Source organism: Rhipicephalus microplus, chromosome 8, assembly GCF_043290135.1.
Source record: "Rhipicephalus microplus isolate Deutch F79 chromosome 8, USDA_Rmic, whole genome shotgun sequence".
Taxonomy (NCBI): domain Eukaryota; kingdom Metazoa; phylum Arthropoda; class Arachnida; order Ixodida; family Ixodidae; genus Rhipicephalus; species Rhipicephalus microplus.
In genome coordinates, this window is record NC_134707.1 from 29576136 (window position 1) to 29648224 (window position 72089).

At 45.5% G+C, this 72089-nt stretch overlaps 3 protein-coding genes across 3 annotated transcripts; 1 reads left to right on the forward strand and 2 right to left on the reverse strand.

The window, feature by feature from the left end:
- Positions 1-299: 299 nt before the first annotated feature.
- On the forward strand, positions 300-35107 carry LOC119165285 (lipase member J). Its single transcript, XM_037417466.2, has 9 exons — positions 300-522; positions 12270-12468; positions 14513-14627; positions 19396-19546; positions 21370-21462; positions 22536-22688; positions 26058-26129; positions 27415-27483; positions 34821-35107. Exons 1-9 carry the CDS (start codon positions 415-417, stop codon positions 35073-35075), a joined length of 1215 nt encoding a protein of 404 aa, XP_037273363.2. The 5' UTR covers positions 300-414; the 3' UTR covers positions 35076-35107.
- A 15121-nt stretch (positions 35108-50228) lies between these two features.
- Positions 50229-64489, reverse strand: LOC119165307 (uncharacterized). The gene is made up of 4 exons (XM_075870179.1): positions 64100-64489; positions 62816-63511; positions 61350-61478; positions 50229-50900 (listed from the first exon to the last, which is right to left on the reverse strand). Exons 1-4 carry the CDS (start codon positions 64487-64489, stop codon positions 50229-50231), a joined length of 1887 nt encoding a protein of 628 aa, XP_075726294.1.
- Positions 64490-67424: 2935 nt separating this feature from the next.
- Positions 67425-72028, reverse strand: LOC119169254 (uncharacterized). The gene has a single exon (XM_037420371.2). It carries the CDS (start codon positions 71968-71970, stop codon positions 70462-70464), a length of 1509 nt encoding a protein of 502 aa, XP_037276268.2. The 5' UTR covers positions 71971-72028; the 3' UTR covers positions 67425-70461.
- Between the last annotated feature and the right edge of the window lie 61 nt (positions 72029-72089).

Here is a 72089-nt window from a genome sequence, read left to right on the forward strand (position 1 = left end):
AGCCCAACTAATATCTCTAATACGCGTGAAACATACGTAGTGCAGCTTCCAAGAACATCAGTTGGTCGTCAGGTGCGCGAAGCCTGCAACTAATGCGTCATTTCCGGACGACAGCATGCGGGATGCCGATCTACCAACTTATATTTTTGCTTACACATCACACTTGTGCAGTGCGGGCTCTAGAGAACGATTTCCTTGCCCCGGCATCATCTGTTCACGTGTGTCATATTTTTTTCCCTTCGCTCTTTCCCAACACTTGTTGCGTTGGCAGCGCAACCGTATTTATTAGGAAACTTCTTCTTGCCAGCTTCATTTGATGCGGTCAGATAAAGTTCACACAGTCCCACAGATGAAGTCGGTTGTTTAGTGAGGCTAAGATTCGATGTGACAGTCTGTGTCATACTTCCCGTTGCTATGGCTGAATTTAGGCACGTTGCGTTTTGGCTCTTTGCGCTACTTCCTCTGTCAGTGATCATCGGTTCCATGGCCACCGAGGTTTCTGAACAGGCGCAGCTACCTCCGGTATGTTGATGTCTATGATGTGTAGCTCAAGTTGATTCTTTTAAACACTTATACATTCCGTGTACTACATGACTTTGCACTATCATGTTATGCCAGTTGTCTAATTATTGGCCGAATTTGTGTACTGTTCATATGCGTGGAACAGTTCTATGCGATTGTGGCGTATAACGTCTGATTTAAAGTCTCATAGTTTTGTTTTCATTATATGTGCATTGGCGTATTTTTATCGTCGCTGTAATAACATCTCTGATTGTCACGAAAGCCTTCTAGTGTTATGAAAATTCCTCAAAAATAGTTATTGGGACAGTGGATGCATCTATAAACTACGCGTTCTTGGAAGAATTAGTGATGCAGTGGTCCAGGTGCACGGCTAATCAGCCGAAAGACACTGGTTTTGTGACGTCCCTTGCAATGAGTTAGATGATTGAAAAAAAGCACTTTTTTGCCGCCCTACTGACAGCAGCTCTCACTACACCCTGGAATGTTAATCGGTAGCGATCAGTTTTCATAAATTTCAATCACTTTCCAGGTTTTTGGAAAGCTGCCTACAGTTTTCACCTCACATTTCGAGGTGATTCGTATATGTCGACCTCTGTAAAGAGGTCACGGATACGACGGCCGTCTTCCACCTCTTTGCGTTTTACGCCACTGCCATGATACTAATATTTTTTAGTTTTAAACCGCCTCAGGGCGTGAAATTTTAGACCCCTTTGCAGCCACGCAATATTATCATTGTTCATATTTCGTTCACAGTACTTCAATAATGCACCATTGATTTTCGCTCATGATTGTTCATGGCTCATCATGTTCATCATCATCATCATCATCATCATTGCGTATTTAGGGACCACGTTCTTTTCAAACCGGGAAGGCGACAGCTTGGAGGACCAGGCGAGCTCTCTTGGGAAGCACTTTGGACAGATCTCCAGCTCGTCGCACTATACCACATCGTTCCAGCGATCCAAAACAATAATCGAAAAACAGAAAGTAGAGCGCAAATCTACAATTCAAGAAGCATATAATGAACCTTTAGTTTTAGCTGAGCTACAGGCATCACTAACCTGCTGCAATACCTCGGCCCCAGGCTCCGACCGTGTAGTATATAAAATGTTAAACACTTGTCCACTGAAACTCAAAAAAGCCCTCCTCCACCTGTATATTGCCGTCTAGCTTTCCGGCGAGATCCTCTCTGTCTGGAAACGAGCCATTGTAATTCCGGTTCTAAAGCAAGGAAAAGACCCATCTTCTGTTGCAAGTTACAGGCTGATTTCATTCACAATTTATCTATGTAAACTTTTCGAAAGGATGATTAACCGTCGACTCTTACATTCTCTAGAAGCAAACAATGTACTAGATCAATATCAGTGCGGATTTCGCGAGGGTAGATCGACTATTGATCATTTATGACGAATCAAAGCACAGATACGTGATGCCTTTGTTCATAATCAATTCTTCCTTTTGCTGTTTCTTCATATGAAAAAAAAAGTTTACGATACCACCTAGTGCTTTGGCATACTACGAGAACTCTCACAGTTGGGTGTCTGAGGTAACATGCTGACCATAATCAAAAGTTATTAGTCCAACTGCACTTTTAGTGTCTGGCTGGGAAATGTCTTGTCACAAACATTTGTTCAGGAAACTTGAGTGCCGCAAGGTGGTGTTCTAAGTTGCACACTTTTTATTACAAAACGAATACTCTCCATTCCTGCATTCCACGCAATATGTTCTATTGCACATACGTCGATCATGTGCAGATAGGTTACAAATCATGCAACCTCGCAATGTGCTAGCGGCAACTTCAACTTGGTCTGAATAAGATTACCAAATGGGCAGATGAGAATAGGTTCATCCTTAACCCGCAAAAAAGCACGTGTGTTTTATTTGCAAGGAAAAAAGGTCTTCAACCCGATGCAATCATTAACCTCTACGGGCAGTGAGCAGCTGTGAAAAGTGAACGTAAAGTTCTAGGCTCAGTTCTAGACAATAAATTTACATTTGTCCCTCACCTGAAAATTCTCAAGAACAAGTGCCTGAAAGCTATGAATATTATCAAGATTTTGTCGCTGACATCACGGGGCAGTGGCCCCGCCGCGGCGGTCTAGTGGCTTAAGTAGTCGGCTGCTGACCCGCAGGTCGCGGGATCGAATCCCGGCGGCGGCGACTGTATTTTCAATGGAGGCGCACGTCAAAGAAACCCAGGTGGTAGAAATTTTCGGAGCTCTCCACTACGGTGTCTCTGGGACGTTAAACCCCACATATCAATCAATCAATCATGGGACAGTGTTATAAAACGCCTGATGAATCTTTATAAAATCCTTACACGCACGCGCTTAGCCTACGAAGCGATTGTCTGTCTGCCACTCCAAGCTCCCTGAAAATGCTTGACCCGGTCTATCACTTGGGCATCCATATTTATACGTGTGCTTTTTGCATAATTCCCGTAGAAAGCCTGTACGTTAAGTCGAACGAGCGATCGTTGCAACTGGAGAGGGCTTACATGTATTTTGTGCATTACCTCAAAGCAAACGCAGATAATAATCACCCCCCACACTCTGTAATCAATGTTTTTTCTAGTTTCACACTATATCATATCTGTCCTTCGTTTCGACAGCTGTACTCGCTTTGAGTGAGAGACCTTGCTGAGGAAACGGGAGTGCCATTTCTTGATCAGTGCCAACCCCACATCTGCCACCGTGGCAACGATATCTCATAGAATGTGATATATCCTTAATTCGAGGAAGTTACGAAACACGCACCTGTGGCACATATTTTCGCGTACTTCCTAGAGCTCCAACACAAATACAATTGCCCTGACTTCTTCGTAGATTCCTTCAAGCCTCACACTTCTGTGTCGTACGCGTCAAACAGATCAAACAATCAAAACCACAAAAGCCAGTAATTTATACAGATTCCCCAAGCATCGTAAAGGCTTTAGAAACTCTTAAAAACACAAGAACCCTGTCCTTGTCTCGCTTTATTCACTGCTATACACAGTCTACAAGTATAAACAGCATGTTGTAGTGTGCTGGGTACCAGGACACCACTAAATCCAAGGTAACGTGATGGTGGACCAGCTAGTCACATCTGTCCACGACAGTGATGTTTAAACATCCGTAGCTCTCCCTGCTCCTGACCTAAACCATAACTTCAAAGAAAGCTCGGAGCTTGTTGGCCGAGCACATGGGATAGCCACACAGAAAATACATTACACGTTGTCAAGCCGTTTGTTACCTTCGTACCGCACATCAGCTATTATAAAACAAAATGTGGAAAAACCATCAATGTTCTGAAGGTGTTGTCTCACAGGCGATACCTCATGAATTTGTACAGAAGCCTTATTTACACCCGCTTAGACTATGGGGCCGTTGCTAATCAGTCTGCGACTCAAAGTGCTTTGAAGATGCTGGACCTCGTGCCCCAATTGGGCATTCACCTTTCTACGGGTGCTTTTCGCACTAGCCCTGTGGAAAGCCTGTATGTGGAATCGAATGAGTGGTCACTCCACTTACAGAGATGTTACACATCTTTTGTGTACTACCTCAAGGTGAACGCAGACCAAGACCACCTCTCCCATTTCGTCATCAAGGATCGGTCTTATTCTGCCCTGTTCCACAGCCGTCCTTTGTTGAGGCAGCCCTACTCATTTCGTGTGAGAGGCCTCGCTGAGGAAACAGATGTGCCACTTCCGGAACACTGTTTGATGGCTCCTGCTGCATATCTGCCGCCGTGGCAGTGGCAGCGTATAGACAGTGACATATCTTTTGCGGAAGTCACAAAGCATGCACCTGTTGCACACATCCGCACATACTTCCATGAACTCCCACACAAATACAGTTGTCCGGAATTCTACACCAATGTCTCAAAAAACGAACACTTCTGTCTCGTACGCTGTGGTTGGCCTATCCTTTTCAGATGCCGGTACTCTTCATCCTAACACAAGCATCTTTACTGCAGAAGCTCATGCGATACTTGCGGCTGTCAAGCACGTTAAACAAATACAACTACAAAGCGCAGTGATATACACAGGTTTCCTAAGCGTGATAAAAGCCCTCAAAACCCCGAAAAAAAACATGAAAATTCCGTTCTTCTATCTCTTTATTCACTCCTATGCAAAGTTTACGCACGCTTACAGCATGTCGTAGTTAGTGTGCTAAGTGCCAGGACACCGTCAGATCGGGGGAAATGTCTTGGCGGATCAACTTGCTGCATCTGCCCAAAACAACGCTGCTACCAATACATCCATAGCTGTCCCTGCGCTTGACCTGAAGCCCTTCGACGTGAGCTCAGGGCGAGTCGGCAGCGGCTATGGGATACACAAACACAAACCAAATTACATGTAATAAAGCCCATATAATTGGAAATTATCCACCAGCATCCAGATTACTCTACACGCAAGCAACGCTCACCAGATTACAAATAGGACACACAAACAGCACACCTGCATATTTATTGACTGGTGGTTAGCAACCTATCTGTGAGAGATGTGGGGAACCGCTTACGGTTTTTTATATACTTGTTCAGTGCAATGAGCCAGACTCTCTAAGAAAAAAAAAACTTTTTACTACCTTACCGAAAGCAACTTCCATTACATGCAGCCATGTTCATCGGTAGAGATCCTCTTTTTAGGCTTGAATCGCTGTTCATATTTCGAGGTGATCTGTTGCACGTCTTCTGTACAGAGGTCGAGGCTGCGGTGTTGTCATTAAAGACAGCACCTGCCTCGCCGCCCTTGGGCTGAAGGGCATGCATTGTCGAGGCGTTCGTGCTAATCTAATTTCCTGCATTTTAGGTTTATCACCACGAACACTGTCTTTTACTCGCGCTACACACATTTCGCGTCACTTCCATCATTTTATTAGCTTGTATGTTTTAACCCGCTTCAGGGAGCGGAATTTTAGGCCTCTTTACAGCCACGAAACATTATCAGAGTTCATATCCTGTACGTATTGCATCAAATCGTGCACCATTTCAGTTTTAGCAACATTTTCCATGGCGCTCACTGGCCAAGCATGACCCTTGCGCCTATAAAACTCATATGTCAATCAATCAATCAATCAAGCTATTTCTTGGTCATTGGCCGCGGGTAAGAAAATAACATCACACAGAAGTTACACTTACAAGGCTACGAACAGGACATATCCACAACACACACTAATACCTTTTGTGCGGTGGCGATCCAACTTTGAGTGATAGATCTGGTGAATCACTCACCGTCAACCACATCCTCATTCAATGCAGTGAGTTAGACTCTATTAGAAGAAAGCATTTTCTCTTAGCTTACCATGAACACATTCCACTTCATCCTGGAATGGTTATTGGCCTGAAAATGCCTGATATATAAGTGGTGGTTAATTGGCAAAGAAGCACTTCTTAAATATCAGGCAATATGTGCGTTTTGGATGAAATTCAAAGCTTCAGCACCATATACAAGGGAAATCCGTAGCTTAACCTCTCAGCAGAGGTTGTTGCTGCAGTAGCCCCCTGAGAAGCACCTGCCTCTCACCCTTCGGTTTTCAAAGGGGTCGAGGAGGCATTTGTGTTATTTTACAATCACTCACTTGTAGATACCACGGTCACTTACAATTCATTCCGCACCCATACATCAAATAGCGCACCACTGTCATAATTTTATACTTTATACACACATTTTACGCTTCCATACAGCACGTGTTTTTATCGCAATCATTTGGTATTGCTTACATCGCATCAAAAACATGGCGCTCTTTGGCCACCCATGGCCCTTGCGCCACAAAAATCCACTAATCAACATCATCATCACCATCATCATAATCATCATCATCATCAAAGTGTTACAAGCTTTATTTCTCCACTTCATTTTATTATCGCATGAATTAAAGGCCTACGTGTGGGCAAGTAAACTTTACAACTGTAGAAACCCATTCAGTCAGGTTCTGAAAAAAGTGAAGCAGGGCACGTTCGAGTACAAGTGGCAGCCACTTCGGCCATTGAATATAAGTACGTATATACTAACTGTGAAGGATTATTACAGTGGATTTTGTGGAGCACCGCATGCCACCAACACGCTCGAGCTCAACCAGCGAAGCGAAATGCTTAGGGTGATGAAACGTGAATTTGCGACTGCAATCCACGCCTCTCTGCTAACTTCTCCAGCACTTCACCGCTACATTCCGAACGGCGTTGTTTTTCTGTTAATTTTCACAAGTTGGACGTAGCGAAAAGGAATCGCGCTGATCAAAACTGCAAGCATAGGAGACTGAGCATGGTTGTGATGCAAGCGCTACTTTATGGAAAGTTAAATGATTGTTTCCTTTAAGAAGAAACTCACGTTGCAGGCAGCGTGAGTAATGACGACGGGGTTCCATAAACATGTTAAAAATTTGTGCTCGTGCAGCCGCGATGGCGCACTGCTCCCTAGCGGCCTACGACTGCGGCAAATCCGCCAGGCAAGCTCGGAGTGACGATCAGTTCATACGCTAATTTTAGTTCGCGTAGTTTTCTGTAGCACGCACAAGAATAAGCAAGGCGTCGTTGGTGCATGGTCGATCAGCTGACACCACCTTTCCCACTGCGGCAAAAAAAGGAGGCAGTGAACATTTAGCAGTTCCTATCGCTTGGTAAAGTACTTTGGCCTGATATTCATTTATTTGACAATGAAGAGTTCCCTCGGTGAAAGCGGCAACGGGCGTACGTCCGTGCGTTCTATCTTTTTCTATGCGAGTTCACGGGTATACCCTCCTCACGCAGCCATGTTGGATTTCACAGGACGCCACGGTGTTTTGTGCATTGCGGATATAAAGCACCATACAGGCTTTGCTCCGGACATCCGGCTATGGAGGTGCTGCGCACGTTAAACAGTTCCAGGAGCAGTAAGTGCTCGCTGGTGTGTGGCGTGCGTGCGTATACGTGAGCGAGCTCGAGGCTGATGGTGAGGCAAAGGGCGCTGTTTCGGCAGCCCTCGTTGGGAGGCTGGTATGTGCGGGGGAACAATCAGGCCCACCTTTCAAAGGCAATTTCAAAGGCAGGTTGGCGACTTGCAGGACGCGCAGTAGCTTTTTTGGGGGGCACGCGGGCCCTTCGGGGTGCAGAATAGCTAGTAACGAAGACCACGACCAGGGAGACTCTTTGACAGCTGGTAGGGACAGATTAGATTCAAAAGTAGCACCAGTATCTAAGATAGGCAGAGTCCGAGGCAGAAATAGACGTAGCCGCGAGCGCCGAGTCAATGGAGGAGAGGCCGATGGTATACGGTTTTGTAGAACCACATCTCAGGGACACGGAACAACCTCCTAACAATGAGGACTACGCGTGGGAATATTGTAAAAGAACAGAAGGCAGCAGAAAGGGGGGTGGTATTGGGGCATTCATTCACAGAAGTACAGACTGGCAAAGGGTTAAGCAGGAGTGCAAGGAACACTCCTTGGTTTCATGTACTTGTGGACGGGAGCAAAGGCCTGAGAGGAAAACCAGGCAATGTGGAGTGTATATCAAATGACATTCAGGAGTTAGAAGGAGACTGCGAGATTATTGTACAAGGAGATATGAATGCGCACATAGAAGATATAGATAGGCATACTGACCCGACAGGCAAAATGATCATGGATATGTGTGAAAGGCTTGATTTGATCATTTGCAACAGTACCGAGAAGTGTGAAAGGCAAATAACATGGGAGGTAGGAAGGCTGCAGTCGACGATAGATTACTCACTGATGTCACATAGTATGTATGATAAGCTCAGGGAAACGCACATAGATGAAGGTGCCTCCAGAATTCTGGGTAGTGATCACAAACTTATAAAGCTGAATTTTGAAAGAGCAGTGAAAGTGGGAAGTAGACAAGATGAGCAACTACCAGAAAATTTTCATTCAGAAATGCAAGTTGAAATAGCCACTAAACGAATTGAGAAAGTAATCACTGAGGATAATAAAACAGTTTGAACATACACAGATCTAATTAGACTGTTTGAGTTAGACCTTGCTAAGGCACGTGACAATTCACCCCGGAAAAGAAGACACAAACCCAAAAGTTGGTGGGATGAGGAAGTTAGGAGAGCCATAGCAAAACGTCAGGAAGCCTCTAGGGAACACCGACATGCTAAGCAGCGAGGTAAAACAACAGATGACGTTGAAAGAAAATGGGAAACCTTTCTAAGCTGTAGAAGGGATGCATCCCTTCTGATCCATTAAAAGATTAGAAGAAAGGGAGCTCAGCGGCTCGCAGAAGTACATGAAAAAGATAGGGAGTTTAGATGGTTTCATAATTTCGCAGCTGCCTTTCTAAGAAATGAGACGAGCCTAGAGCAGAGGTTTATAACTACAGCTCAAGGTGCTAGGCTAGAAGCCGACAAAGCTATTGAATATGTAAAAACAAGGGTGACAGAAAAATTTCAACAAAGCAGTGTTTCAAGGCTCTTGTATAATAACAGTGCGAGGATGGTGTCACAGCAGGTGCTAGATCCAGAGCGATGTGGTAGACGCAGCTCATACCGCAACATGCGCACCTGCGCTGGTGGAGTGTGGAGGCACAGAAACGCTTGGCCTAGAGAAACAACGTGACACATGTTGCTAAGGAAACCGGTACTGGCAACATTGTGTTTTAGCGGGCGGCGGTAAGTGGTTGGTCAAAGGCTGACACCACCGTAGTACATGGAGACGCTCTCCCATGAAGGCTCTCTAGCTCCCCTGCAGACGGCGCCATGCCGTAGTCATGCTTGAGAAAATGCACATTGAAAGTCGTTCACGTAGTTACTGGAATAAAGGCATGCTAATATGTAGTCTCAATCGGGTTTGACACTGTGAGTGTTGTCCTCTGTAGCATGCCATGATCGAGACAGGGCTAAGCAGCATCAGGCGACTTCGTGTGGCGCAGCTTGTTCGCAGATTTCGCCTACAGGACACAAGTATTAGGTTGACTGACTACGTGATCTATCGCGCTGTTCATTCTTTGTTTTAGCAATTGTTTCTCTCACTGCAGCCTGAATCGGTGAGCGTCAGCTTAGGCAGCCTTGTTTTCGTTAAAGGAAGACATTTTGTCATTGTCGACCCTGCATATATAGCTATGCTATGCAGTCCAACGCTTTCGTCACAGCATTACATTGCTGGGAAACTAAACCGCAATGTTCGTAATGCTACAGTTCTTTTCACCTACACGACGATCGGTGAATTTTCGTTGTGGGTACGACGCTTAGATTTTCTAAGTTCCCACGGTACGACAGTGTTGCAAATGCGACGTTATTATCTAAGCGCAGGCCGCATGTAGGTGAATATGAACGTGAAAATGATGGGCTATACTATATAGTCGCCTGCTATTTATAGGGCGTCAGGGATTGGTCACCCTATTACCAAATTACATTTTTTTCGCTTAGGTGAATCCTGTCGGTTTAAAGCGCGACATTGTTAAATAGCTTGTTTCGCCGCAATTATGCCTTGCGGAAAAGCTGCGTTGGTCCTGGGTGAAAATTCGAGGTAGATGCAACGAAGATGGTGTTTGCATTTCAGCCTTCCTCATGGTGAAGAGTAGGTGTCCGCCGAGAAGTCAGGGCTTTGGGCTAGCGATTGGGGAGGCGATTGTGTGCGTGTTCTTCCGTGCGCGCGGGCGTATATGTGTGTGTGTGTGTGCGCGTGCGCCATGTGTGTGTTTTTCCGTGCGTGAGTGTGTGCGAATGTCTGTATGTTTAGAAAAAGTTTTTAAAGATTTAGAGCATGAGGTACTCTACTATGGTAGAGCATAAAGCCGTCCACTTGATATTGAAGAAGAGCGTATGGGCGTTTTACCGAACTCGGCAATAGTGCAACCGTCTGCCTGTGTGGCCGAGTGCACACGTCGCACGTATGTGTGCGTTCTTTCGTGTGTGAGTGCGTGCGGATGTGTGTGTGTGTGTGTGTGTGTGTGTGTGCTATTCTATGCGTGTGCGTGCGAATGTGTGTGTATGTGCGCTCGTCAGTCTGTGTGCGCGTGCTTGAGTGTGGGCGATTGCTCGCACGTGTGTGTGCGAATGTGAGTGTATGTGAGCGCGCTCGTGTGCGCGCGTGGGTGTGTTCGTTTGCACGTGTTTTTGTGTCACAGCGTTTTTACACGCGTGAACAAAACCCCGCCTTCTACGTGTACCTCATACGCTAAGCATCGTCTGTGTCTGTATGCAAATTTACGCTGGTTGCACTCAGCCATCACTTTCCATAGCGTAATGAGACGTGTGCCGAACCAGACTGCTTCGCGTAAGAGCACATTTGCAGGAAGCTCCGCTCCCGTAGCTTTCCATTCATTGCCGAAAAAGGTTGTCTGGGAATATAAAAGGTAAGCTTGCACATTGAAGGCCTCAGTACACCAAGGTATGTCCGCCAACATCCGCGATGCAGCTCAGATATTCTTCGGATCGTTTCTTTTTCCTGGAAGCGGTCAACAAAAAAAAAAACAATTTAATGAATCAATTGGGTGAGTGCACTCTCCTGTGCACTTTGTACTTTTTGCTCATGTGCTGCACAGGAGGGCACCAAAATTTTCTTGAAAACTGACTCACGGATGTGTTCGCTTCGGTCACCATCATCATGACAGAAGCCGGGGCAGCTACACCGTGGTGGTCTACTGGCTCAGGTACTCGGCTGTTGACCCGCAGGCTGCGGGATTAAATCCCGGCTGCGGCGGCTGCATTTCCGATGGAGGCGGAAATGCTCTTGGCCCGTATGTTCAGATTTTCGTGCACGTTAAAGAACCCCAGGGGGTCTCAATTTGCGGAGCCATCCACTACGGCGCCTCTCATATTTACATGATGGTTTCGGAACGTTTAACTGTAATAATTATTATCATTCAAAAATTTAGCGCCAGCCATAATCAATTTTATTTGTTTTATTTGAGGCGGTTAGGGGTGAGAAGAGATAAGGTGCACAGCTAACCAGTCATCTGCCATTTCTATAGAGTGGCACCTTTAAGACTTCAAACCATCCCGCATGGACAGCAAAGGAAAGGAGGGATAGTCGGCGCGCGCCGCCATGCGGCAAACAGAGCGGCCACGCCCCCTTTTGCAATTACGCCTTCTCCGTCCGAATTAGACGGCCAGAGCAACACCGCCACGCACGCCCGATCCATTCAGCCGTGTCTTAACCGTTGAGTTTCCAAAATTAACTGAAGGGGATATGGCGCTACGATCGTTCAGCTACTATGCGAGTGATAGGTAGAATATAGATTTGCCAAGTTTACGTGGTTGTGGGCTCCGAACGCAGTTCGAACTTCCTGGCCGGTTCGAACTTGCTGGCCAGATTAGAATTCGTGAGCCAAAAAGATTGAGGTAGTGAAGCGTAACTGATAAACTGTTGCCTACTGCTGTTTCGTGAAAAACAGCAAGCCATGCGAAGACCAACCGGAACGTAAAGTATGAATATTAGGCAAATCCATGTACTACCCGTAGTTCTCATGCTTGCTGAAGCGCCGTGCGTTGCAGCTCCCATAGGCACTAGCGCCAGAGTTCCCTCCTGTGTGCTCGTACAAAACTCTATGGTCCCAATGATGGGTTGTGACAAAAACAGATGATTAGGTGGCGTAGAGCCAGTGAATGAGCCCGCAATCAAATTAGTGGTTTAATATGCGCCTCCGTAGCAAACGTACTGTCTGCGTGCTATAGGAGGTCTTGAAGGTACGAGAATAAAACTGGCATGGGAATAAAGTGAATCAACCGGAATAAAATCAGTCATAATTGGCTGCATACGCATATATGCATAACGTGCAATACTTATTAAAGTTGCTTAGTAATAATTTTAATAAAACAATTACAACAGGCTGACCTGATGCGGTACTTTGGCTACAACGTCGAAGTTCACAAGGTTACCACTGCTGACGGCTTCATTCTGGAGGTGGACAGAATTCTTCCCAGCTCGAACAGTAACGCCACGCCAAGCCGGACGCCGATGTTGCTTGTACACGGGCTTTTAACAAATGCCGCGTCCTGGACAGCGAACCTACCTTCCCAAAGCCCAGGTACCACATCCCGCACATTGATAAGAGTCATGCGCACTACGGTTATGCGTGCAGAGAGTTCAATCAGATATACTATGAATATCATATCTCTCTCAAAAAAGAAAAAAAACATTCTCTGTACATTAGATACCAAAAATTTTGCTTGGCGATGCGCTCACGCTGGAGAGACATTGTGAAGAACGGATTAAAATAACACACTCAGACGCATTGCTAGCAGAACGAGCACCAATTAAAACTGGCTTTTTTTTTATCGTAAGTATAGTCGATATAAATATACTAAAAAATGCCTGTAAAAGAGATTTGTACACTTCGCACCACCTATGTGACGTCTATCACAGAATTGATTTTAGCAGGAGATAGTTTCATTGATGGTGCACTTAAGAATCTTTCGGCTCCCAATTATGTCATGACAGCTGATTCGTACACTATTCTCTCCCTTCGGCTATTGTCCGCTTCATGAGCGTCGTTTTTTTTTTACGTGTGTACCTGGGTGAGTAACCATTTGACAATTATAGCGGCGTTCCTCATGCCTATAGTGTTCCCTGAAAAAAAAAAAACTGACGCAAACATCCACATTTTTTATATACTACGAAGACGCGAGTTTTCAATTAACATGTTACCCGTTGACAAATATCGCTGTGTTCTCCCGGCATATCGTTAAATCCAATGAAGCTGGCGAAGACAACGAAAATCTATATATACTACGAAGATGTGAGCATCCCCGTCACAGTTTAAGGCAGCTGTATCGTCAGAGGCATGTCAGCGTGCAGGACGGCTGCATGGCAGCACCCCGCAGCCGGTACAGAGCGCCTATTTTCCTGTCCTCTTCTTCTCCGTCTCCACGTATTCTTCACATAAAACTCTCTCCTTCCACAAAGGATCTGGCGCATACACTGGCGCATTATTCGTTGCCAGGTTCTGTTTGTGGTCGTTCCAGGAACCGTAGTGATAGATCACCAAACGCGACCTTCTCAAGAGGTGGCAGTTCGTTGAAAAAGCGATAAATTCGTTTTTAGATGCGGAGCATCTTATACTCGCGCCTTGTAGTGCGCCGTCCGCACCGCTTCTCGAACATTCGACAGCTGACGCGCGCGCATGCGCCGTCGCGCCGTCGCCCACTCTTCCACCATCTGTGCATCCCTTCCTCCTCTACACACCGCGCGCGCTTCACTCCTCCACCATCTGTGCACCCTTCCTCCTCTACACACCGCGTTCGACATCTACAATTCTCCTGATTCTCCAGTGGACGCGCATGTGGCGTCGCGCTTCGAGAACATTCAACAGCTGACAGTGCATGCGCCGTCGTGCTGTATATATACTCAAGGTCGGCGCTCGCTCGCTCAGTTGCCGCTCGTCGGTTGGTTTGTACGGCGCGTCGACGTCCAAGGTCGCGGTGAAATGAATTCCAACGAATCCACAAACACAATGATCGACGTCCCTTCGACCAGCGCCGCCCTTTCGCATACGTGTGTACGTGTTCACTCATTTAACACCCCCTCCTACAACCACGTTAACCAATTTAGCCATCGACCCAAGTAAGTCGCACTTTAACACCCCGTTAACCAATTATATGCTCCGCATCCTCCTCAGTGTTCCCCCGAGGGAAGCTGCGGGCAATTTTTTCCCCCTCCAGTTTCAGCCTGAAATCAAGATTGATATAAATCGGGGTCTACAACCTTCATTTGATAGAAAATCGTAGCAGCAAAAATTTTGTTTCATTTCCCTTTCACTTGAAGCGACAAACCCGTTCGAGCTTTGAACTCAGTGCCGAAAGGTATACTCGGCATCTCACGCATTTTGAGCACTTTCGAGGTAGAACCAGATTAACAGGTAAGATGACAGCCAGCCCGTTGATTACCTGTCTACTGCTTTTCTTCGGTGTTTTTTTTTTCTTCTCGCAAACGCTTCAAGCGCATGAAAGCGTCCATGGAACTTTCTGATAAAGAAATTTTTGCAGTCCCAGCCAGGATTGCGCCTGCATGAATTGAGGAAACCTTTGAGGAAACGTGAAACATGCTTTTCATTGCTTCCGCCGTATTTGCAGGATTCCTTTTAGCAGATGCTGGATTCGATGTGTGGCTCGTGAACTCCAGAGGTGTGCCTCAGTCCAACTACCATGTGAATCTCACTACGAATGACCCCGAATTCTGGGCGTGGAGGTGAATCTGGCTTTTCGCGTCTGTTGGCTTTCTTGTATTTTGTTTTGAGTTATCGTACCTGTGGAATTGTAATACCTGCACCTGGTCATCAGACAAAAAGTTAAATACAATACTTGGGTCTGGGTGTATAATGTTGGAGCTGACAAAAAAGTTTCATTTAAGACAAGATTACCCAGCGAACAATAGAAAGAAAATTGATACATGTAATGCTAAGAGTACCGAGACGCTAGAAGCTGTAAAATAATTGGTTTACTGAGGAATAGTAGTACCCGGCCGACTCGAACTTTGAGTCAGAAGTAACTATAAAAGAATACAGATACGGTGGAGTCCATTCGGTAGTCATGTTCAAGTAATGAATGTTAGTTTGGCACTCTGGCTCGGGAGGAAGGTATATAACAGCTGTATATTATCGCCAGTTACCTACGAAGCGGAAGAACGAAGATTTTGGCAGGTTGGTTGGTATTCACCTTGAAGCAGCAACACACGAGGACGACGAAGTAAGGGACAACAAGGGAGGAGCTGTCGCACTGCTTCTTCATGTTGAAAACAGCGCAACAATCCGAGAACCAAGAAGGAAGTTAGAGCAGAAACGTGGAGGATTACAAAGAGGGTTGAAGCTAACGTGAGGACGGCGCAGCAAGCAAGGGAAATGAAAGGGATATGTGTCTAACTTAAGGGCCAGGAAGAGAGCAGAGCTTTTCAGGGAGCGAACCGGTGTTAAGGAAATGAGTTGAAACCCCGAAGTTCATGTTTTAATCATTTGATTTAATTTTTAAACTAATAACCGAAATGAAACAACGCTGGTACTGGCGCTCTTTGGCCTTAGATGCCCTTGCGCCAATAAAACTTAACGTAATAATAATAGGGCACGCAGCGCGGGAGTAAGCTAACAGCTGGTCTTTAGGCATTACTCACTAGATTCTTAAAGAAGGAAAGTGAATGAAGGGTAGAGAGTAGTTATACGGACAGTCTAAGCGAAGAAACTTTCTTTTATACCATGCGTAAAGCACATGGTAGGCTTCACTGTCAGAACTTGTGGTATGTCTTTGTCTTGTAATGGACGTAGTCAGGCTGATTATTACGAGAATGATGATACAACATAGTAGCATATCTTGAGTATGCTTTCTAGATGATGAAGCAGCGCATGATTGTTTTCCCCGTGGGTGGGGGCATGTACAATTAAGAACAATCGCTATTATTAACTTACGTGGTTACTGAGACGAGAAGTTATTGTTTCAACCAAAGATCGTGTTCGGGATGAACAGTATTAAGCTCAAAGCCACTGTTTCAGCTTTGTTGTCGAGTCACAGTCATAACGTCATAACTAGAATTTGCCAGTGAAACACTAATGACAATGCAATTCAGTTGCTTGCAGACGCAATGCTTGCCATTTCAAAGGGAAACAATTTAAATGTACAAAACAGGTTTCTGCGGTATTACTAAGGCAGTGTTTCACGCCACAAGAAATTGCTGGATATCTCGTAATCGAGAGATGTAAGCATCAAATGGCTACCGGCAGTCCAGTTTTGGTTGCAGAGGATGCTGGTCACAATCATAAAGTTAGTATAGTGGACGTTTGCCTCCTTCAGTGCTACAGTAGCCAATTGTGGCTTGCATTCGATTCCACCACAAGATCTATCTGCAAAAGCTATTTACGGAAACAACACAGTTGCAACCATTTATGAGGTTGAATGCAGTCGTATTATCGAACATTGGCTGTTAGAATAGGCTATACAGGGACTGGTTGATTCGATGACGCTGCACTGTGTTAAAATCTTCGTAGCGCCACAAGAAAGAAAGAAAGAACAAAAGAAAGAGAGAAAGAAGGAAAGAAGGAAAGAAAGAAAAAAAGAAAGAAAGAAAGAAAATGAATGAATGGACTTTAAATAAAGTCCTAAGAGTACTGAACGCTGGGCGAGTTGGTAAATCATCACTACAAAACTGCGCGAAAAATCGACAAGAAACAGAGAAGGCACTGCGCTTGTGTGTGTGCACTGCGCTTGTGTGTGTGCCTTCTCTGTTTCTTGTCGATTTTTCGCGCAGTTTTGTAGAAATAAAGTCCATTCATTCATTTTCTTTTTAGTCTTTTTTTATTTTTTATTTTTAGTCTGGCAGTTTCCTTCGGGCGAGGTTGCGAGAAAGGTGTATTAACCCCTGTCGCACCCCACCCACCGTCGATGATGATGGCGGGACCTCAGGTGATGGCTGGAAGTCGTTAGACCCGGGTGATATCTTCGGCTCTCTGGACGGCCCAAAGATGGTCGGCCAGCTTGTTGCTGCTGAGTGCCGCCTCCCAGGTGTAGCGGAGCTGGCGCAGCCTATCCGCATAGAAAAGATTGTTTCAGTAAAACACTTCCCCCTCCGTCAATAAATATGGCATCGAAAGTCTCGTAAAAGCGTGGACTGTATGCACATGGTAGCTTAGTGAGTAAAATACGAGAAATGATCTTGTGCAGTTTCAAAGCTTTGTTGTTTTGGGGGTCCCCGTCGCCATCGGTACTGATTATTCGTAAACAACTATAAAAATGTCTGTAATTTCAAATACGTACCACTCTAATTATTCTCTAATATACGCACATGCCTATAGTTTTTGGGCAGGTGTCTGGGGTCTTGATTCTGGGGCGTCATTGAATATCACAGCTTGATCTATGGGTTTCGTTGAGCAGATCTAGCTGGTTCTCCCGATCCCTGCTAGCGAGCCAGCTATAGGTCTCCTATGCGCTTCATACCGTAATAGAGATGTCCTAGAACATGGGAGAATTGGAGTTCAAAATTCCCGCCTCACGTTCCCACGTAGTGTGGGCAGTAGTCGCGGTGGCCGTTTCCCGCTTTACGTACAGGTGTGCGGGCATTTATGTGGCGTTTTCCTTGCTGGAGAACAGGCACGACATCGGCGTCAAACAATTCATCACGTCCCCTACTATGCAGAGTCCGGGTGTAGATGACTTTATTTCTCGCCATTCTCCTGTTTCTGTTTTTGTAATGAGCCGGCCAGACATGGCTAGAGCACCGCTAAATTTCTAAGTATATGTGTGCAAGCGGATGTTAAAATTCAAAACAGCTGAGTAAGTACGTTGGCGGCAGGATGCTACTATACTTGTGAAATAAGCAATCGAAAAGCCGTTTGTTTCGCACCCTAACGCGCTCGTTTTCCATGCTGTATAATAAAAAAAATAGAATACTAGTAATGAGACCCACAGAAACGTGTTGTTTTGGTGCCATAAGATGTAGTGGCGTAGTTGGCACACGCATATCTAACACATTCATCTTAATGCATAACTTGTGGTGAAGGTCATTAACTGCATGCACCATTGAATGTGTGCGTCGTTGATTTAGTATCACGCTTTAAGGGTGGCAGCAATGCCTGGGGCAGATACAGCTCCGAAATCTAGTCTGCAAAACATTAAGAAAACTTGATATAGTGCCACAATTATGCTGGGCAGAAACCGACACAGAATCTGGAGTCCCATACGGCCCAAACTTTAGCTAGTGGCCTTGGTGCCGTTATAGTGTTAACTGGGATTCGAATGTGAATCCTGTCAGCCGCCACAGCACTTTTATGGGTACAAAAGAAAAAAAAAATCAATCGCCCATACGGCTTTGGGTCACGTAGAATGAAAAGCTTCCGATGACTCGAATTAATTCAAGGGAGACCACCCACCGTGGCAGGCCTCATATTCATGTCTATGTTTTAGGTACGTACAGTTTTTGAATGTAAGTTTGAAAACTTATTATATATACTGTAATGAAGATAAAGTTCATCAGCCCTTGGACAGCAGCATAGAGCGTGCCGCAGAGACTGGAGCCAGTGGATTGTGCTCGGAAGTGGAGGTGCTGGGTGTCGTTATAGTGATGTATCACTCTCACGAATATTACACTTTTGATCTCAGTCGAGCAATCTGAGCTGGACAAATCACCTCAGGGTATTTCATTTTGAGATATTAGGTCATTGTTCACCATTCTGCTTTTTGTTTTGTGGGTTTATATGGTGGGTACGTCTTTCCCATCGTTTACCTTGAGTTTTAATCATAGCTGCTACAATATAAACTAGAAGGATTACGGAAAAAGCATTTTATTGTGTTTTACAATGAGCATATACCTCTTCATCCTGCACGTCTTTTAGGTGAAGATGCGCTTGTTGATAACCCAAAAGTTCTTAGCTTCCTAAAAGAAGCAGGTTTTTTTAGACAAACTTTAAATTTACACCCTGCGTCGTCTAAATACACAGGAACACCTCGTAGTGCTTCCCACTTTTGAGAAGATGATCAAAGTCTTTTATACTTGGTTGGTATCCTCGAGGCCATTGCCTAGACACTCGGCGGGGCATCGCTACATTTTAAGAGAATCTTACCATGCGTTTGGTGCATAATGACCTAAGCTGCCTATGCGCCATAAAAACCATAAAAAGTGTACCATAAAAAGTGTACAATGCCACTTCAATTGCTGCTTCCAAAGCAATGCAATGTTGGAAGATTCGAGGCCATGCCATGGCGGTGGTGCATTTTGCCTTATCTGTACTTAGAAAACACGGAGAAATTATTTGTGTACATGCCCGCATGAATCTTGTACGTTACCACAAATGTAATATATAGGCCCATCGCTAAATAAAGCAAGGAACGATGGCATGTTGCGTGAGCGAAGATTCAACGTGACCAGTTGGGGCTCTATTCTATATATACAACCACAGCCTCCTCTGGTGCGCGCCCGCGTATGGCGAATGTGTGTTCCCTCTTCAGCTGGACATACTTAAGTTGGAATGCGAATTTAGCTTCGAACAGATTGGTACGTATGATATGGCGGCCGTCATTGACTACATACTGAACGAGACCGGATTCACCGAACTGGGCTTGCTGACCACGTCGCAGGGGACGACCGCGTCACTGGTGCTTCTCTCTATGCGACCAGAGTACAACGACAAGGTGAGTGAAGTTTAGCAAAGCCACGACGAGAGCGACAATCTATACCACCTTCGCGTCACTTCCAACACTGCTAAGCTTGTTTTTTCAAATTGACCGATAATTTCATTGAAATCTCTCACTGGATCACGACAGCTGCTGACATGGGTGGCTTCCCAGTGAGCTGAAATTATATGGAAGCTTCGCCCTGGTGATGTCGAGCCTGGGCGGCCATTGTTGTTTCTCGTTATTTCTCTCTTTCTTTCTTCTTGTCTCTATTCCTGTATACATCTTTTATGTACACCTGTTCCTGTCTTTTCAGCTGGTTCTATCTTTCTCCTACTTCTTTTTTGTTTCTCTTTCTCTCGATTTCTATGTCTGCCATTTGCTCCATATCTGTCTCTTTATTTCTCTCTATTTGGGCCTACTAATTATGCTGCCCATGAAAAAGTCAGACTCCGTAAAGCCAAGTGAACGACTTCACGGTCCAGCTTCAACGATATTCCGCTAAGCTACATGACGTGCTGGTCTCATACATATAAAATGAAATTTAAAACGTGAATCCCACTGCGATCACGAAATGTGGCTGGAATCGCCCTACTTAGTTAACGATCTCTTCATTTTCACCAGAATCTAATTGCATGTTCTGTTAAGTTGACAATCTCAGTAAGCCGCAATGCGGCATACTCTCTAAAACACTGCATTTTTTCGAAATAGAGCTTGTCATGGAGAACACACGCTTTACGGTGCTTTAGGGTGCATTTTAGAGTGCTTTCTTGATTTAGAAAAACCACAGAACAAGAGGTGAGGTTCTCGTTACTATTCTATGTTTCGGTGTTTTAGAAGTACAAAAGATAGCATGTTGTGGGTAGAAATGACAACACAAAGCGTCATAAGCAAGTAAGACCCTACACAAATTGCTGCGGATGTAAAAGGGGAAAAGGAAGAAATAAGCGCAGCTTTGTTACTGCCTCTCTCTCAATGGAGGGCACCACCACAGTTCTGTGCAAGAAATGGTGGTAGGAGGGATTGAAGAAAATAGGGAGGTATTAAAGGTATTGAGATAGAGAGAGCAGCAAGAAGAGAAAGAGGCGCAGACAGCCACATACGAAAGTTAGGAGAAGATAGGAAAGATGGACGCGTTCACAGAAGTGCGAGGACAGGGTACCACTCAACGCTTTTTTTTAATTTAGTTTTGGTATTGTACGTTTGCACAGCGACTGTGTCGAGCAAATGAACTAAGCGCGAAAACTGCAAACCTAGAAGTTGTTGTACTCATGCACAAAAAGGGTGCTGCATGCATTCGTGGGCCTTCGTTATTTGCCTGCTAAATTTAACCCTCTTAACCACTCATGGTTTTTTGGGAGCTAATTCGAACGAGAGGCTTACTTTTCCTCTCGGTGCATATAGGCTGTGAACACGGAGGCTCACAGAGAAATCGAGGCCGTTCACAACATTGAAAAATGGCCAGAAACGCGAAGGCAAACAAGCAGCAACATCTGATGTTTGAAGCTGGTCCAAAACTTCAATCATCTCAACAAAACTTGCGGCCGCCACCACTCAGCGGCGCCACGGTGCATAAAGTTGCGAATTGCTAACGAGTGTTCCCGTTCTAGCTTGTCGTACTTATGACGAAATGGTAGCTGGTATTGCATTTGACGTTAGGGGAATAGAGAACAAGGAAAAAAAATGTCGCTATGTAAAGTTTTCCTTGGGAGAGATAACTAACAGTACTAGCGACGAAATGCGCACCTAAAACGTTGGAAGCATTCACTCTTTCGAGTCAATTTTCTTTTCATTCGGGAACTTCGATAGTGCTTTGCTTAGGATGCAATTTTGTTTTCTAGGTGAACATTTTAGTCGCCTACGCTCCCGTGGCAAACATCACTCACTTCACCTCGCCGTTTAGGTTGCTCATTCCGTTTGCAGAGGAAGTCAAGGTACGAATTTTCAACTTAGGCCGACAGAACGTTGCCCTTATTGGCGGGGTTCCATCGCTAAAGAAGGTCAGGTAAGCAGACCAGCACACGATAGAAGCAAAGAGGGAACATGAGTGCCCTCTGCGTCACTGGTTATTCTATGGCCGTGTCTGCGTGTCCAACCTTCTTTCACGATGAACCCTCAATGACATCTCTCGCATCTACCTTTTAACAAGACACGTACGTAATACCGTGGTAGCCGCTTCTGCACGTACTGGCGCTCATAGGTGACTGAACTCGTATAGGTACGGGCGTCAATGTATTTCTAGCTGTCGTTCTTGTTGGACCATTAATTGTAAACGCTATCACTTCTTTTTTTTTTCGTTTTAACACACAAATCTCATATATTGTTAGCCTGCGATGGTTTACAAGAAAGATTTCACGAATAAAGTGTTCGTACTCATTAATGTTCTTTTTACATAAGCCATATTCAAGGCATTACAATAATTCCTAATTGTGCGGAGCAACCAAATCATGCACAAGGTCAACTGTAGATGACCGAAAACTCTTCGCGCTCCAATGATCAGCGTAATAAACATTAGCCGCACGTCGTAAGTCACCCGTGGCATTTGAGAAACCACGACCTCTACTGTCTACATTGCCAGCCGAAACCAAAACATTTTCGCTCTTGTACTTAAGAAGAGTGTGCTATGCTTCCACCTTGAACGTATAAAAGCGCGACAAAAGCAACGACGAGAAGAGGAAATACTGAGCAAATGCTGCTATGTATGCGAGTGCCTTGCTCCCGACTGAGCTGCAGAAAATAGGTGCCTTTCTCCTGTTCTAGCCACCACAAGCACCACCCTATCAGTTGCTTCTCCTTCTTTCTTCCTCTCTTCACTCATTCCTTCCCATTCTCTATCCACCCGTGTTGGTTAGTAAACCAAGTGCTACCACGTTTTTACCTGCCTTTTCCTTATGCCTTGAAAGTCAGATACAGAAGGGCAAACAGCCTAGATTCACCGCCTCTCGTGTGTTGTCTAGAATCCACAGTACTTAGAAAAAACAAAACCAAAAGCATTGCTTCCTTGCAGGCAGTCAACGACCTCGTCACGCACGGTGGTTTCTTGGTCACGAATGCCATACAACAAAATGCGCTTGCTACGGTTTGCGACAGCTTCCTACGTGAAATCTGCTACGCACCACTGGCCATCCTCTACGGAAAGGATCCGAAACAACACAACAGCGTAAGGGTTGGGAACCTTAATTTCACCCTCAATGAGAGGAATGAAAACGTTCGAGGCTCGGAAATTGATTTTGTTAACACAACCATCGAAGAACGTCAGAATGGCGCAATGCGGCCACTATAGACGCAAATGCAGATAGTGCTTTCACAACCGGTGCTGGTGGCTGCAATAATGGCTCCCATTTGAAGTACGAAACCGTAATTTAACAAAGAGTAGTAGACAGGGAAACGGGGAGTAGACAAGGACAAGCCCATCCTTGTCTTTGTTTTCGTAAGTCCCTGTTTAAGATATGCGAGCGTATTTCAATTATCGTGTACCATCAGCACGCTCAATCAATACGTTGACGTATGACGCGGTGTGACACAAGTAACACTCACAAGGCTACAGATAGTACATGCACACTCTCCACATCTATGCCCCATCATTCACATTTATTCCCCACATCTATTCCCCATCACTGTTAATGTTTTTTTAAAAGATGTCCATACTTTCCGCCATATATTTCATGGTGATTCGTAGCTCGACCTCTGTGGAGGTCGTGGCTGCGGCGGCTCTCAACACCAACATTGTTGTTTGCTTTACCTTTACACCTTTCACGTCACCACCATCATTTTATTACTCTTGAATTTTAACCCTCCTTAGGGCGTGGAATTTTGGGCCCCTTTAAAGCCATGTAACATCACCATTGTTCACATCTTGTTCATATCGCTTTAAAGACAGACCACTGCTCTTCCTTTAACATTGTTCATGGCGCTCTTTGGCCAACAGCTTGCGTTATAAAAACCCACACATCATCAGCATCATGGTCACTACAATGAAACTGGTGGTTGAGGTGATCGGCTGCCGATCTAGCTGCGATGGTATCATTTCGATGAATGTGCGATGAATGAATTTAGGTACACGTTAAGTAACTCAGATGGCACCCCATCAGTGATGATAGAGAAGAAGACAAAGAAGCCTTGGAGGGAATGCAAAGAGGCAAAGCTGCTGGTGAGGACCAGGTAACATCAGATCTGCTGAAACACGGAGGACAGATTTTTCTAAAAAACTAGCAACCCTGTTTGCGAAGTGTCTCCTGACGAAAAGAGTACCAGAATCTTGGAGGAATGCTAACGTCATCCTAATAGATAAGAAAGGAGATGGCCTGTAATTCTTCAAGCCATTGACAACCAGCTTGCTCTTTGCCGTATAGAAGCTCTTTACAAGGGTAATTGCTAACAGAGTTAAGAAAACAATAGAATTCAATCAAAAAAGGCACAAGCAGAATTTCAAACAGGCTACTAAACAATCGACCACATTCATACTATCAATTAGGTAATAGAGAAATGCTAAGAACACAGCCAACCACTATACATAGCCTTCATTGATTACGAGAAGACGTTTGATTCAGCCGAAATATCAGCATATCAGCAATCATGCAGACACTGTGGAGTCAGGGCGTCGATGAAGTATATATAAACATCCTGAAAGAAATTTACAGGGGATCAACTGCTACCATAGTACTCCTTAAAGAAAGCAACAGAATACCAACGAAGAAGGGTGTAAAGCAAGGGGATACAATCTCCCCAATGCAATTTACCGCGTGCTTACGGGAGGTTTCAGAGGCCTGAAATGGGAACAGTTAGGCATCAGAGTTAATAGAGAGTACCTTAGTAACCTGCGCTTCGCTGATGACATTGCATTCCTGAGCAACCCAGGGGATGAGTTTCAACTAAAGATAACAGCGTTAGACAAAGAGAGCAAAAAAAAAAAAAAAGGTAGGTCTGAATATTAATCTGCATACAATGAAAGTAATGTACAACAACCTTGAAAGAGAACAGCGCTTCGAGATAGTCCCTTGCAACTTCTTGTACGCTATTACCTATTTCTACTTAGAACAGGTAATAATCATTGAGCCGAACCACGAGATTGAAGTAACTAGAAGAATAAAAATTGGGTGGAGCACATTTGTCAAGCACCCTCAAAATATGACAGGTAGATTGCCACTATCCCTCAAGAAAAAGGTATATAACAGCTGTATCTTGCCGGTTCTTAGCTACGGAGCAGAAACCTGGAGACTTACAAAGAGGGCTCAGCTTAAATTGAGGACGACGCAGTGAGCAATGGAAAGAAAAAATGGTAGGTGTAGCCTTAACAAACTGGAGTTAAGGATGTCAGTTGAAATCAAGAAGAAGAAATGGACATTGGCCGGGCATGTAGCGTGTAGGCAGGGTAACCGCTGGTCACTAAGGGTAACTAACTGGATTCTCGGAGAAGGCAAGTGGGTTAGGGGGAGACATAAATTTAGGTGGGCGGATGAGATTAAGAAGAGAGCTGGTACAAAATGGCAGCAACAAGCACAAGGCCTAATTGACTAGTGGAACATGGGAAAGGCCTTTGTCCTGCAGTGGACGTAGTCAGGCTTGATGATGATGATGACAATGATGATGATGATGATTATGAATATGAAGGGATCCCAGGTCGAGAAAATTTCTGGAGTCCGTTGGTAATCAATAAAACTGTCAGGTGGCAAAACGCCTCGAAATTTTATACATGTACCGTCGAATATTCGAGTGTTATCGCTAGCGGCAACGCAAGTTTCAGAAAAAAACTGTAAAGGACATGCCGATTGTTAGAGCGAGATCCGAACGACGAAAAAAAGACAAGCAGAACACCCTTTGTCGTCGTCCTCATCTCGTGCTACAACGATAATCATGTCATACCGACTAGCCCAAACAGTGGCACTTATGAGAAAAGAGTGAGACACTATATGTACTAAGAAAAACATGTATTTAGTCATTCGTACTTGTTAGATCATGTTATCTTTCCAAGCAATCTGTAGCACAACCTCCTAGTGGAGGTTCCTACTGCGGTAGCTGCAATAAAAAGACCTGCCTGGCGGCCCTTGGACCCAAGGTTTGTTATTAAGGCAGATGTACTGTTATTCTTCTATGCTTTTATTACTACATTCACTTATCATTCATTCTCAATCCAGGCGTCACGTCCCTTTCACGATTTTAGTATCTGTGACATTAACCCACCCATGGTACGGAATTTGAGACCACTATACAGCCTCGTAACATTATCATAACCCACACTCCTACATACCATCGCCATACACCGACAATTATTACAATTTTGCAACGTGGCCCTTGCACCAATAAAACAAACATAATAATATTTGTTAGAGAATTTTGGATAGTCAAACTTAATCGGTAGTCTATACCCAGTGCGATTTTTTCTAATCGCGCCGTGCTTCTCGCACCCTGAATTCCATACTTAAATTGAAGCACCGTTCTTATCAGAGCTTCCTTACAGGCCACCTACCAGAGCAGGAAAGGCTCTGAGGCAGGTTAATAAATTAATATACAGTTCTTTTCACCCACGCAGACGAGGGTGCCTGTCTATGTGACAAACTTACCTGTGGGCTCCTCCAGCCAAAACGTGCTTCACTATGCCCAGGTAAGTGAGTCGGTCTTTTGTGCTTAATTACTAGTATGCCTGAGATGACAAGGTAGGTCAGTAGAAAGAAACTCGATTGCTTTTTCTATGGCAAATAAACTTGTCTCAATACCTAGGACACCACTATCCGCCCCAGGAGACGCTTACGCAGGAATACGCAAGGAAAGAACGATACGTACCTGCAGTTCCCGCAACCCACTCGCAAACACGTCGCAGATTATTTGCTAGGACCTACGTAATAAACTGTAGGTAGAAATGTAGTTCGAGAGAGCCAGGCACCGAATATAGGAAGATATGCGAGAATTTATTGAGCTTATTGTTCCTTCATTGATCACTGCTTGGCAGATTAATAGATCAAAGAACGGTACTTTCAGTTGACTGTTCTTCTGGCGTTACCTTACATCGAATATTTTAGGATTTAATGACGCTGGCTTTCCTCGTGGAATTCGCAAAAGGCAAAGCAGTCATGCACCGGTTCAGGAACATTTACAATATCTAAGAGCGTCAGTTTCTGTACTGTCGACGCTTGCAGCGCGCTGCTCTAACCCCAAGTATGTAGGCCCCCTAACCGAAAGGCATAACAAATTTGGCCGAACGTTGTTCACGCTTCTCCTGCCTACACCTCTGCGTTATTTTCAAACGTTCTCTGTGTTTCAGTGGCGTACTGCAACTGTCGAGCTGCATGCCGTTCTTCATGTGACATTTCAGTTTCTTGCTGCCGCACTCGTTGATTCGGTGTTGCGGCGAAACTGTGGCTATTTGCAACTGTCGTCTCGCATTTTTCGCGTCTTGTGTTTAGAAAATATTGCCCAGTGAGGTCGACGGGTTCGTTGCTTGTACACAGGGACGAAAAAAAGACGTTATTTATTGCGCGGCTCTTCAGACGCTAAAAATACCGAAGTTTATACGTTGATATACTTGTCATATTACACTGGATACTTTCTCTATATTTTTTTTTTCGCGTATCGGGAAGGACGTCTACTGATAGGCCATAGGACAATAATTCTAGTTATGCTAATCCGACTTGATATGCGCTTCCATTATCTTTGCCAATGCTTTTTCGAAGAAAAATTTGAGATATGAGTTCAAAGAAAAATTACACTTTTTTAACACAAAACTATAAAAGCGAAACGATTAAAGAGTTCTGGTTTCGGACAAACGTAACCAGTGATCGTGAAAAATAATAAACAGAGTAAGTAACCCACTGATGAACACCAGCGTCGCTCAATTCAGTTTCGCTAGTCTACCATCTGTACGAAGTGCTTGAGCGGCAATTTTGTTACAGGTGTTCCGTGCGAAAAATCTTGTGAGATTCGACTACGGTGAGACGAAGAATAAAGAACTATATGGGCAGGTACGTGCTCAGTTCATTAATTCATATTTTTCATATGTAGCCGTTAGCCAGCCGTCCGCCATATATTCAGTTGCTTCTCAGAAACTGGTGTTATTTATTAGCTAAGTGTAACATTTAATAAATACTCGTAATAACTGGGTTCATAATAAAGAGGTAGCGGCTTATCGCCAGTCAATTTTATTGCCAAATAATACTGATTGTCGGCCTAGTTGGTACTTGCCTACTGACATGCTTTGGCCGCAAATAACACAAACACAAAGTAAAGAAACACTCAACGAAAAGCACAAGCGGCACTTCCAACTAAAGTATCGGGCGCAAATCCAGACTTAAGTAACAACATACAGACATGCCCGACTATAATATTTGGAAGTGCCACTTGTGCTTGTCGTTGAGTGTTTCTTTACTTTGTGTTATTTGCGTCCAAAGCATGCCAGTATTGCCAAACACAAATACCCGCGAGGCACAAGCGTGCCGTGTCGTAGTTGCGCAAAAAACAGATGGGAGTGGAAAATAAGACAAAAAAAACGGGTGCTAACTATCATTTCAACATATGTACCAACAAGCAAGTCATTTAGGTCACGTTGAAGAAACCCACGGGATAGAATTGCCGGTTTCATGCTACGTGAAGAGCAGTTTGCTTTTTATGTAGTTATTAGGACAACTAAAGACAGTCCAGTGGTTTTTCGTTGACCTTTTCCCGACTGTCGTCGCAACAAAAGAGTTAAAAATCTGCCGGTCGACTTAAAATACGCAAACTTTCTTGGACAGAGCCACACATCCATGTGCAAAAACGCCCACTCCTAGCTGTCGCACACACCAAGACAGCTTGTCAGAAATGTCCACCGCTACCGATGAAAAGTTCTAGGGAACAAGAGTTTAGAAGAGTTTGCTTTTAATTAACAATCTCAAAGCTTGCTTACGTCTATCTGCAAAAAGTAATCCTTTTAGGCAACAGTTTAGGTCACCTCTCGGGCTGCCTCATAGGTTCAACATTAGGTCATGTCATTGTTAGGGCATGCATTGACGAGGCATTCGTGCTAGTCGCGTATCTCCCTACTCTAGAGGAGACGCAGGGGGCGCCGACCAGTGCGGACGCGAGAAGATCGGCTCCCGTTTCTGTTAATGTTTTCGTTAGGATTTTTGTGGTGCCTGTGCTCGAGCTGCGTTTCATTCGACGCAGTTTCTTCTGAGGATCACGTCGATACCAGACTTTTTTCGGTGAGTGGTTCTTTTGCCGAATTATTTGAACTTTTCTTGTAGAACGCGCCGCGGCTTGGCTAACCCTACCGGGCTCAGCCTAGCGTCGACGGCGAGGGGCGGGAGAAAAGGGGCAACATGCCCGAAGTAGAGATGGTGGAAGGAGAGGAAATCTCTCACGAAGAAGTCAATCGCCCGGGTTGGACGACAGCGCTGGGCAGGAACAAAAAAGCTCGTGTAGAAACGCCAGTTTCCGCGGGCAACGCATCACATGTGGGCTCGAAGGGAGGCCGCCGCACGGCAGCCCCGCAAGGTGCAATGAAGCGCCTCGCAGCTGCATCGAGGCTCCCCCGGCTGCCGAGGGACCACATACGAATTATCGTCAGGTCGAGGGACGGACTTGACGTCAGAAAAGTAAGCCAAATTGGGCTCGCACAGGCTATTGCCATGGCGGCTGCTCTTGCCCCGGCAGAGACGGAAGGGGACATCGTTTGCCCAAACATCGCCCAGAACATTCTCGTAGTTTCCACACCGGAGCAGAAGAACGCAAACGCCTACGCCGCGATCCAACAGATTCGGATAAGCGAAGGAATGTACCATGTGGCGGCATATGTCGCGGCCCCCGATAACACCTGTAAAGGAGTCATACGAGGAGTGGACACTGACATCAGCGAGGCCCAGCTCCAAACGATGATCGTCAACCAGTGAAATCCGAAGGCCCTAGAAGCCAAAAGGATCAAGAACACCACCACTGTGGTAGTGCTTTTCGACGGCATGAAGGCACCAAACTATGTCATATGCGGCGTCAGCATGCTGCGCTGCACGCTCTACAAGCGCCAAACTGACGTGTGCTACGCGTGTGGAGGTCTTGGTCACAGGGCCGATGTTTGCCCCAACCCCAACAAGAGGGTGTGCAGGGGCTGTGGGCTTGTGTCTCCACCCGACGATCACCAGTGCTCGCCAAAATGTGCCCTTTGCGGAGGCCCACATCCGACGGCGGACAGAACGTGCAAAGAACGCTTTCAAGTTCCTTACGTCGTGCGACGGAGAAGACGACGGCGCCGAAAGCGCGTCAAAAAGTCTCAGCAACAGCTGGCCGAAGCGGATCGGTCAAGGGATTCCAGCGTGGCAAGTGCTCCCAGGCAGGGGCGTTCCGTCACGCCGGCTGGCCGCCGGCGCGACCACTCCAGGGGCCGCGCTCGCACCAAAGGGCACTCTTGCTCCCGGGTACGAATCCAGGAAGTACCTACCTGGGCGGATCGAGCCAAGCCGAAGCCAGCGGCGCCGCCACCAGAGGTAACGCAGGTACCATTGCCAGAGCATAGGGAAGACCCCAGGGTAGCTAAGTTGATCCAAGAGAATGCTTGCCTTAAGGCAGAGATTCAACAGCTGAGGGCTGACCTTGAGTCGTTCCGCAAACATTACTCCTCGCAGGGTGAGAGACAACAGATTCCCCCACCAGGGGACGTGCAGGCGCGCTCGGGAAAACGTAGGGCTTCACCCCCCCAAGGGGAGTGGGATGCTATGGAGACAGAATCCAACAGCAAGGCTCTAGAAAGCATGCAGCAATCGATTAAACAACTGGCTGATAGCATGACTACCCTACTGAAAAGGGTGTCGTCTCTTGAAGGTACACAGGCAGTGCTAGCTACGGGTAGCTCGCCTCCGAAAGGCCCGAACAGGGCACAGTCGCCTGCAGGCGCGGTAACAGCCAACCCGACAGGAGATTGGCCGTCTCAGAACAGTAATTCTGGCGGACAACACTAATGAACTGGTCGTGTGGCAGTGGAACTGTGCCAGTTTCAAAAGGCGCAGGGCTCCACTGCTGCACTTTATTGCTTCTCAGGCGGTCAAACCGCACGTAATTATGTTACAGGAAACTCTCGGTGATGCGCTAACTTTCCCGGGCTATCGAGTCGTCTCGGTGCGCGAGCAAGGGAAGCGCGGTTTGGCAACCTTCGTCGCAAAAAAGTGCTCCCTTCATGAACACAAACTACAGCTTGGCAACAGCAAGGCTGAGGTCATTATCCTCGAAATAATCCCCAACAGCTGGCTCAAGAACAGCGTATTCCTCCTGAATGTGTACAGCTCACCGTCGGACAAGCGGCAGGGGTTCACTTCCATCATGGCAAAAGCGGTGGCTCTGGCCAGGGGAGCCCCCATCGTGGTAGCAGGAGACTTTAATGCTCCGCACGACGCTTGGGGATACGCCAGGCAGTCCCCCAAAGGCAACAACCTCCTAAAGGCCGTATATAGCTGTTCTCTTGAATTGATTACGGACCCGCAATACCCGACAAGAATTGGCACATCGGTGGTCCGAGACACAACTCCAGACTTGGCGTTCGTCAAGAACGTCGCCGGAACAAGGTGGCAAAATTTGCAAGAGAATCTAGGTAGCGACCACTTCATAGTGGCTATTACCCTAGCAGTCAATGCAGCTCCCCCCAGGGAATTTAAAGTAACGGACTGGGATGCCTTTCGTAAATAGCGGAAGGAGGACCAGGATGAATACGACAGCTTAGACAGCCCCTTTGCAAAGCTCAAGCAGGATGCTAATGCTGCGACCAAGGTTGTCAAAACGAACCTGAGGGTTGATCGAATGGATGCACGCCTCGCGCATCTCTTAGAGGCTAAGAATTCCATCCTGTCCCGGTGGAGGACGCAAAGGCTCAATCGCAGACTTCGAAAGAAAATTGCGCAACTCAATCGCGAGATTGAAGCCTACTCTATTGAACTCTTCAAACAGCAGTGGAATGAAGTATGTTCTTCGGTTGACGGACAGATGAGAGTGGGGGCCAAATGGAACCTCCTCAAACAATTACTTGATGAGTCACAGTCGAAGGGAAATCAGCGATTGGCTATTGACAGAATCGTTCACAACCAAAAAGCGAAGGGAGTGTCCGAAAAGGCCCTCCTGAAGAGGTTAGCGGACAGCTATCTTCCGCTGGGCCCTTCTGGCGATGCGGACTATCCGCATTACAGGGGTGGAATGGTGGCGGAGCTGGACGCACTTTCACTGAACCAGAAATCTGGAAGGTCATCCACGAGCTCAACGGGCGCTCTGCACCGGGTCCGGATGGAATCTCAAATAAGCTCTTACGTAACTTGGATGGCAAATCCATCGAGAAGCTTACCGAGGAAGTCAACAAAATCTGGGAGACGGGGCACGTCCCCGAATCCTGGAAGACAGCTTCGGTAGCGCTCATCCCAAAGCCAGGCAAACCTCTGGCTTTGGAGAACATGCGACCCATCTCGCTTATGTCCTGCGTAGGCAAGGTGGCCGAACATGCGATTCACCATCGGGTATCCGAGTACATAGAAAGCAGAGAGCTATTTCCACACAATATGGTAGGATTCAGACCTGCACTATCCACACAGGACGTGATGCTCCTTATCAAAAGACAAATCATTGACAACAACACCAGGGATACTAGAGGCATCCTAGCTCTAGACCTAGCCAAAGCTTTTGATAATATCTCGCACAAGTTTGTGCTTGAGGCAATTTCGGTTATGGGTCTAGGACAACGGTTCCACGCATACGTTAAGTCTTTTCTCAGGGATCGCAGGGCTACCATTAGGATCGGTCAAATCCAATCTACGGAATTTACCTTGGGAGCGAGAGCCACCCCACAGGGGGCAGTTATCTCTCCTCTACTCTTCAATATTGCCATGAAGGGCCTCTCGGAGCGACTCGCTACGGTGCGCGGGGTTAACCATGCTCTCTACGCGGACGATATCACCGTGTGGTGCATGGGAGGGTCCGACGCCGAAGTAGAGCAGGCGCTTCAAGAGGCATTAGACATCACGGAGAACTTTCTAGTCGGTTCGGGCCTGAGCCTGTCATCGGCAAAGTCTGAGTTACTACTATACAGACCCACCCGACAAGGACTGAGGAACCTCACTCCTTTAAAACAGATTCCCATAGCTTTATACACACGGGATGGGCAGAAAATACCCAGGGTGGACTCCATCAGGGTCCTCGGACTCCTGCTAGAGTCCAAGGGGGGCAACTCACGAACTATAGCCCGCATCAGCTCCAAGACGGAGAACATGCTTAGGCTCATACTCAGGGTCTCGAACCGCAGGGGTGGGCTGAGCGAGAGCAATCTCCTTCGGCTGTATCATGCATTTCTCATGAGCCACATTAATTATGTCGCTTCGGCGTTGCGCTGGTCCAAAAGAGAAGAGGCAAGAATTGATACACTAATGCGCAACAGCATAAGGCGAGTTCTAGGCTTGCCTATCCACACTAGCACCGAGAAGCTCCTACAATTGGGCATGCATAACTCCCTCTCGGAGGTGATCGAGGCCCAGCAGATGGCTCAGGTCGTGCGACTATCGTCCTCGAGGGCTGGTAGGCGCATCCTGGAATCCATAGGCTGCGGTCCTACGGAGACTAACCAGCGTAATGTAACACTACCACCCTCGATCAGAGGCACGTTTTCGGTAGCTCCACTTCCAAGAAATGTCCACCCACAATACAATGTAGGGCGCCGCATAGCTCGGGCCCGTTCCTTATTAAAATCAGTTGCAAACAGACCGCATCTCGCGACCTTTGTCGATGCAGCCCAGTACGGGCATTCGGATCGCTTCGCAGTGGTCGCGGTCGATCATAGTGGCACACTCCTATGCTCTGCCTCGGTTAGAAAGGTTTCGGCAATGGTGGCTGAGCAAATCGCCATCGCCATAGCAATGAAGGATCCATCGCGTCCTAATGTCTTTACAGATTCGCGTTCCGCAGCTAGGGCTTTCGCCTCGGGCTCGATCTCGCGTGAGGCAGCGGCCATCCTCGGTTGTGAGGGGGCTGCCGGGTTTCACACCATAACATGGTTCCCGGCCCACATGGGGGCCAACGTACATCCTGATGTCCCCAACGCCAATGAGTTTGCCCATGACCGTGCGCGAGGTATCGCTCACCGCGGCGGTCCCGTCGGATTCGCAGGCGGGGACGCCGGAAGATACAGGGACTCGCTACTCACTTTCCACGAGATCATGACTCATTATCATCTATCTCGGAGGGCTTTTCCACTTCCTCATCCTAAACTTACGCGACCGCAATCATCGGCCTACAGGATGCTCCAAACGGGGTCTTTCCCTTCGCGAGGCAGGTTCAGTCATTTTTCGCCCAACATCGAGCCGCATTGTCCGGACTGCGGAGAGGCGTATTGCTCATTACCTCATATGCTCTGGCAATGTCCTGCGTTACGTGACGCAGAGTTCAACAAAGAAGAGGACTGGGAGGAAGCCCTTAACAGCGGCGCCCTTAACCTCTTGGTTCAACTTCGGGCTGTCCAGAGGGCCTGCGAGAGGGCGGAGGGCCACGGTCTTCCGGTCCCTACGTGGGAGCGGCCCGCGACTGCTACGGATTCCCCCTAAACGGGGCCGTTACAACGCAGTTCCTCAGGACCTGAATAAAGTTCTTTGTCTGTCTGTCTGTCTGTCCCTACTCTAGTTTTGCTGCAATGAACATTAGACCTCCGCTACACCAATACGACGTCACTCTCACGATTTTAATCCTTATATGTTTTAGGCCGCTTCCGGGCGTCGTATTTTCAGGCTCCTTACAGCCGCAAAACATTATCATAGTTAATTTCTCATACATATCACCTCAAATCGTGGACGATTGCTATTCTACCATAATTGTACATGGTGCTCGGTGGCCGAACGTGGCTCTTGCATCATTCAAACTCATATATCAACATCATCAGTGTTATATCAACATCATCAGCTCGTTCTGACTGGCAGCTATCCCGCCCATAACCTATTTTTTTTCTTCGCACACAAAATTCACCCCTCTGCTGCGGCTATGAAATGTATCATTTTCTCTTATATCTCCATCGCGCATGGTATTAGAACGAGTTCATGTTTTAAAACATAAAAACTAAGATTGTCACAGCTGTAACATGCAACCACTCTGTTCTTGTGCTGAATAAACATACCCTTTGCGTCCTGTTTGCATGCGTACGTCATCTTCACTTGTATATATTTAACTATAATGCTTTCTGTTTATAATTCTATATGCATATGTACATGTATCTTGGGTATCGCCCTCCTTACTCAATGCCCCTCCCCCCCCCCCTCCCAGGGGACTGTAGTGTACCTTGAAATGAATAAATAAAAATAAATACGCGTCCTTACAGGCCGATCCACCACCATATCCGTTGGAGAACATTAGAGTGCCTTTTGCAATCTACCAAGGAAAGGGTGACATCTTCGCCGATCCACAAGACGTGCAAGACCTTGCCGGGCGACTTCAAAAAGTCCTCGTGAGGAGGAAGATAATGCCGGATCCGGATTTCGGTCACCTGGACTTCATCTTCGGCTACAATGCGAGAGACTTCCTCCACCATGACATGATAGACCTTGTCTCGAACTATACAACCAACGACTCATGAATAAACGCCATATAGACGTGGTTCAGCTCTTCCTCGAGTCCACTTTCTATAACGGTGTCTTCTTGGACACTCTATGTGCTCAGTCTTTGAAAGGGCGCCAAAGAGAAACAATGAGCTGTTCTATAAGGTGCACTCTAAAAATTATGGTGTCATAAGTTTCGCTGCTATAAGTTCATTATTAGCGTAGAAAATCAAGGCTGAAGTTTGACTTTTTAAAATTTCGCGCCGTAATCTACACGCGTGACGTAGGAAATTCCACAATGTATTTTCCTATATTCTCGACATTGTCTCGATTAAATTTATTGAGACTTCGTAAGCTAAGTTTATGGCACCCACATATTGCACTGTACCTGAATTTTGTCCACTAGAAGCCCAACTTTATTTGCCCAACGGTTGTTGCTGCGCCCGGGGCTAGGCTGCCAGCGACACATCGTTCGAGGAACATCTTTTGAGGTCCTCAGCGACGGCCCTGGCCTGCTGGACTTCCCACACCTGGTCATCAAGGGAATCGCAGTAAAACGTCGAAAAACCGAAAGATTGAAGCTCTCTTAAGTTTAAGGTGTTCATTTTGTCAGAAAAATGAAATAAAAGTGAATTATCAGCATTCGATGCAACCTCGAAAAGTTCAATTTAGGCTTTCTGTTTTTTATCAAAGATCGTGCACCAAGGCTCGGACACAGAAGTTCGCCATTTAATATTGAAGAATGGCCTGCATAATGTACACAACAACTTTTACACCGTCTTATCATGCCGTGGCAGAATAGCCGAGTCGGTAAGGTGGTAACATCTAAACGGAAAGGTCACTGGTTCAAATCCCGGTGCCAGTAGGGTGAAAAAAAAAAAACAAGGCGATGCAGTGAATGGCGCCAATACACCTAAATGCGTTGTTTGTTTTTATATTTGACCTGCAAAACATTGTGCAGAGCAAGTTCTAATTTGTGTATTCTGTGTCGAGGCAGTAGCCCGGTGCATATGGTGTTCAGCTCATAACCAAAAGGTTGATGGTTCGAAATACAGAGCGGAAAGTGCCTGAACACCAGAATATCATTCATATCCATAGGTATCAACCCTGAAATGCCTGCAATGCCGCACACTAAAAGTGAAATACGGATTGGTACTCCGCAGTTGTGGCTTACACGCCTGAAAAAAAAAAATGTGGTATCAAATAAAATGATGCTTTTATTTTTTTTCGTGAAAAAAGCATTTTTTTTTTTGCAAAAGTAGGGGCCACGAGCTACGGCGGCTCTGGACTTGCCGAAGGTCCAGGGTACCCAATAGCCGCCATGTAGCTCAAGCAACCCCCCCGAGCATGACAAGCCTCACCGTGCCGTAGCACAACTGCGAGGCGCTCGCGTTAACCCCGAGAAATCCCCAGGGCGAGGGGTGTACCACTGTGGATTGAGCCAGGTCCGGGTAACACATCCCTCTTGCCTTTGAATCCGGTGGCTTTCCGGCCGGTAACCGGTACGGCATTGAACCCGGCACCTCCCACATTGGAAGCAGACGCTCATACCATTATGCTACCTCTGTGGTGGGAACTTCAGTGACAAATAATCTGTCACTTTCAACAATGTGCGAATAAACTTCCGAAAATAAAACTTTGAAAGCTCTAAGAACACTTCTTAGACATGAGCACTCAAGCGGGATTCGAACCACTGCTATTTCGATTGTGAGACGAACACCTTACCGCTGTGCTACTGCCACGGCTTGATAAAATGGTGTGAAAGTTGGTCCAAAGGCTTTAGTGTTGCCATTCTTTCTCAAAATCATGCCAAATACAAATGATTTGAAACGCGTCAAAACGTCAGAAAATTGAAATATAGAAGCTCTCCGAAGGCTAAAAAGTCCTCAATTTGTCTCAAAAGGGCCCTAAAAACGATTTATCAGCAATTGATGCAACCTTGAAAAATCGAAAATTTCCAAAGGCTATAGTCTTGCCATTTTTTCTCAAAATCATGGCAGCTATAAATGATTTAAAACGCGTTAAAACATCGAATACGGCAAAGATAGAAGCTCTCCGAAGGCTAAAAAGTCCTCAATTTGTCTCAAAAGGGCCCTAAAAACGAGTTATCAGCATTCGACACAACCTTGAAAAATAAAAAATTTCTAAAGGTTATAGTCTTGCCATTTTTTCTCAAAATCATGGCATCAATAAGTGATTTAAAACACGTTAAAACGACGAAAAGGCGAAAAATAGAAGCTCTCCGAAGGCTATAAAGTCGTCAATTTGTCTGAAAAAGGACCTAAAAACCATTTATCAGCATTTGATGCAACCTTGAAAACTTGAAAATTTTCAAAGGCTATAGTCTTGGCATTTTTTCTCAAAATCAAGGCCACTCTAAATGATCTAAAACGCGTTAAAACTTCGGAAAGCCGAATGATTGAAGCTCTCCGAAGGCTATAAGCTCTTCATTTTGTCAGAAAATTGCCATAAAAGTGAATTATCAGCATTCGATGCAACCTCGAAAAGTTCAATTTAGGCTTTCTGTTTTTTATCAAAGATCGTGCACCAAGGCTCGGACACAGAAGTTCGCCATTTAATATTGAAGAATGGCCTGCATAATGTACACAACAACTTTTACACCGTCTTATCATGCCGTGGCAGAATAGCCGAGTCGGTAAGGTGGTAACATCTAAACGGAAAGGTCACTGGTTCAAATCCCGGTGCCAGTAGGGTGAAAAAAAAAAACAAGGCGATGCAGTGAATGGCGCCAATACACCTAAATGCGTTGTTTGTTTTTATATTTGACCTGCAAAACATTGTGCAGAGCAAGTTCTAATTTGTGTATTCTGTGTCGAGGCAGTAGCCCAGTGCATATGGTGTTCAGCTCATAACCAAAAGGTTGATGGTTCGAAATACAGAGCGGAAAGTGCCTGAACACCAGAATATCATTCATATCCATAGGTATCAACCCTGAAATGCCTGCAATGCCGCACACTAAAAGTGAAATACGGATTGGTACTCCGCAGTTGTGGCTTACACGCCTGAAAAAAAAAAATGTGGTATCAAATAAAATGATGCTTTTATTTTTTTTCGTGAAAAAAGCATTTTTTTTTTTTTTGCAAAAGTAGGGGCCACGAGCTACGGCGGCTCTGGACTTGCCGAAGGTCCAGGGTACCCAATAGCCGCCATGTAGCTCAAGCAACCCCCCCGAGCATGACAAGCCTCACCGTGCCGTAGCACAACTGCGAGGCGCTCGCGTTAACCCCGAGAAATCCCCAGGGCGAGGGGTGTACCACTGTGGATTGAGCCAGGTCCGGGTAACACATCCCTCTTGCCTTTGAATCCGGTGGCTTTCCGGCCGGTAACCGGTACGGCATTGAACCCGGCACCTCCCACATTGGAAGCAGACGCTCATACCATTATGCTACCTCTGTGGTGGGAACTTCAGTGACAAATAATCTGTCACTTTCAACAATGTGCAAATAAACTTCCGAAAATAAAACTTTAAAAGCTTTAAGAACACTTCTCAGAAATGAGTACTCAAGCGGGATTCGAACCACTGCTTTTCCGATTGTGAGCCGAACACTTTACCGCTGTGCTACTGCCACGGCTTGATAAGATGGTGTGAAAGTTGGTCCAAAGGCTGTATGTAGTGTTGCCATTTTTTTTAAAATCATGCCAAATACAAATGATTTGAAACGCGTCAAAACGTCAGAAAATTGAAATATAGAAGCTCTCCGAAGGCTAAAAAGTCCTCAATTTGTCTCAAAAGGGCCCTAAAAACGATTTATCAGCAATTGATGCAACCTTGAAAATTCGAAAATTTCCAAAGGCGTCTTGCCATTTTTTCTCAAAATCATGGCAGCTATAAATGATTTAAAACGCGTTAAAACATCGAATACGGCAAAGATAGAAGCTCTCCGAAGGCTAAAAAGTCCTCAATTTGTCTCAAAAGGGCCCTAAAAACGAGTTATCAGCATTCGACACAACCTTGAAAAATAAAAAATTTCTAAAGGTTATAGTCTTGCCATTTTTTCTCAAAATCATGGCATCAATAAGGGATTTAAAACACGTTAAAACGACGAAAAGGCGAAAAATAGAAGCTCTCCGAAGGCTATAAAGTCGTCAATTTGTCTGAAAAAGGACCTAAAAACCATTTATCAGCATTTGATGCAACCTTGAAAACTTGAAAATTTTCAAAGGCTATAGTCTTGGCATTTTTTCTCAAAATCAAGGCCACTCTAAATGATCTAAAACGCGTTAAAACTTCGGAAAGCCGAATGATTGAAGCTCTCCGAAGGCTATAAGCTCTTCATTTTGTCAGAAAATTGCCATAAAAGTGAATTATCAGCATTCGATGCAACCTCGAAAAGTTCAATTTAGGCTTTCTGTTTTTTATCAAAGATCGTGCACCAAGGCTCGGACACAGAAGTTCGCCATTTAATATTGAAGAATGGCCTGCATAATGTACACAACAACTTTTACACCGTCTTATCATGCCGTGGCAGAATAGCCGAGTCGGTAAGGTGGTAACATCTAAACGGAAAGGTCACTGGTTCAAATCCCGGTGCCAGTAGGGTGAAAAAAAAAAAAAAACAAGGCGATGCAGTGAATGGCGCCAATACACCTAAATGCGTTGTTTGTTTTTATATTTGACCTGCAAAACATTGTGCAGAGCAAGTTCTAATTTGTGTATTCTGTGTCGAGGCAGTAGCCCAGTGCATATGGTGTTCAGCTCATAACCAAAAGGTTGATGGTTCGAAATACAGAGCGGAAAGTGCCTGAACACCAGAATATCATTCATATCCATAGGTATCAACCCTGAAATGCCTGCAATGCCGCACACTAAAAGTGAAATACGGATTGGTACTCCGCAGTTGTGGCTTACACGCCTGAAAAAAAAAAAATGTGGTATCAAATAAAATGATGCTTTTATTTTTTTTCGTGAAAAAAGCATTTTTTTTTTTTTGCAAAAGTAGGGGCCACGAGCTACGGCGGCTCTGGACTTGCCGAAGGTCCAGGGTACCCAATAGCCGCCATGTAGCTCAAGCAACCCCCCCGAGCATGACAAGCCTCACCGTGCCGTAGCACAACTGCGAGGCGCTCGCGTTAACCCCGAGAAATCCCCAGGGCGAGGGGTGTACCACTGTGGATTGAGCCAGGTCCGGGTAACACATCCCTCTTGCCTTTGAATCCGGTGGCTTTCCGGCCGGTAACCGGTACGGCATTGAACCCGGCACCTCCCACATTGGAAGCAGACGCTCATACCATTATGCTACCTCTGTGGTGGGAACTTCAGTGACAAATAATCTGTCACTTTCAACAATGTGCGAATAAACTTCCGAAAATAAAACTTTGAAAGCTCTAAGAACACTTCTTAGACATGAGCACTCAAGCGGGATTCGAACCACTGCTATTTCGATTGTGAGACGAACACCTTACCGCTGTGCTACTGCCACGGCTTGATAAAATGGTGTAAAAGTTGGTCCAAAGGCTTTAGTGTTGCCATTCTTTCTCAAAATCATGCCAAATACAAATGATTTGAAACGCGTCAAAACGTCAGAAAATCGAAATATAGAAGCTCTCCGAAGGCTAAAATGTCCTCAATTTGTCTCAAAAGGGCCCTAAAAACGATTTATCAGCTATTGATGCAACCTTGAAAAATCGAAATTTCCTTTCTTTCTCAAAATCATGGCAGCTATAAATGATTTAAAACGCGTTAAAACATCGAATATGGCAAAGATAGAAGCTCTCCGAAGGCTAAAAAGTCCTCAATTTGTCTCAAAAGGGCCCTAAAAACGAGTTATCACCATTCGACACAACCTTGAAAAATAAAAAATTTCTAAAGGTTATAGTCTTGCCATTTTTTCTCAAAATCATGGCATCAATAAGTGATTTAAAACACGTTAAAACGACGAAAAGGCGAAAAATAGAAGCTCTCCGAAGGCTATAAAGTCGTCAATTTGTCTGAAAAAGGACCTAAAAACCATTTATCAGCATTTGATGCAACCTTGAAAACTTGAAAATTTTCAAAGGCTATATTCTTGGCATTTTTTCTCAAAATCAAGGCCACTCTAAATGATCTAAGACGCCTTAAAACTTCGGAAAGCCGAATGATTGAAGCTCTCCGAAGGCTATAAGCTCTTCATTTTGTCAGAAAATTGCCATAAAAGTGAATTATCAGCATTCGATGCAACCTCGAAAAGTTCAATTTAGGCTTTCTGTTTTTTATCAAAGATCGTGCACCAAGGCTCGGACACAGAAGTTCGCCATTTTATATTGAAGAATGGCCTGCATAATGTACACAACAGCTTTTACACCGTCTTATCATGCCGTGGCAGAATAGCCGAGTCGGTAAGGTGGTAAGATCTAAACGGAAAGGTCACTGGTTCAAATCCCGGTGCCAGTAGGGTGAAAAAAAAAACAAGGCGATGCGGTGAATGGCGCCAATACACCTAAATGCGTTGTTTGTTTTTATATTTGACCGGCAAAACATTGTGCAGAGCAAGTTCTAATTTGTGTATCCTGTGTCGAGGCAGTAGCCCAGTGCATATGGTGTTCAGCTCATAACCAAAAGGTTGATGGTTCGAAATACAGAGCGGAAAGTGCCCGAACACCAGAATATCATTCATATCCATAGGTATCAACCCTGAAATGCCTGCAATGCCGCACACTAAAAGTGAAATACGGATTGGTACTCCGCAGTTGTGGCTTACACGCCTGAAAAAAAAAAATGTGGTATCAAATAAAATGATGCTTTTATTTTTTTTCGTGAAAAAAGCATTTTTTTTTTTTTTGCAAAAGTAGGGGCCACGAGCTACGGCGGCTCTGGACTTGCCGAAGGTCCAGGGTACCCAATAGCCGCCATGTAGCTCAAGCAACCCCCCCGAGCATGACAAGCCTCACCGTGCCGTAGCACAACTGCGAGGCGCTCGCGTTAACCCCGAGAAATCCCCAGGGCGAGGGGTGTACCACTGTGGATTGAGCCAGGTCCGGGTAACACATCCCTCTTGCCTTTGAATCCGGTGGCTTTCCGGCCGGTAACCGGTACGGCATTGAACCCGGCACCTCCCACATTGGAAGCAGACGCTCATACCATTATGCTATCTCTGTGGTGGGAACTTCAGTGACAAATAATCTGTCACTTTCAACAATGTGCGAATAAACTTCCGAAAATAAAACTTTGAAAGCTCTAAGAACACTTCTTAGACATGAGCACTCAAGCGGGATTCGAACCACTGCTATTTCGATTGTGAGACGAACACCTTACCGCTGTGCTACTGCCACGGCTTGATAAAATGGTGTAAAAGTTGGTCCAAAGGCTTTAGTGTTGCCATTCTTTCTCAAAATCATGCCAAATACAAATGATTTGAAACGCGTCAAAACGTCAGAAAATCGAAATATAGAAGCTCTCCGAAGGCTAAAAAGTCCTCAATTTGTCTCAAAAGGGCCCTAAAAACGATTTATCAGCTATTGATGCAACCTTGAAAAATCGAAAATTTCCAAAGGCTATAGTCTTGCCTTTCTTTCTCAAAATCATGGCAGCTATAAATGATTTAAAACGCGTTAAAACATCGAATATGGCAAAGATAGAAGCTCTCCGAAGGCTAAAAAGTCCTCAATTTGTCTCAAAAGGGCCCTAAAAACGAGTTATCACCATTCGACACAACCTTGAAAAATAAAAAATTTCTAAAGGTTATAGTCTTGCCATTTTTTCTCAAAATCATGGCATCAATAAGTGATTTAAAACACGTTAAAACGACGAAAAGGCGAAAAATAGAAGCTCTCCGAAGGCTATAAAGTCGTCAATTTGTCTGAAAAAGGACCTAAAAACCATTTATCAGCATTTGATGCAACCTTGAAAACTTGAAAATTTTCAAAGGCTATAGTCTTGGCATTTTTTCTCAAAATCAAGGCCACTCTAAATGATCTAAGACGCGTTAAAACTTCGGAAAGCCGAATGATTGAAGCTCTCCGAAGGCTATAAGCTCTTCATTTTGTCAGAAAATTGCCATAAAAGTGAATTATCAGCATTCGATGCAACCTCGAAAAGTTCAATTTAGGCTTTCTGTTTTTTATCAAAGATCGTGCACCAAGGCTCGGACACAGAAGTTCGCCATTTAATATTGAAGAATGGCCTGCATAATGTACACAACAGCTTTTACACCGTCTTATCATGCCGTGGCAGAATAGCCGAGTCGGTAAGGTGGTAAGATCTAAACGGAAAGGTCACTGGTTCAAATCCCGGTGCCAGTAGGGTGAAAAAAAAAAACAAGGCGATGCGGTGAATGGCGCCAATACACCTAAATGCGTTGTTTGTTTTTATATTTGACCGGCAAAACATTGTGCAGAGCAAGTTCTAATTTGTGTATCCTGTGTCGAGGCAGTAGCCCAGTGCATATGGTGTTCAGCTCATAACCAAAAGGTTGATGGTTCGAAATACAGAGCGGAAAGGGCCGGAACACCAGAATATCATTCATATCCATAGGTATCAACCCTGAAATGCCTGCAATGCCGCACACTAAAAGTGAAATACGGATTGGTACTCCGCAGTTGTGGCTTACACGCCTGAAAAAAAAAAGTGGTATCAAATAAAATGATGCTTTTATTTTTTTTCGTGAAAAAAGCATTTTTTTTTTGCAAAAGTAGGGGCCACGAGCTACGGCGGCTCTTGACTTGCCGAAGGTTCAGGGTACCCAATAGCCGCCATGTAGCTCAAGCAACCCCCCCGAGCATGACAAGCCTCACCGTGCCGTAGCACAACTGCGAGGCGCTCGCGTTAACCCCGAGAAATCCCCAGGGCGAGGGGTTTACCACTGTGGATTGAGCCAGGTCCGGGTAACACATCCCTCTTGCCTTTGAATCCGGTGGCTTTCCGGCCGGTAACCGGTACGGCATTGAACCCGGCACCTCCCACATTGGAAGCAGACGCTCATACCATTATGCTACCTCTGTGGTGGGAACTTCAGTGACAAATAATCTGTCACTTTCAACAATGTGCGAATAAACTTCCGAAAATAAAACTTTAAAGGGTCTAAGAACACTTCTTAGACATGAGTACTCAAGCGGGATTCGAACCACTGCTGTTTCGATTGTGAGACGAACACCTTACCGCTGTGCTACTGCCACTTTTTTTTTCTTTATTGCCTGCTTCGCAAACAGTACAAATCAATATAAGAATACAGTGCAGTGTCACGTGTAAAAGTGCTGTCACATCTTCCAGCACATGGGGGTTAAAAAGGCAGACGCTTTATGCCCACCAACTTATCTAAACATGGCAACCACTCTGGCTTATCTTGTGCCTCGTATGCAGTCATCAAATACTGTACACTTTCTATGAAGTACTCTCGAGGGGGCCGGGGATTCACGTTTACGTTTCGCACTGCCATCCGTGTTCGCCACACACTGTGAAGAACCAATACCATGAACATATCGTAGGGCACACCGCCTACATTTATGACTGGCAAAAAACGGATGCCATACTGTGTAACTGGCAGGTCTTTCTTCAGGGTCCTTTGAAGGATGTCCCAGAGAAAGACTGCATCGGTACAGTCTAGAAAGATGTGGTCAACTGTCTCGAGTTTTCTGCAGATAATGCAATCAACTGACGGGACGAATATTCCTTTTTCTCGCAGCCATGGATTGGTAGGGAGTGTGCCGCTGTGAAGTTTGAAAAAGAATGTCTTCATTGATGGTCTAATTGGCATCTTCTTCACTCTTTTCAAGACGTCATCCCCGGGCCCATTAGGGTACAATGTTCTATACAGAGGCTCTGGCAACATGGTTTCTACAAGGTCCTTGTACAGTCTTTTTCGCGAAACCCTAGAGAGATACTCCATCGAAAATCGCACTCTCAATATTTCCACAGCAGCAATCACTTCTTTCATGTACCCCTTAGGTCTTTTTGTCACCCCATTGACAGTGGTTACAATGAAATCAGGCAAAAAATGGGACAGCCGCACATGTATCAACGTTCTCGAAAAACGATCATCTTGATCTCGTAAAAAAACAAACATAGATACTATCTGTCTCAGGAACAAGTGTACAAGACCAAGCCCCCCACTTTTCACAGAACGGAACAGATTCGTTCGGCTTGTCCTTTCCCACGTGGACGCCCAGATAAACACTGCGAACACTCTGTGTAGCTTTTGTACAGCAACACGTGACATGAATAGCACTTGTAAAACATACCATACTCGTGAAATAAGAAATATGTTGCTCACTGTTGACCTCGTAAACATTGAGAAATCGCGCCCACCCCACGTTTTTTGTCTTGTCTCTTAGTTGTTCTGTCTCTCGTTTCCAATATTCTGTTGTGTCTCTGTAGTCTTGGAGAGGTACCCCTAAGTACTTGTCAGGTATAACCTTCCATGTAATGCTTTCAAATATTGATGGTGTGTTCTGCCAATTTCCGTGCCATATTCCAAGACATTTACTCCAGTTGACTCTACTATCAGTGCAATCACAGAAGAATTTCACATCGTTTAGTGCTTCTCTAATACTCTCCCGATCTTCGCAGAACACAGCAATATCGTCGGCGTAACTAAGTATTTTGACCTCTGCAGACATCAAATGAAACCCCCGCACCTGATCATTCTGTATCACTTTCTGGCATAGAGGTTCTAAATAGATAGCAAAAAGCAGTGCTGATGCAGGGCATCCTTGTTTTACACTCGATAAGACTTGTATATTATCACTAAGCTGTTTGTTTATTACAATTTTTGTAGTGCATCCCGTGTACGCCATTCGGACCCCTTCCAACACCACAGACCCTATATTGACATAGTCAAGAATGCTGAAAAGTATGTCATGGTTCACGCGGTCAAATGCCTTCTCGAGATCGATTTGTAGCATAGCTACTTTACCGTCAAACTCATCGCAGCATTCTAACATATTTCGGGCGATATGAATGTTCGTCATAATTGTTCTGCCTTTTATGCCACAAGTCTGATGTGGTCCGACTATTTTTTTAATCACTGTTTGAATTCGCCTGGCCAAAACACCCATGAATATTTTGTAGTCAACATTCGCTAGGGTTATGGGTCTGTAGGATGTGACGGACAGCTGTTTCCTGGGATCTTCAGTTTTTGGGATTAACACGATGTGTGTTCTCCGAAAAGATATTGGCAACTCTTTCCTCTCGTATGCCTCATCGAACACATTCCACAAAGCTTCTGCCACAAGATTTTTAAATTTCTTATAGAATGCTACACCTAGTCCATCTGGACCAGGTGTTTTACCGTTTTTCATTTTTTCAATGGTGATTTCGACTTCTCTGACCGAGATGGGTGTTTCTAATCTCGCTTTTACGTCATCCTCAAGCTTCGGCATAAGTGACAAGAAACGCCGACTATAGGTACTCGTGTCCGCTCTGACGCCTCCCAACAGTTCTTGGAAATATTCCACAAACGCGCGCTCAATCTCGGTTTTATCTGTGGTGACTTCAGTTTTGTGTTCTATCGCCCTTATCTCGTTTCTTGTCGCGTAGCTCTTTTCATCTGTGACGGCACGTTTTGTGGGAACCTCGCCACACCATAATCATTCTGCGCGTGCGCGTACCACCGCTCCTCTGTACCTTTCCGTATCTACGGCTTCTAATTCTTGCTTCACTCTTCTTATTTCTTTACTGCGCTCTCCTGGTTGCGCGCATTCTTGACATAGCAAAAAATCAAGCTCACATTGCAGTTGTCTTTCTTTTTTCAGGTTAGTGCGTTTTATTGAAACTGATCTTCCAATTGCTTCTATTTTTACTTTTTCCTTGAAGCACTCCCATGTGTAAATTGAACTACTTGCGTCACCTTTCGCCACTTCTTTTAATTCCTTTTCAGCATTTTCTACAAACTTCTCATCCTCGAGTAGCTTTTCATTTAACTTCCAGAGTCCCCAATTGAATTTGGGCTTTTCTTTTTTATTAATGGTGAAAATTACTAGACTATGGTCACTAAATGAAACATTCTTCACTGCGTAGCCCTGACACATAGGAAGCAGGGACGTAGACACGTATGCTCTGTCAAGTCTAGCTTTACTGTTGAGCTGGTAATGCGTATAGTGAGTACCCTGCGCCAGTACATATCCCACGTCATCCAAGTTCCGCTCACGCGTCATTGAATCCAATACCAAGGCGCTAGAGTCACGTACAAAGTTTTTACATGCCCTGTCTTCGGCATTACACACACAGTTGAAATCGCCTAGAAGTATAACTGCCTTCTCGCATGATAGATACGTATCAAGACTTTCGAATAATATTTTCCTATCTTGTTGTCTATTTGGCGCATATACGCACACAACGCGCCAACTAATGCCGGAAAGAAGAAAATCACATGCAATTAATCGCCCTTCATTATCACTGTGTACACTTTTTTCGACAATGCCAATTGTGTTCCTTATAAAGAGAAGACATCCGCCTGAAGTACCTACAGAATGACTCACACATATATTGTATCTGGAGCGGAAGTTCAAAAATATGGTGTCCATCTGTTCTTCAGATTCAATTTTCGTTTCCTGCACAGCGGCGATATCAACGTCATTTTCAAGAAACAAACGACGTAACTGATACTGTCGCCTCTTCGAGCGTAAACCTCTAACGTTAAAAGTTGCGACGCGTAAGGCTGACTCTATATTGAAAGCCATGATTTTTGTTTAGGTAAGGGAGTACAAAACACAGTGTTTACTTTAGGTGAACGTTTCTAAAAAAAACGGCTTTAGTTTTACTGAAAATTTTGCGGCAATCGGTCCAGGTTTTACAGAGGCATGGTGTGCGTAAACTCCGTTCACTTACGGGTTACTCTCCATCCGGAAAAAAGGCACAAAAAACTCAAGTCCCAGGAAGCTTTTGCGAAGGCTGCTTGGCCTCCGCCCGTGGATTAGTCTGCAAGTTCGGCCGTGGCTTCAACGTTGGTCGCCTCATTCCTATGGTTTTTGCTGGTGGTTCTTCTCCACCAACGTCTCCTGAGGTAGTGAAGTCTTCCCCAACAATGTCTCTTGGTCGCTTTCCAGCTAGTCCACTGCCTGCGTTGTCGCTGATTTCCATGTCGTCTTGCAGTGTGTCTGCGTCGCTGGGAGCCTTCACAGTCGGCAGGTGCTGTTCTGGCTTGTCTGTCGTTATCGGTTTTTCTGGCTGTGGTTCGGATGCCTTGTTCTCGACCTTTTCATTGTCCATCCTACTAGGCCTGCTCAGTTTCACCAATTCAGGGGTCGCCTCTTCCTTCCTCGCAGTCGCGCTCGCTGCCTCTTCAGCTTCATGCTCATTCATTAACAGCTCTGCGTGGTCGTTGCCACTCGGAGGTCCGGTGACGCTGGCATAAGACAACGTGCAGTCGTTCTCCTCGTGGCCAAATCTTCGGCAGGCACCACAGCGTGGCACACGGCAATCTCGCCGTATGTGCCCGTTTGCTCGACAGCGTAAGCACACTGGCGCTCTGCCCGGAACAACCACCAAAGCTTGCTCACCGCTTACGTTCACTTGGTGAGGCAGGTCTTCAATTTTGACGCCCACTTTCAACCGAAGTGTCACAATACGGGTAGTGGAGCCTTTTTCGCTGATGCCGTTTACACGCCACCGCTCTCTGTTGACGTCAACCACTTGGCCGTACGGCTCGAAAGCACGTCGCACATCCTCATCGAGAACATTGTGCAGCAGCCAGTGCACTTTCATACGCACATCCTGGTTTGCCGGATCAATGACAAGACAGCGACAATTTTTTACCTTGATATCGCCTTGCGATAGAATCGTCTTGACAGCGTCCATGTTCTTGAACGTTACCGCCCACACGTGGCTCATCTTATATGCCCCCAAAGCAACCACTTCGGGGAGCAGTCGCAGGCTGGCCAAGGTGTCACGGAAACCTTCCACTCGATAAGGTCGGGCTCGTACGTCAGCGTGCAGAAAAACCGTATTTAAAACAATTCGTCCTGTAGGAAGGGTTGGCAACACAACTTGATATTCCTTATCGTCATCAAAAGACCTGTTTTCGCGGCTAGTATCTGCCGCAAACGCCGCTCCTACGGAGCACATGATTCCTGCGTCCGACGCGCGTGAGTGCCGACGAAAGAATCCGCTGTGCTACTGCCACGGCTTGATAAAATGGTGTAAAAGTTGGTCCAAAGGCTGTAGTGTTGCCATTCTTTCTCAAAATTATGCCAAGTGTAAAGGATTTGAAACGCGTCAAAACGTCAAAAAATCGAAATATAGAAGCTCTCCGAAGGCTAAAAAGTCCTCAATTTGTCTCAAAAGGGCCCTAAAAACGATTTATCAGCAATTGATGCAACCTTGAAAAATCGAAAATTTCCAAAGGCTATAGTCTTGCCAATTTTTCTCAAAATTATGGCAGCTATAAATCATTTAAAACGCGTTAAAACATCGAATAGGGCAAAGATAGAAGCTCTCCGAAGGCTAAAAAGTCCTGAATGTGTCTGAAAAAGGTCCTAAAAACAATTTATCAGCATTCGACACAACCTTGAAAAATGAAAAATTTCCAAAGGTTATAGTCTTGCCATTTGTTCTCAAAATTATGGCAGCTATAAATGATTTAAAACGCGTTAAAACGACGAAAAGGCGAAAAATAGAAGCTCTCCGAAGGCTATAAAGTCGTCAATTTGTCTGAAAAAGGTCCTAAAAACGATTTATCAGCATTCGACACAACCTTGAGAAATGAAACATTTCCAAAGGCTATTTATTGTCTTGCCATTTGTTCTCAAAATTATGGCAGCTATAAATGATTTAAAACGCGTTCAAACGTCGAAAAAGCGAAAGATAGAAGCTCTCCGAAGGATATAAAGTCGTAATTTTGTCTGAAAAAGGTCCTAAAAACGATTTATCAGCATTTGATGCAACCTTGAAAAATCGAAAATTTCCAAATGCTATAATCTTGCCATTTTTTCTCAAAATCAAGGCAACTTTAAATGATTTAAAACGCGTTAAAACATCGAAAATGCGAAAGATAGAAGCCCTCTGAAGGCTATAAGGTCGCCGTTTTGTCTGAAAAAGATCCTAAAAACGATTTATCAGCATCAAATCCAACCTTGAAAAATGGAAAATTTCCAAAAGCTATAGTCTTGTCATTTTTTCTCAAAATCATGGCGAATATAAGTGTTTTAAACGCGTCAAAACGTCGAAAAACCGAATGATTGAAAAAGATGGTCTTCACAACGGGCTTACACAACGCCTAGTTTTTATTTTGTACTTTCAGATTTTCCCTTGTAGGACTTCTCTAAGCGTGTACCTCACTGTCAGTGTAGTTGGCTAGCTGAGAATCCACGCAGCGCTGCTTCCCAAGAAAGCTCTCGAAAGACTGCTTCGACCACCAGCTCGCGGTGTTACCGGTCCTGGTAAGAGAGCTGAACTGCGGGTCTAACGCATGCGACAGCTCGTGACCTAGGATCTTGCCGATGGATTCGTAGGTCACCGTTCGAGCGACCCCGTTGGGCACGAACGGCGGAACCATGATGGCCGGCAGTATGACCATGATGTGGAATAGCGGCAGGTAGAAGGCGTTTACATCTGTCGAGCTAAGCGGTATGTCTTCGCGGTACACTGTCACTTTTGGGTCTTCGCGAATGAGGCGCTTGTACTTGTCTGATCTCTGCTGCCTAGACCGGATGTACCACTGGAAGGAGGGCAGCGACTGGTCCTTTACCAGGTAGTCGTAGAAGGCGTCTAGGGCCTCAGTACTGTTCATGTGCACCGGCAAAGGTATGATGGGAACGAGATCACCCACGTGACCCATGGCGCCCGCTGCGGTGGACTCGTCCATCCATGACAGAGTGGCGAAGTTGCGCTCCGTGGCATCGCACAGGGCGTTCCACGTGTCTGCCGAGTTGCGCACTGCCTCTGCCTGCTCCACGCTGTCGACGAAAAAGCGGGCTAAGGCGTAGCCGGCCACCTGCGGTTCAGCGTGTCACAAATGTCGTATCACTTCAGAATGAACGAAAAAAGTGGAAAACCTAAGGGCTTATTTTGTCATACGCGATAATAGTTGTCTATTAGTTATGATTACAATCACGCGAGAAGTGCTACTTATGATTCACGCACCTTGGTTGTCTAGTGGCTATGGTGCTTGGGTGCTGACCTGAAGGTTCGCAAGATTGAATGTCGGACCCGGCTGTCACACATTGGTGGAGGCGAAAGGCAGAGGCCCATGTGTGTGGATAGAGGCGCACTTAAAGAATACTAAGTAATACCAAGAGCCCTCCACTACGACGTCCCTTATCGTGATCAAAATGTTGCGCTACAGAGACTGGGACAAAAGAGTTTAAGGAGGACACATGTTAAGAAGTTGACATGACAAGCACTAACTATAAACCAAGTTTATTGACTGACTGAATGAGTGCATCAATGCATCAATGAATCAATCAATCAATCAATCAACTATTTTTGTGTTCAATTCACAGGCACTGGGCAAGTAGTATTCTCTCACAGCCATCAAGTTGGGCATTCTTGTTGGAATATAACATGGCATGCAGTTTAGCGTAGTAGCAAACTGATAAGGTCATCTGAATATTTAACACGCACTCCACATGCCCTTTCACATTTTAGGAGGAACACTTTTCTGTGCTCATACCATGCAATCGTAAAGCTGTTTTCTCAAGCCCAATCCTTTCATGCTCTAGAGTTGCCTGCTGTGCCGGTTTAGATTATTCTGGATGAATATGCGTAGCTGTGTATTCTTCAGCTCGCTTTCATTCCTCATCCAAATATCCTTGATTGACTGTCCGGGAAACCGAATAGTTATTGCTGGAATGTTATCCTGTCGTGTAGGCAGCCTATGGGCACAGACTATGTCCTTTTGAGAAAGAGGTGGGACATCAAGCTTGTCGATGACCTAGTTTAGAACTGACACAAGGTTGTTCGCCCTGCACAGCAGGCACTCCTGAACTTTCAAGTTTAGTTGGTGACTTTTACCCTAGATCGCACATTTCTTATGAAACTTAGCTTGCAGCGAGTGATTAATACTGTCTTTACTTTCTAATTCAGAAACTGTATTACTTAGTATTTTTATTTCACTTTCCTGGGCACTCATCATATTTTTCAGATCATCAAACGTGCTAGACGTGAACATAAATGATTGTTCCATACCCTCGACCTCTTCTATGGGTGGAGGAAGTTTCTTGAGTTTAGAGCTCATACAAGAACTGCAGCGACATTCACATCGGAGGAATCCTCCCCACTTTTATTATATTTTCTGGCACTCCTACGGCTTACACAACGCCTAGTTTTTATTTTGTACTTTCAGGTTTTGCCTTGTAGGACTTCTCTAAAATTCTGGCACACTTGTCAAAATGGTAGCGTTTGACAAAGTACTTGGTTCAGTTTATTGGTGCTGCATGGTAGACGAAGAAAGTGCTTATTAACAACGCAAACGACTGGAGGGGCTAGAAGAGACGAGAACCGAGGGCTCAGGTACACTAAGATGATGATGTGTGGCGCTTTGTGGCGCAAGGGCCAATTGATGGTCAAGGAGCGCCATTTCGATGAGTAGAGATGCGGACAATGATATGTTGCGTGGCTGTATAGGGGCCTTAAAATTCCTCGCGATAATGCGGGTAAAAACATAAGTATTAAGATCATGACAGTGGCGTGATATGCATAGTAAAAAGGGTGACAAAGGTTTTGATAATAAAAACATGTAAAAATATTTGGCACTAGCACAAGTGCCTCATCAGCGCCCTTGTGTCCAAGGGCTGCGAGGCAAGTGCTTTTAAATGTAGTCACTGCACCAGCAACCTCTCCTGAGAGGTCACGCTACGCAATGCCTGGGTATATTACATGGTAAAAACCGACATCTCTTAAAAAAGCTAGCAATGATTTATGGGTGAAAAGTGGTTCCCTACCGACGAACATTGTGGGGTGTAATGGTATGTGTTGTCGGTAGGGTAACCGAAAGTGTTGTCTTCTTAGAGTGTCTAATTGTTTACATTGGATTAAAACGTGAAGAACTGTTAATGCCTCACCACATTTGTCACACAATGGTGGATCACCACCGGACAAAAGATGTGTGTGTGTCGTGTATGTGTGTCCTATCCTGAGTCTTCTTAGTGTTACCTCTGTTAGACGTGATTTTGATACTGGTGGCCAATGGCCGAGGTGTGGCTTGATAACGTGTAGCTTGTTTTGTGTGTGTCTATCCCACTTGCTCTGCCAGTAGTCCCTGAGCTTTCGTTTGAGCGACGGCTTAAGATCAAGGGGCGGGATCGATATGGGTGTAGTGGCACTGATTTCGTGGACGGATGAAGCAAGCTGATCCGCCATCACGTTGCCCTGAATCTCAAGGTGCCCTGGCACCCAGTACACTACAACATGTTGGTTGAGTGTGTAGAGTGTGCATAAAATGGAGTAAAGTGAGACGAGGACAGGGTTTTTTTGTTTTTTAAGACTGTGCAGAGCCGTTACCACACTGAGGGAGTCTTTATAAATTACTGCTTTTTGTATTTGTAATTGTTTGACGTGTTTAGCTGCCACAAGTATCGCATAAGCTTCCGCTGTGAAGATACTTGTGCCTGGATGTAGAGGGCCAGCATCCGAAAAGGAAGGGCCAACAGCAGCGTAGGACACAGAGGAGTTGGACTTAGAGGCGTAAAGAGCTCAGGACGTGTGTATTTGTGTTGAAGTTCCAGGAAGAATGTTCGGATATGGGCAATAGGTGCATGTTTTGTAACTTCTAGGAAAGACACATCGCAGTCTATAGTCTGCCACTGCCATGGTGGCGGGTATGCTACAAGAGCCATTAAACTGTGTTCAATTGACACTCCAGTGTCCTCAGCTAGGTCCTTCAGGCGAACTGAGAAGGGCTGCCTCATCGAAGGCCTGTTTTGAAACAGAATGGAGCTCGACAAATCAATAATAGTAGAGTATGAGGGGTGCTTCTTGTCTGCTTTCACCTTAAGAAAATAAACAAAGGACATGTAAGTTCTCTGCAGATGAAGTGACCACTGATTTGACTCAACGTAAAGGCTTTCTACGGGGCTGGTGCGAAAAGCACCCGTAGAAAGGCGGATGCCCAAATGGTGCACGGGGTCCAGCATCTTCAAAGCACTTTGAGTCGCAGACTGATAAACAACGGCCCCATAATCTAAGCGTGTGCGAATGAGGCTTTTATACAAATTCATGAGACATTGCCTGTCACTACCCCACGTAGTACGTGACAGCACTTTTAAAACATTCATGGCTCTTAAACATTTTGTTTTTAAATACTTGATGTGCGGTACGAAGGTCAACTTGTTGTCCAAGATTAGGCCTAAGAATTTATGCTCCGCATTTACAGACAGACGTTGACCGTTCAGTTCCATGTCGGGTTCTGACTGCATGCCTCTCTTTCGGGAGAACAAGACACACGTGCTTTTTTGTGGGTTCAGTCGGAATCCGTTTTCCTCTGCCCATTTGGAGACGTTGTTTAAACCTAACTGAACCTGCCGCTCACACGTTGTCAAGTTGCATGACTTGAAGCCATGTACAATAGAACATGTTGCGGGGGATGGACAGGTGCAAGGAATTCATTTTGATAATAAAAAGTGTACAACTAAGTACACCACCTTGCGGCACGCCTGTTTCCTGAACAAATGTTTGGGAGAGAACACTGCCCACACGGACACGGAATGTCCGATTGGACAAGTAGCTTTCGATAATAGTAAACATCCTGCCACGCACACCAAGATTTGACAGGTCTCTTAATATTCCGAATCTCCAAGTCGTATCGGCTTTTTCGATGTCGAGGAACACAGAAAGAAAGTATTGTTCGGGACGAAGGCATCTCGGATCTGTGTCTCGATACGCACGAGGTGGTCAGTGGTGGATCTACCCTCTCGAAACCCGCATTGGAATGGGTCGAGCAGATTGTTCGTTTCAAGGTAATGTACAAGTCTGCGATTTATCATTTTTTCAAAAAGTTTACACATGCAACTTGTAAGTGCGATTGGCCTGTAACTACTAACGGAAGATGGATCCTTGCTTTGCTTTAAAATCGGAATAATAATGGCTTCTTTCCACGCAGAAGGGATTTCACCGGAAAACCAGAATGAGTTATACAGGGAAAGCAGGGTTTTTTTGTGTTTCACAGTTGTTTTAATATTTCGTATACTATACGGTCCGAACCTGGAGCTTATCTATTGCAAACATGTAGCGATACTTGTAACTCGGCCAAACTGAAAGGGTTGTTGTACGACTCATGTTTATAGGATTTTCGCGGAAGTTTCTCTTTTTCGATTTTCTTTTCGTGTCGTTGAAAAGCTGCAGTATAATGCGATGAACTGGACACCTCTTCGAAGTGGGCACCGAGGAAGTTCGCCTGGTCTTCCAAGGTGTCCCCTTGTGTGTCTACGAGAGGTAGTGGAGATGCGTGTCGTCCTGTTACCTTGCGAACCATGTTCCAGACTTTAGTTTCTTGTGTATATGAAGTGATACCTGATAAAAACTTATGCCAGCTTTCTCTGCGAGCCTGCCGGCGCGTTCTCCAGCCTTGGGACTTCATTTTATTAAAACTTTCAAGATTCTCTGCTGTCGGCGAGTCCCGTAGCAATCTCCACGCTTTGTTTTGTTGTTTGCGTGCATAGCGACATTCAGTATTCCACCATGGGACACGTCGCTTGCCAGGCAGTCCAGAAGTTTGCGGGAGACATTTCATCGAAGCGTTGGTCAGAAAAGCAGAAAAGTATTGTACAGCTGCATCTATGTTTAAACCAGATAGGTCAGTCCAACTTAAGTGAGTAATCTGCGAGAACTGTTTCCAATCAGCTTTGTCAGTGATCCATCTGAGGACCTGTGGGTGATATTCATTTGATGTGGGTGTGCTTAGCGTTACGGGAAAGTGGTCACTTCCGTAAGGATTATTGATGACATTCCATGTCAGTAAAGGAAGGAGGAATGGTGAGACAACGCTAAGGTCTATTGACGAGTAGGTATTGCTGGCAAGGCAGTAGTATGTGGACTCTTTCCGATTTAAAAGGCATGCGCCAGAAGTAAAAAGGAACTGTTCAATCAGGCAACTTCGAGCATCGCAGCGAGAGTCACCCCATTGATTGCTATGTGCATTGAAATCTCCAAGGAGGATATAAGGTTCTGGAAGTTTATCTATTAGGGACTGAAATTCACGTTTTTCAAGATGGTAGTGTGGAGGTATGTAGACAGAGCAAATGGTCACGAGTTTGTTCAGGAGGACTACACGAATAGCCACTGCTTCAAGAGATGTTTCGAGTGGTAGATGGGTACATGCAATCCCTTGATTTACTATATTGGTCACACCACCAAATGACGTGACGGCTTCATTCCTGTCCTTTCGAAAAATGATATACTGGCGTAGAAAATTAGTGATCTTGGGTTTTAGGTGTGTTTCTTGTACACACAGCACTTTTGGTGACTTTTTTACGTAAAAGTTCTTGAACATCGTCAAGGTTTTTCAGTAGTCCTCTGACATTCCACTGTAAAATTTGTGTCTCCATTTTTAATGTAGTTAAGTGCTGTGTGTACAGAAACGTTGCCTTAAGTTACAGGGCCTGTTGGGGCCCTGTAATACGGGTTTTCTCTTTCTTGCTTCGCTCCAAAGAGCTGCGCCTTTCCTTCGGCGTGTGGGGCGCCGGAGGAGTATGGCTTGTGTCCATCACCTCTTCTGAGGTGGTGGATGGTGCCTGCTTGGCAGGCACGTTTATGGCAGTTTCGTACCTGACTGTACTTGAAGTGGTCCGTGGTCCAGCAGTCTCAGGAGTTTGCTGGCCCTTTTGAACAGGAGGCGGAGCAGTACAGACTGCTCCAGCCGGAGGCGCTTCTGGCACAACCGCAGTCACACTTGGTGTGAATCTCGCGGGTGCCGAAAGACGTGGCACGGCGCCTTGACGCGCCACGTCGGCGAAGGAAAGTTCAGAGTTATTGTGTGTAGAAAAACGTTGACGTGCCTCTTGAAATGACAGGTTGAACTTGACGTTAAGCTCTAATATTTGTTTCTCTTTTTCCATGCAGGGCATGATCGGGAGTAGGCAGCGCAATCTCCTTCACAGTTAGCGCAACGGGCTTCTGAAGTGCACTTTTCGGATACATGTTCACAAGATGCGCACTTCGCGCACCTAGCGCGCCCTCTGCACGTTTGGGATCCGTGTCCGAAGCGCTGACACTTGAAACATCGGCGAGGATTCGGTATATAAGGTCTGACGGGAAGCTTGCAGTAACCAGTTTCAATAGAGTCGGGAAGGTTGCTTGTACCGAAGGTAACTCTGATGTGCTTTGTTGGGATCTGTTTATTATCTCGCCTGATTATTATTCTTTGTACTTTCACTACATTTTGTTTTTGCCAGCCTTCGAGCAATTCACTTTCAGACAGCTCGAGGAGGTCATCATCAGATATGACACCACGCACTGTGTTCATCGACCTATATGGGCCCACTGATATTGGGATGTTATCAAATGAAACGAGTTTTGTGAGCTTGTCGTACTGAGTCTTGTCGCGAACTTCTAGAAGGAGATCGCCAATCCCCATCTTAGTTACTTTATAGCCAGGGCCAATTACATTTGTGAGCGTTTTCGAGACAATAAATGGTGAAATAGATCGAACTGTTTTCTTTTCTTTTTGGCTGTGGATTACATGGTACTTGGGGAAGGTCTGTTTAGGCTGTGCAGTAAAGAAGCTGTCATCGGTGCGCCATCTTTTCAGGCGGCAATTAGGGAGTGCAGGAAAAAAGTTTTCCATAAGAAGCATTCTGAATTCGGCGGCGATGGTGGCCGCCCACCACCGAGCCCAACAAGGGGACGCTACAAGGTTGAATAATGAACACTTGGAGACGCCAGCCATGTATCGCCGCTATAACCGAATATAACTACCCAAGGTTGGGTAACTACACAAGGTTAACCCTCGCCGCCAGGAAATTCGGAAGTAAACGGAAAAGAGAAGATGACAGGACCGATAAAAAGTGAGAGATAAAGATGAAGATGTAGAAAGAGAGAGATAGGAAAAGGCGACTGCCGATTTCCCCTGGGTGGGTCAGCCCAGGGGTGCCGTCTACGTGAAGCTGGGGCCAAAGGGGTGTGTTGCTTCTGCCGGGGGGCCTTAAAGGTCCAATCATCCAGCGTAAGCTCAACCCCCAGGATCCCCTTTTCCCCGGACACGGCAAAGCCACGCATGGCTAGGCGTGGGAGGGAGTCAAAACTCCCCCGTTAGCTCGGGCCCGTGGTGTCGCTACACACCAAATCAGGTACACTAAGAAAACTTACAGGTACACTCAGAAAGTTTGACATTGCCATATTCATCTGACAGGACAAGCTGGCAAGAAAAACAAATGTCAGGCATTGCTTCGAAGTGAAAAAAACTAAACACAGTTGCCACAATACAGCGCGAAGCAAGGCAGCAGTGGCAGGAGCCCCAAAAGTAACGTTCCTTAAGAAAAGCGTAGTACAACAACCAACTAGAAGCAACATGATCCATTTAGTCAGCCTACTCGGAAAATTAGTTTGAGACATCGCCATAGCCCGTATCCACCCCACGTGTAAAATCAGAAGACAGTTCAACAAGACTGGCTCCCTCGGCCCCTTCGTAAATCTCGATTACGTTTTGTTCAATTATTTTTCCTTCAATAAACTTGGTTGAGAGTTCATGATCTTTGTGTCGACTTCGTGACGTGTGTCATCCCAATATTCTCTTTCCTAATACTGCACTGCCCTATGTTAATCCTGCGAAACCGACTAGCCTCACACCTCAATTTCCTAGCATCCATTATTACCATATGTTGCTTTTGGAACATAACCATCAATTATGGCTATTACTTTTTCATATGTTGTGTGAGCTGTTATTCAGCACAGTGTATGCTTTTGACCTTGTTAGACCTTTTTGAATGCGTCAAGCTGCTTACGTAGGTTTTGCGTCCGTGCGACCAACTAGCGTGCATTCTGGCACTAACTTATTCGATTTGAATATTATGCACTGAGCTGGCACATGCTGTTCAACGCGGATACAACATTATAAATATTTGGTAAAAAGAATCACTCGTATAAAGCGCACGTGCACATTGTCTCGCCTGTGATATTTTTGCAATTAGTGGTGAAGTGGCATTATTGCATTATACCGTTTCTTATTGCGAAATTTAAGACTAGTATGTTTTTTAATGACTGTGAACTGGCCATTGTGCATGACACTATTTCATATTGCGCAGGCTTAAAGAAGCAGTGACATCAACTCGACGCATGTCGCGTTTTTTGTGTCAACGCGTACTTATCAACACCCTAGGAATGATTCGGTTGAAAAAATGCAACAGAGGGACGATTATGTGTAATATATGTTAGTAAGACAACCAGTGTAAAACCCAATTCAAAACGGGCGTAAAGCTCGCCAAGTTTCAGTACTGCCAAACGGCCACCTCCCGCAGTCCCGCCTCATTGCGTCACGTGGTCTCAGTAAATGGTGACGTGACCTTCAGTTGACATTTCGTCTGCTTGGCGCGCATGTCTTCGCCACCCCATTGTCGTCGCCACCATCATCTTCGTCCGCAAGTGCCTATAAAGACACTGAGAATTATAAAATCATGGTGATTTGTAGCGTGACGGATCCTTTTCAGCTCGATCCTCTGCTGAGCAGTGACTCTGAAATCGACGCTGAACCTAGCAGCGACGAAGCAGCTGGAGACACACGCCTGAGCCACGCATTGCGTACTTGTTCGCGATGACCATAGCTTAAGATAATTCCATTCGCGCTCACGTCACCAGGGCATATCAACTGAAGCGGTACAATGAAAACGCTGTATTCACACGAATCCAGTGCACCAAGAGAGCGGAGCAAAGCAAGTGAAGCTGTTGCTAGGCAGTTAGGCATCGCCACCAGACGGTACCACATGTAGGCACTACGATGACAACACTAAAATTGACGACGTCATCGCTTTTCGCACGTCGTCACTAGGCACATGAGGAATGGCCTTGGGGCTTGGTGAACACATCAAAAAGCTGTCGTTGCCTCACGGCCGGGACTCATACTTTGCTAAAAAAAAAAAACTCGTGTGCACCAAGCAATCAAATGAACGCCACATCTCGAGTTTGAAAGTTGGTGTGACTGTTCCTTTATGGTGCATTCAGACGACGGACCGAATCCCGATTTGTCGTGGACGCGGACAGCTAATCCGCGGATGGTCCGCCTGCAGGCGCATCCACACGACGGACGGTGTCCTAGGGGAAAACAGCCGGATTACCCTCGACAGCAGATTCGGCGCTCACCTGCGCCCGCTGGCAGCAGACCGGTTTGAGAGTATTCAACATGGATGCGCGCAAGAAGCGAAGCTTGGCTGCGATGTCGGTCGTGTTGTGACAAATGAACGAGTAGTGTTATTCTTTCAGGAGAAAGGGGAGTTGCTAGCAGGATATTCTTTCAACTACATTATTCCCCACTTGTAGAACTTCTAAACGTGTCTCCCACCTTTTTTTTTTTTTAGAAGCGGCACGTCGCCGATTGCAGAAGTTGGAATATTTCACCACCATGACGGCTAAGAATCTCGCGTGTTAAGCGACGGCGGCGACATTTCCCGAACCACCAAAAGTGATTTCTGCATATTTAATCACCTGAGAACAAAGTCTCCGGAAACTAAGTAAACAATGCTCAAGCGTAGATGATGCCGACCAGTCATGCAGCTGTCCGCGAGCCATGGAGGACATGCCGCGAGCAGACGAAAAGTGTACTGGTTGCCACCGACCCCAAGCTATTCCGCTGAAGTACCGGCTCTCCCCCGCCAGAATCCCGATGTGAGAAACAGGTTGGGTTCATCCGTCCGCGAGCCGCGCGGACGAGTCGCGGACGAGGGGAATCGCTGATGTGAGGTCACGTGGCGCGCCGTCCGTCCCGCCACATCGGGATTCGGTCCGTCGTCTGAATGCACCATTAAGAGCGACAAAGTTTACTCATGCCCAACCGACAAGCTTATATTTCTTCCCCTCCCGAAATTAATTTTCGGTATAAAATAGGCGCGAAAAACTGCCCTTTCAAAGGGGTGCCCCCCCATCCCCAAAACATTTCTGGCCCCGCCACTGGGTACACGTCAAAATCACACGATGGACATTGACAGAGCCTACAAGCGGCGTATATTGCACCTATTAGTGCCACCTGTTTGGAAGGCCTGACAGTGTTTAGAAAGTGCTCGAGTGTTTATCTGAAGTTAATTTTCAACGCTAAAGTATAGAATCCGGCTCTTCACAGGCGTTGATAGAATGCTGCAAAGTTTAAAATACCCAAAAGATCTTACACAAGAGCACGGTACAGCGACTTTTTCACTTACTTCCCAGAGACGATGTGCTGTATCAAGACGCCATGGCCCAAGGTGGGATCATGCGACATCAAACATTGCAACATTTAAATTTTAACATTTAGGTTTCGGCTTACTCGATCGTCCTCTGTCCTCCTAGATTGGTCCACGAAGTCAGTAATGGTATAAGAGGTGGACGAGCAAGCCGCTGCGTGCTGTGCCGACGTGATCCCCTGCTGGGTCATGACGTGAAGATTCAGCGTAAACTGCGCAAGCAAAACCGAAACTATTCGTATAAGGGCAGTTGGGCCAGGTTGGTTAGATGGTTATATGCAGCCATGTCACGCCAACACAAAGCGAAGCCGTGGGTAGCGAAAGGGGCATTATTTTGTAAATTTGGCGTAGCGGGGCGTCAGACTCGCACACAAGAGGTCCGTGGTTGGAATCGCTTTGCCGCGCGATTCGCCACCAGATAAAAAAAATAACGGTGATGGTGGAACTTCATGAAAAGGGGCCTAGATGTAGTCCCGTATACCGGTGACCGCAGGCATTGATGCACTTCCTTACGATAAAAGCATTGTCTACACTAGTGCAATACTTGACCACTGCAAATAACGATACGAGAGCCATGCCGCGTTGGTCTAGTGGTTTTGGAGCTCGCTTACTTACTATTCCATCTGGCCTACCCCGATCCGAGACGACCCTTCTCTGCCGTATGTGGCTTGGGGTGTCTTTCACGAACGCTTTTGCCTGCCGCATCGGAATGAGAGACAGCGCTACATGCGACCATTGCGACAATGACGAAACAATTGAACATATTTTATGTCAGTGCCCCCAGTACAGCTCTCAGCGACAGTCCCTCTCAGCAGTGTTTGCTCGCCTCGACGACCAGCCATTTTCTGAGCAGTCAATCTTGGAATGTCGGAAAGATCGAGCTTCACGCCAGAAAGCAACGAAGGCGCTGATGAAGTTTCTGCGAGCGACCCGCCTCGTAGAACGATTGTGACACTACTGTGTGCGAGTGTGTGTATGTGTGTTTGTGCTTCTCTTCCTCCCTTTCCCCTTACCCTTTCCCCAGTGCAGGGTAGCAAACCGGATATGTTTTCTGGTTAACCTCCCTGCCTTTCCGCATTAAATTTTCTCTCTCTCTCTCTTACTGGCCCGAAGGTCACAGAATAAAATCAAGGCTGGGGCGGTTGTATTTTCATGGGGGTGAAAATATGTGAGGCCTATGTGCTTAGATTGTGGCGCAAGTCAAAGAACCCCAGTTGTTCGAAGTTCCAGAGCCCTCCACTATGGTGTCTCATAATTTTGTCGTTGTTCTGGGGCGTTAAAACCCAGATGATATAACTATTATTATAAGATGAATACTAGAGGGAATCTGCTCGAAAGACGGAACACCAGGCAAAGAAGAACACAAGCAACAGTGCCGTTGTATAGTCCTTCTCTACCTAGGCTATTGCCTATCGCACTGATTCTCTTCAAACTTTTGTACCAACACGCTGAGGCAACGACATTAGCAGCTAAGTATGCCAATAATATTTCTATATTGCGAGCGGATACTCCACAAGCGGGTTACTACACGCAACGCAAACCAAATCACCTCATTCGCCGCTTGCAAGCAGCGCGCCACAGCCTGGAAGGAATTGCCGAAGGACGGCTTTCCAGATACGCAGCTCAACATGGACGACGACATCCCGAAGTTCATGGCTGTGACGATGTTCCAGCCACTGAACAGCACCAGATCCACGTAGTGTGACTGCTTGGAAGATCTGAGCAACTCCTTGAGCACGAGACCTGTGTTCTTCAAGGTCAGCACCTCCTCGTCCTTGCGCACGGACTTGTGCTGTGGCAAGTGCCTGTTGATGGCATTGAGCAAGGCGTCCAGCGACGCTTGATCTTTGACGTCGTCAGCCAGGGCCTCTACGGTAGTGTAGCTGGGGATCATTTCGTCGAGACAGGTGAAAGCCTCGATGTGGTAGATCAAGTCCAGGTACACGAAGAAGATGATTTCACCGAGGTTGAACACCGTGCCGCCGCTTATCGAAGGCGCTACCAGCGGCATGCAAGCGGCTATCTTTGCCGGATCGAACGGATCGTGATTCCCTGTAGGCTTTGTGTACATAGACAGGGCGTAGCGTCTGTCCGTCCTCAGGTACGGCTCTAGCGTCAGCAACACGGGCGTCGGTAGGTTGTAGTCTAATGACATGCCGAGCAAGTACTCGATCACGTCGAAGTTTTCTGGAAGTGTCAGAGCCGGCCATGTGACATTGAACTTGCTGAATATGTCGAATAGAACCTGTGTTTTAAACGAAATATTGGGTTGATGTTGCGGGAAATGCTAAAGATCAACAATAGATAAGCTGCCTAGAATACCAGTGGCGTAGCCCGAAATTTATTTCCACCATTATTGCCATTATCAAACCATTATTTCGTGCATGGGTTCGTTATATAAACGCGAAAAATTCGAGGGAGGCAATATGAAACCCCCTCCCTGCCTCCTTTAGCCATTGCATTATCCCACACAGTAGTGAAAGGCACTAGAAACGCTCCTATAGTGTGTGGTTATATGGAGTGCACAGACCCTTAGAACGATGCTAGAGGATTTCGACTATCGAAATCAAGCAATTTTGGCTATTTATCACACTCATGATTGTGTATCCATAGAACTACCGCGGTACAGCGATGCACAGGTGAAGTAATAATTATATTCTCACTCAAGAATAAACATACTTGACAAATGGCGGTATGATAATGAGTACCACACTTTTATCTCACCCTCATTGTTCTGCTAACTCTCTCTGTTCATGTCCTGAGGCACTCAAAGCAATAGATCTGAACTTACTGGCCCGGCAACGTGTCCCTGCTTATATGAACATTGACTCACCTGGACATCTTCTCGTAGTTCATTGAAAGCTTTCCGGCAAGCCTGGTACCCGGAGACGATCTGCTTCACTGCCTTTGACTGATGCTGAGGAGCAGGCCGCTCTAGCTCGTGGAGGAAGAAGCTGATCGTACGGGCGTGGAGGAGATGGAGGTTGCTGGTGAAGGCGGCATACCGGCGAGACCAGTGCGCCCACACGTGCTCGTAGAAGTTATCGCACGGGTCTACGCTACGGTCGAGGCTGGCGTCCAGTTCCTGGACGTAGTCGAAGCACTTGGTCGGGTGATCGCACCACGGATAAGCCCACAGGGCAAGCCAGTCCACCAGGATCCTGCCGGCGTAGCATGCGGCGCTGACGAGTAGCACGGCGGCAGGGTTTGGGCTGCCCAACATCTTGAAAGAATATGACGCATACGTAGTGCTGAAGAGATGTCGTCACTGACTTGATTTGTGCAGGACAACTAAGACGATGATGACGTGTTCCTCCTTGCTTGTACCTGACTTCTTGCCTGTTAGCCACTACGGGATATTGAGCAAGACACCGAAGGCTAATATAAAGGGACGATGATTCATACAAAGACCTTTTGATGTGAATCATCCATGCGGTATATTAGACTCGGCGACAACTTTTCTTGGCATTGAAGGGAAAGCTATGGAGCCAAATCACGTGAATCCTACCGCCAGTGACTGTAGTTCTGAAGTATAGCACCGGTATTTTGAACGTGAAATATGAATGTTCCTTTATTTTCTGCGTGGAGCTATTTGAGACAGGACGCAGCTGACACCTGTAAGGTATTCGTATTTCGTTTAATTTATCTTTTATAACTCCGCGTTTTCGAATGCGTGAAAAAGTACCGCATTTTTATGTGTACCTCAAACGCTGAGCGGCGTCTGTGTCTAAACACGAAACGCTGATGGTGCCCCCCCCCCCCTCCCATTACTATCCACAGAGTTACGAGACGCGCGCCAAAATTAACTACTTTGCGTAGTGCTAAATGTGCAGGATCTCCGCCTCCGTAGCTTTCCCTTCAGTGCCAAGAAAAGTTGTCGCCAACTATACAACTTTTCACAGGAGGGAAAAAAAAACACCGCCATGATGGGCTGCGCGTGGGAGTACAAATGCTAAGGGCGCAGCCTTGTCAGTGTATTTTTGAGGGATCACGCCAATTTGCGAAGGCCAAAGAGGGCTATGGCGGCGCCCAGGGAGGCGTTTCAGGGGAGAGGTGCAGAGGTGGGGTGGTTTTCAACGAGACAGAATTCACTTCGATAAGCGGCTAGGTCATGAGTTGGGTTGGCGATTTGCAGGAGGCGCAGTAGCTTTTTTGGGGGGGGCAAGCGGGCCCTTCGAGGTGCAGGATAGCTAGTAACGAGGAAAAACTCCCAAGCATTTCCCCGAGGGTGAACATGGTTAAGTGCGAATACACGGGGTGATGCTATGAGGGGTAATTATTAATTCGCACTATTATATTTATTACAGCAAGCAGAGCGGTCTGTGCGAATCACACTATGCGCGAATCACACTATGCGCGGTCTGTGCGAATCACACTATTAATCACACTATGGTGCCTTTATGGTGTAATGGTTCCTGGGAATCGCAATTTGATCACACGGGGGAGTTTACGTTAACTCACTGGTGAATGCCAACGGATTTTAACTTTACTCCCCCTCACGACCCGCTCTCGACGGGAGACAGAGAAAAGGCGGGCGCGCGAGAGAGAGGGGTGCGCGCGCAGCTGCAGCGAGCGAGGAGAACGGAGGAGCGAGCGAAGGGGGAGGGGGTATAAGGCGCGTTACTGACACCGATATCAGAGTCGTGTCCGTGGCTTATTCGGTAGAGCGTCGCGCTGCGGCCCGCAAAGTCCTCTTTCTTTTAAAGATAGAGAGAAGACTGCGGACGCCGCCGACGGCGGTGGATGGTTTGGGGTCGCTTATAAAGTGTATTCACACTTAAAACAACCAGGGAGACTCTTTGACAGGTGGTATGGACAGATACGATTTCAAAGTGGCACCAGTATCTAAGATAGGTAGAGTCCGGTGCAGAAATAGACGTAGCCACGAGCGCCGAGCCAATTCAGACATATGGTATAATAACATGCAGGGTGGTAGGAACAGGCTGAAGTGGGAAGAGATAGAAGAACAGCTAAGGAAGGAGAGACCGATGGTATACGGTTTTGTAGAAGCGCATCTCAGGGACATGGAACAACCTCCTAACAATCCGGACTACGTGTGAGAATATTGTATTAGAACAGAAGGCAGCAGAAAGGGAAGGGGAATTTGGGCATTCATTCATAAAAGTACAGACTGGCAAAGGGTCAAGCAGGAGTGCAAGGAACATTTATGGCTAAAAGGGAAGGTGGCAGGTCAAATGACACTCCTTGGTTTCGTGTACTTGTGGACGGCAACAAAGGCCAGAGAGGAAAACCAGACAATGGTAGAGTGTATATCAAAGGACATTCAGGAGTTAAGAAGAGAGTGCGAGATAATTATACTAGGAGACATGAATGCGCACATAGAAGATATAGATGGGTATATCGACCCGACCGGCAAAATGATCATGGATATGTGTGAAAGGCTTGATTTGATCATTTGTAACAGTACCGAGAAGTGTGAAGGGCAAATAACATGGGAGTTAGGAAGGCTTCAGTCGACGATAGATTATGCACTGATGTCACATAGAATGTATGATAAGCTCAGGGGAATGCACATAGATGAAGGTGGCTCCAGAAGTCTGGGTAGCGATCACAAACGTATCAAGCTAAGTTTTGGAAGAGCAGTGAAAGTGGGAAGGAGACAAGATGAGCAACTACAGGAAAATTTTTATCCAGAAAGGCAAATTGAAATACCCACTAAACAAATTGAGAAAGTAATCACTGTTTAGTGATTACTAACTTTTGTTTAGTGAGAAAGTAGCTAGAGCTTGCTAAGGCACGTGACAAGTCACCCCGAAAAAGAAGACACAAACCCAAGAGCTAGTGGGAAGAGGAAGTTTAGAGAGTCATAGCAAATCGTCAGGAAGCCTCTAGGGAACACAGACCTGCTAAGCAGTGAGGTGAACCGACAAATGATGTTGAAAGAAAATGGGAAAACTTTCTAAATTGTAGAAGGGATGCATCCCTTCTGATCAATGAGAAAAATAGAAGAAAGGGAGCTCAGTGGCTGGCACAAGTACATAAAAATATAGAAAGGCAGTTGCGAAATTTTGGAACCATCTAAACTCTCTAAAAAATGAGACGAGCCTAGAGCAGAGGTTTTTAGAACTACAACTCAAGGTGCTAGGCTAGAAGGGGACGAAGCTATTGAATATATAAGAACTAGGGTGACAGAAAAATTTCAACAAAGAAGTGCTTTATTTTTTTTTTTATTTACATAGTTCCTGCAACGCCGTAGTGGCATTACTGCAGGGGGGTATACATAAGAAGTCATAGGAAACATTTCTGCGATAAGACGCCAAACATAGTGAAAAAATTCAATTATAACAACATATAAAAATAAAAAATATTTTAGTACAATATTGCACATGACAACAGGTACCAAAAGAGAAGTACATATGTCACAATTTCACAACGATGAGAAAAAAGCGCTGTTGTCACTCAAGTTCACTATACCTTCGGGAAGTTCATTCCAGTCTCTAATTGTTTTTAAAAAGAAGGAGTTGGCAAAAGTAGTGGTTTTGTACGCGTATTCTTGTATTTTATGTGAGTGTTGGCATCTTGTGGAACGATATGTTGGTGCTAGTAGGTATTCAGACTTATTAATTCCTGTTAGGTTATAATATATGCTATGCAGAAGTTTTAATCGAAGTTTCCGTCTTCTAGATTTTAGAGTTTCCCAGCCTAATATGGCCTTTATTTCTGACATACTAGCGAATGGGTCGTAGTTGTTGCTGACGAAACGGGCTGCCTGGTTTTGGACTTTTTCTATTGTTTTTGCAAGATACTTTTGAGCCGGGTCCCAGATAACACAAGCATATTCAAGTATAGACCTGACAAGAAGGAAGTAAAGAGTTTCTTTCACTTCTTTTGTTGCACAGTGAAAGTTTCTACGAATAAAAAACAACGTTCTACTAGCCTTTGAGATCATTTGGTCTATGTGTCTGTTCCAATGGAACGATTCTGTCAAGTAAATTCCTAAATATTTACACTCGGGCACCTTTTTGACTGCCTCGCCATTAATACTGTATGTGCACTGGATTTTTGAAATGTTCTTTGCAAAGCTGATGTGGTTGCACTTCGAGATATTTAAGCACATATTCCACGTGGAGCACCAATGTGTTACCGTGTTTAAGTCATCTTGCAATAGTTCAGTGTCTGTGATTGAAGTAATGTGACGGTAGATGATGCAATCGTCTGCGAATAATTTTATGCGAGATTTTATGTTATATGCTATATCATTTATATAAACCAAAAATAACAGCGGACCTAGAACGCTACCTTGTGGCACGCCTGAAGTCACGTTTACATATGAAGACGTTTTAGAATTTAAAACAACACACTGTTTACGACCACTTAAGTAATTCCGTAGCCAGGTTTGCAGCTTAGCATTAATATTCAGTGAAGCCAGTTTAATATCTAACAGATTATGTGGGACCGTATCAAATGCCTTGCGAAAATCGAGAAATAATGCATCAACAATGTTGTTACGGTCAAGCGCAGTCAGTACGTCATGCTGAAATTCAGTTAGTTGCGTGACGCATGAACGACCCTGCCGAAATCCATGCTGGGAGCGGGCAAAAAAATGAGTAGATTCGAGATATTTGAACAATGCGCTATAAATAACATGTTCTAATAATTTGCAACAGGTTGAAATTAAGGATATGGGACGATAATTTTGTACATGTTTTTTGCTTCCTGCCTTATGTACAGGAACCACATTGGCTGTTTTCCAATCCCTTGGAATAACGCCGGTGTCTAGAGACAACTTGTACATTATGCATAAATATTGTGCAATAATAACGTGACACTTTTTAAGTACATGAGATGATATACCGTCAGGCCCTGTAGCCTTAGAGGTGTCCAGAGTACGCAGCAGACTATCCAAACCAGCGTAATCGATTTCAATTTCCGCCATTTCATTACCAATATTTTTGAAGGTAGCATTGGAGAGTGTTCAGTTCTTTTTGAAAACACTGACTGAAAATAGGCGTTAAATGCTTCAGCTTTCTCCAAGTCATCCGTTATAGTTTTTTCCTGGGTTAAAAGGTCAGGGATAGCTGTGTCGTCTTTTCTGTTGCTCTTGACATACTTCCAAAAGAATTTTGGATTACACTTCAAGTCTGTGTTTAGCTTGTCAAAGAAGACACGCTTTGCCTGTTTTAGTTTTAACTTAAGCTCTTTGTTTACACTTTTGAGCTTTGTTTTATTTAGTGCTGTTCTCTTTTTAAGAAACCTTTTATGGGCATTCGCTGCTTTTCTAACAAGTTTGCGTATCTCAGAGTTGAACCAGGGTTTGTGCCTCTTTCTGCATCTTAGACACCTCTGAGGTACGTACATATTCACCAGCTCTGTAACCTTGTCACGGAAAATTTGCCACAATTCATCCATGCCGCATGACTCCGATATGCATAAGAAAGTGGGATAATACAAGACCAGCTCTTCGGAAATGGCATTAAAGTCCCCTCTGTCGTACATGAAAACATTTCGAGGGGTTTGCTTACACGCAGGTATTCTAGAAACGTTTAACTCTGCAACAACGCACCTATGAACACTAATTCCTGGACATACGTTTGTGTGAACAATAACATTTTCGTCATTGCTTAGTAAAAGATCTAGTAAAGCGTTAATCCGAGTTGGTTCGTTCACATATTGTTGTAGCCCATAGACACTCATTAGATCTGAAAAGGCAGAACAATTTCGATTTTTTTGTGGGGCTACACAGTCGGAATCCCATTTCATATCGGGCAGATTGAAATCCCCTCCCAGTATTACGCAGTGAGATATTTGTGATAGTATGTCGGAAAGTTGAATCAAAGATTCATTGTTGTGGTCAGGTGGGCGGTAAAATGATCCAAAAACGATGTTGTTTCCCTGGGGAAATTGGACGCGGCACCATACTGATTCAGTTTCATTATCAAAAACAACTTCTTCGCTGGCAAGGCTACTTGAAATTAAAAGAAACACGCCACCACCGTGCCTGTTTCTATCTTTACGGTACACTGTAAAACCTGGCGGAAATATTTCTACATCCAATACTGTGTCGTCAAGCCATGATTCGGTACCCATAACGATTTGCGCTTTCACCGTTTCAAGTAAGATTGTAAACTCATCAGTTTTGTTTTTTAGGCTTCGACAATTGACCACCAACAATACTGGTGTAAAGCTTTTTGTGATGGTATATTTCCCATTTGTTCTTAAGCTAGAATGATCATGTCATTTCCGCCCCAATATCTGAGCATGCGCCCGAAGAGGAACTGGTTGGTGCATGTCAGTATCCCAGGCAAATGCTTGTCCATTGATTACCAGCTTATCGTAACTTAAATGTACACGATTTTTCTTGTCGAGCTGTTTTTCTTTACTGTACTTCCAAAGCTGCCGGCGTTTTTCTTGAACTGCCTTGCTGAAGTCTTCTGATACGCTGTATGACGTCCCCTTGAATCTGTATGCATTTCGCAGAACAGATTCTCTTGATTTCGATCCTGAAAAGCTAGCAATTATTGGACGAATTCTTTCTGTTTTGTAGGCCCCGAGACGATGAGCCCTTTCTATTGCTATATTTTCCAGCTTTAATACATCCGTACAGACAGACATAACTAGATTTTCGGATTCTTCCCAAGTTTCCTTTGGATGACTATCTGGTATTCCAAAGAATACCAAGTTTGTTCTCCGGCTTCTGTTTTCTAAGTCGTCTAGTTTGTCAGCGAACTTCTTTTCTGTTTCCTCTAGTGTAGTAAGGCGCTTTTCAATTACATTAGTTTTAGTAATCACGTCGTCCAGCTTTTTCCGAAGCTCATCCCGAGTTTTAGCAATGCCCGACAGCTTTTCCAACACGGTTACCTGCCCTGACTGTAGCACCTTTAGCATTTCTTCGATTTTACTTATCTGTTCTCGCTCAGGCACAGACATAGGGCCAGGGTTTTGTTCTATGTCACCAGCCAAGAGTAGTAATGTCTGAGAGGCCACATCGTAACCCTCCAAGACAGACCAATTCAATGCGGCAGCCATACACTCGCGAGAAACAGCATAGCACGTCCAGATAAGCCATTTACCGTTAATGGGACACGACACTCTAAGAAGCATGTCATCACTGCTTCTAAAGCAATTACAACGGCATAAATAACTAACCTGATACATTGAACAGAGTGAGTGACGGCCGAGAAGAGCGCCGTGTCCCAGTGGGCATTGGTTCAGGGGCTCCCTTTTGTAGCCAGCAGTAGGCGGATCCGGAAGCGTACCACGATGCTTTGTCATCCAGCTCGTTTCGATGCGCAGATGGCACCGCTCCGAGGTGCTTGGTGAATCTAGTAGATCATGCGTAGTCGCTTGTGGAATGCCAAGAGCCGCTGGCCATGTGTCGATCGGTCGAAATGCCACGGGTGTAGCATACGTCGCCGCCGCTGCCATGAGCCCGATCAGCACCTGATACATTGAACAGAGTGAGTGACGGCCGAGAAGAGCGCCGTGTCCCAGTGGGCATTGGTTCAGGGGCTCCCTTTTGTAGCCAGCAGTAGGCGGATCCGGAAGCGTACCACGATGCTTTGTCATCCAGCTCGTTTCGATGCGCAGATGGCACCGCTCCGAGGTGCTTGGTGAATCTAGTAGATCATGCGTAGTCGCTTGTGGAATGCCAAGAGCCGCTGGCCATGTGTCGATCGGTCGAAATGCCACGGGTGTAGCATACGTCGCCGCCGCTGCCATGAGCCCGATCAGCACCTGATACATTGAACAGAGTGAGTGACGGCCGAGAAGAGCGCCGTGTCCCACAATAGACAAGGACCACAATAGACAAGGATGCACCACAATAGACAAGGATGGATCAAGCGGCGCAATGGCTCCATTTT

Coding starts and splice junctions, on each gene's coding strand:
- LOC119165285 (XM_037417466.2), top strand. CDS start 415: ATGGCTGAATTTAGGCACGTTGCGTTTTGGCTCTTTGCGCTACTTCCT. Junction 19,547..21,369: donor GACCAGAGTACAACGACAAG/GTGAGTGAAGTT, acceptor TTTGTTTTCTAG/GTGAACATTTTAGTCGCCTA. Junction 27,484..34,820: donor ATAAAGAACTATATGGGCAG/GTACGTGCTCAG, acceptor GCGTCCTTACAG/GCCGATCCACCACCATATCC.
- LOC119165307 (XM_075870179.1), bottom strand. CDS start 64,489: ATGTTGGGCAGCCCAAACCCTGCCGCCGTGCTACTCGTCAGCGCCGCA. Junction 61,479..62,815: donor GCTTGCAAGCGGCGAATGAG/GTGATTTGGTTT, acceptor TTGCTTGCGCAG/TTTACGCTGAATCTTCACGT. Junction 50,901..61,349: donor GGAGGACAGAGGACGATCGA/GTAAGCCGAAAC, acceptor GCTGAACCGCAG/GTGGCCGGCTACGCCTTAGC.
- LOC119169254 (XM_037420371.2), bottom strand. CDS start 71,970: ATGTATCAGGTGCTGATCGGGCTCATGGCAGCGGCGGCGACGTATGCT.